Source organism: Lactuca serriola, chromosome 9 (assembly GCF_051521515.1).
Source record: "Lactuca serriola cultivar US96UC23 chromosome 9, Lser_US96UC23_V15, whole genome shotgun sequence".
NCBI lineage: Eukaryota > Viridiplantae > Streptophyta > Magnoliopsida > Asterales > Asteraceae > Lactuca > Lactuca serriola.
In genome coordinates, this window is record NC_136416.1 from 5,471,472 (window position 1) to 5,543,560 (window position 72,089).

The 72,089-nt window shown below is 38.1% G+C and overlaps 3 long non-coding RNA genes across 3 annotated transcripts in view; all 3 read right to left on the reverse strand.

Moving 5' to 3' along the window:
- Positions 1-765, reverse strand: part of LOC145072253 (uncharacterized) — a 3,409-nt gene extending 2,644 nt beyond the window's left edge. Inside the window, exon 1 of the long non-coding RNA XR_013690958.1 lies at positions 626-765. This is a non-coding gene — a long non-coding RNA (uncharacterized LOC145072253). The remainder of the gene's footprint in view (positions 1-625) is intronic.
- A 4,593-nt stretch (positions 766-5,358) lies between these two features.
- LOC145076745 (uncharacterized) lies at positions 5,359-8,799 on the reverse strand. Its single transcript, XR_013692783.1, has 3 exons — positions 8,592-8,799; positions 6,586-6,646; positions 5,359-5,496 (listed from the first exon to the last, which is right to left on the reverse strand). It is a non-coding gene; the product is annotated as an uncharacterized LOC145076745 (long non-coding RNA).
- Positions 8,800-13,327: 4,528 nt separating this feature from the next.
- LOC145075210 (uncharacterized) lies at positions 13,328-16,780 on the reverse strand. Its single transcript, XR_013692378.1, has 3 exons — positions 16,581-16,780; positions 14,555-14,615; positions 13,328-13,465 (listed from the first exon to the last, which is right to left on the reverse strand). It is a non-coding gene; the product is annotated as an uncharacterized LOC145075210 (long non-coding RNA).
- Between the last annotated feature and the right edge of the window lie 55,309 nt (positions 16,781-72,089).

Below are 72,089 nucleotides of genomic sequence, written 5' to 3' on the forward strand. Positions count from 1 at the left end.
TCACCATAGGGGTCATCCAAGAATTTATTCCGGATTTATAGACCTCTGTAAGTATTTTATATGATTTATTGCCCTATTTTATTGCATTAATTATAATAATTCGAGAAAAATGAATTATCTTCTGGAAATTTACAGAGCATCTTATTTTGTTGATGAGAATCTGGGAAAAATCGGATTTGGTCAGAAAATGATTTTTAGATAATTATTTAGAAATAAATCTTTCATTAACATATTTGAAAGCTTTTTAACAACAACTTTGATCATCAAGCATCTAAACTTGAAGATCATCACATGCATGTTGTTTTGAAGACCATTCATGAGTTTGAAATGTTCAAAAATCGTTTTTGATAGAAAACTTTGGATGCATGTGGTGATTTTTACCCAAAACTTGTATAAAAGGGCATTATGTTGATTTTGACTTAGGTTTTGGTCCTTGGATTTCACCATTAACAACATGCATGTTGTTTTTGGGTGAAATACTACCACCATCATCATCAAAACCATGAGTTTGTGTGTGTGTATGTTTATGTGTTCATGATCTTTCATTAGAATGGTGTAGAAGAACAAAGAAATGCAAGAAAATCCATGAAAACTTGAAGGAAAATGAAAAGAAATGGTGTTCTACCTTAATGAACACCATTAGATGATGAAGATTTTGAGTATCTTGAGTGTTCTTGGACATGTTGGCTGTAAAATTTCGTGGTTCATAGTGGGAGGAAGAGAGAAAATGTGTGTGAGAGTGTGAGAGAGAAATGAGAGAAAATGAGGGAAGATGGAGTGTGAGGAAGAAGAAGAATCATTTTGTGTTGGGAAGAGGAGAGGCATCTTGGGAGGAGGGAGTCCGGCTTTGGAGTGGAGAGAGGGTCTCCCTCTCTTAAATTTTATAAAATTATAACTTTATTTTATAAAAATTTCAAGTTTTTATAAAATATGCACCTTATTTTAATTTTCATTCTCAAAACCTTGATTTTTTTGCATAGAAATAAGGTTAAATACTAATGACTTAAATTGTATTTTTCTTAATTGCATTTTCATAATTTTTATTATTATAAGATCATATTATAAGTTTCATAATTATTTTTATAGAAATTTTTAAGGTTAAAGTTTATAAATATGAGTTTTTAGGGCATTTAGGGTTTTTGAGAGTTTGTAAGTCTTTGGATATCAAAATTAATTAAATTTTGAGACTTCAAACTATTTTAGAGTTTCATAACTCTTATTCAAGTTAGAAATAATGTTTGTAATATTTTTTTTATCGGTTTATTGGCATTCTATGTAGTGATTCCGAGATTCAAGCGAAATTGAGGAATCAAGTATACTAATCCTAGTCTACAACTTTGACTTAAGTTTCTATGAGACTCCGACCTAATTTCTACAACTAGGTCAAGTGCATAATGTGTGTATATGATTCATGAAATTTTGTTCGAGTCAAAGAGTGACCCAAATATGGATAGTCACTACAGCTCAGTAGATGTAGAATTCACATATCAATGTGAAATCTAAGTACACTATCCATTGATTCTAATTGTTTCCAGGTTTCTAGTAGGTTATAAATTAGCTTCCAGTTACTAAGTCTTGTGTGTGTAGAGCCTATATGTGCAACTAAGTCTAGTCAAATCTAGAACCGACTCGAATTTTGACGGTTGTCACAGTCTCCCACGGTTAGAAGAATTTCGTCCCGAAATTCAATTCGTGACACATTCTATTAGAACTCAGCCGGATAAAATTGTATAATTTGAGAGGTGATGACTTGAAGAGCTCTTTGATTATTTTGGGTTAATTCCTCAAGGGAAGAGCCCAAATCTTTAGCTATAATCAAATTAATGTTTCCCTAATTCTAGTTCTACAGTCTAGATTGCGAGAAATTAGGATCATGGAAATAATGATCCAACCATGGTGACCTAGTTGAAAAAGATCATCTAGTTAGATATTATCTGAATTAAAAGAGCGGTATAAGTTTTGCTGAATCACCAACTGCACTGAGCGTTAAATCCGCATTGATGCTTAAGTTGCATTCTAAATTAGCACTAAGTGTTAATTCGCCACATAATAAAGAAGAGATTAGGGTTAGATATTACCTCTGGAAAATATATATTTCGAAATAAGAAGGGGTAGCACGAATGAAAGGGAAGCGATCGAGGGTAAGTTCCTAAAAATACGTAGTAAGGGTAGGCAACGAAGCTTTGGTACATCTCAAATGTAAAGGCTATTTAAGTCATCTACAAAATAAATTACGAAATGATTGAGGATATCCGAGGCTATAATTACTACTACGGTTACTCTTACAATAATAGAACTATATTCGAAGAGTATATATAATTAGAGAGTCATTGTTTCTAATGAAGGCGGTGAAAGTTTATGGTAAATTAAATCACATTGTGTAGATAGCACTTTAAGTGCTTAGAAGTGATAAAAATCTCATTGTTATCAAAATGTATGTTTAGAAATGATAATTAATCTCACTATTATCAAAATGTGTAATAATTCCAACACAATGAAGATACATGTGTGGCGATCAAATAAAGCAGTAAAATAATATAAAGATTAATTAAGGTTAAAGGTTTAAGTCGTCATTAAAGGAATTTGTATAGAAATATTTGTATTAAACTTTTGAGAAATTGTCCAATTGTCTAAGTCAGGACAAATTCAAGTTTACGAGGAGTCATAATACTTATGAAAACAAGTTTGAGAGTTTAGTAACTCACTGAAAATTGCAAAGTAGAATACTATTGTAAGAAAGGTGTAAAAATGTTAATCTTTGAAAATAGTGCATTCATAGTTTAGTGTTTCTACAAAAACAATCATTTAGAGAATAGATAATCGTAAAATTCAAAAATTTTGATGTATTTAAAGAAAAGAAGAAACATAAGGAAATATATCCTTCACATATATTTTCCGGATATAGAAAAATTATAAGCATACGAGTATTCATCTTGTGTATTACTTATAACGAAAAACACAATGAAACTTGCATTTTAAATCAAGTTTCCAAATTTAGAACGAAAGAGCAAATGTAAATAAGGATTACTTGTTTATTGTAGATTTCAAAATAAAAACAAGATGTATATGGAAAAAGGCATAATTGAATATTAAAAAGTTGACTAAATCGAAATTATGACTCACAACTACACACGTATTAATCGCTCAAAACGAAAGGGGTAGACTTCTAGCCTATATGTGTACGAACATGGTACCAAGAGAAGCAAAATAGATAGTAACAAAGTTAGACAATGTATTATGTTAATATTATGGCGTGCGAGAGCTAAAATCAGAAGGAGAGCGAGAAATAAAGTTTGGGGGAAAGAAAAAGGAAGGTAGCAGCGACAATGATTGTTATTGTTAAAATTATAAGAACAATACCTATAGGTAGATTTAAAACCAAGTTGAGATATATTTCAAACTTCAATATTTGATGTATATTGATGATTAAATAAACATATGGGAGTTTTAAAGTGTTTGCTAAGGATTTCTAAAAATTCACGAGTTATCTATTAAGCTAAACTCCATTTGTGAAAAAGAAGAAACACTAAAACTTGTAATTCAAAATCTAACAATTTTGACCTTTTTGATTAGGGTCCAATAATGGTTAAAACAGATAAAGTAAAGACTTAACATATTTAGATGAATAATTGTGCATTGTCAAAAGTACGTCGCTGCAAGTTTAAAAGTGAACACTAAGTTTTGCAATGTTGTAAGTTTTATAAACACAAATTATAAAACTAATTTGAAATAAAATAAACAAATAAGGTGTGTTTTGAAATGTAGGCATCAATGATGTCTTTTACGCACATTTGGATTGGAAAGTTGTAACACTACCATGTTAGGTTACTAGAATACACATTTAAGTTTTGTACAATGCGTAAATGAGAAAGTAGTCAAAAGACTTAAAACAAAAGTGGTTTGAAAGATCCGATGAAGCTTTTACGCGTAATATGAACTTCAATGTCATATGTCTATGTTTTATAGCATAGAATTTAAACACTTTTATAAAAGAAAATGTTTCTAAGTTTTTCGAAAACGTGCCAAAATGGTAATCAAGGTTTAAAATGGTTTCTATGCCCTTTAAAAGCACATCTATCCATTGAAATGGATTTGAAATGAAATTGAAATAGCAAGGTAAAAACCAATATTGGTTAAGTTGAGTTTTGGAGAAAATCGTTAAGTTAAAGCAAATTGTCAAAAGAGTTTTAGCGAGAATATGGCTTAAATTGTTAGGACATGTCTACTAAGTTGAATGAAGTGGATATAAAATATTTTATCGATAATAAATAAAACCGATGAAGCGAAATAATTTTTCGATGGAAGATTAAGAAGTAAGGAATAAGTATGTTAGTATAGCTAATCATACTTAAATACTAAGATGAGTACCGATGTCTTTTTCCCAAGATAAAGAACAAGAAAAAAATTATTTGAAAAACGTTTTATGGTGTCAATGCAGTTTCACAGCCTTTTATAGAGGTCAAAGGGACATCCTATGTTAAGTTTGAAGCTCAAGGTGGAAACAACATAGAGTTAAATCGTAGAGTATTAATAAGGTCTCACGTATGGGTAGCAATGGGTTAAACCTCTGTGTCTCCTCCTGAGTCGAATCTGGAATGTCTGCTAATGGTATCCAAGTGATTACTTAGTGGCGACTCATCTACCTCCTGACGCGATACTCCAATTATCATTCGTGTCGATATCGAAATGCTTTTTCCTAGTCGTAACTCTAGTACGAAGACGATGAAGAGGTATTGAGGAATAATTGGTATAGGTTTCGACTTATGATTATTACTAGTGTATATCTAGCTACTAACCTTACATCTAAAGTCAATAGCTACCAAGGAATACTCATTCTCAGTACTAAGTGCATTGCTCCTAGAGTGGCTAGTGATATAACCTAAGTGGTTAACCTAGCACTTGATAAGGGATAAGAATATTTCTAAATAAAGGCATTGTGGTAAAAGTGTACTTAGTTTCTAAGTGTACTTAGATGAATGCCTATAATATGCAATGCCCGTACGCACACCGAAAAACTTTGTTTTTCAAAAGTTCAAGCTGAAAATCGTTTTGAACATAATTCTACTATAACTGTTTCAAGCCTTGCATTAAATTTCCTTAATTAAGCATAGTTGGCCAGGCTATACTTAATTAGAGTCCAATAATGCGTACTCGAATTAGTTATACTAGTAGTACGTTCGGTATTTTAAAAACATTTTGAAATTTTTTTTTGGCTATAGTTGTGGTTCTCCAAATGAAAACCGGTATTCTCTATAACCTTCGGCTCTGATACCATTTCCTGTCACACCCCGCTAAAGCGGAAACACAGGGCGTAGCAGTACAAAGGGTTTCATAGCAAAAGTTAAAAGACAACACCAACCATAGTATTAAAAATCATTACAATTTTACAATGGGTTTGAACAACTTTGAAAAGAAATTACAATGAAAATTGGAATACAACACATGCAAATGCTCCTAACAGTGAAGTGTCCCTAAGTGCCACTTACTCGATAATTCCTGAAAAAGCATGTAAAACGAGCGTCAACTATAAAATAGTTGGTGAGTACTCACAAATAAACAAAATAATCTTGGTTCCATGGGTTGAAATCAAAAGTTTTGATAAAAGTTTCCAATAATACAAGTATATTGTTAAAATGAGTAAATAAGTTTGTAAAAGCAACGTTCTTTGTCATCATGAGAGATAAAGTATATTGCCCGAATAAGATGCAACATTCATATTTTCATGGAAGATAAAGTTCGTTGCTCAAACGAGTAAACAAGTTTCATTGCTAAAATGAGCTGTCAATTTCGTTGCTACAAGGAGCAAACAATTTCATTGCTAAAACATGTATATAAGTTTCCACTAGTAAAAGTTTGTTGTTGTAATGAGAAATAAAGTTCATTGCTATAATGAGAAACCAGTTGATTGCTATTATTGATAACAAGTTTATTGCTATAACGAGAAACGAGTTTGTATGTGTATGAGCAAACAATGAGTCTCAACCAAACCTATGACTGAAGCCCTATCGAGATCTATGCTTATCGTTCCATAGATGAATATGGTATCATGCACTCCAGCAATAGGGCGAGTGAGGAGTTGTCAATTCCTAATAGCGCTATCCATAATGACCATTGGCTCAAAGAGTTAATGGTTAGTGATAAGGGAAGGACCTTAGTACGATAAGTTCTCATGTTCCGTGTTGCATAGACATACATAAAGAAACATAGAAATACAATAGCAATCATGTTTGATACAAATCAATTTAAATACAACATGAAAATTATAGTTTTTCTGGACATGCTTTTCCACCCCAAAACATAAAAACTGAAAATAGGGGAGTATGTGAATACTCACAATATGCAAAATATAGCAACCAAGTTTATACGACTCAAATAAATACAACGAATATAAATAGTCTAGGACATGCTTTTCCACCCCAAAACATTTAAAAACCGAAAATAGGGGAGTGGTGAATATTCACAATATGCAAAATATAGTAACCAAATTTATACGAGTCAAATAAATACAACGAACATAAGTAGTTTAGGACATGCTTTTCCACCCCAAAACATAAAAACCGAAAAAGGGGAGTGGCGAATACTCACAATACATTGAGATGATGCAAATGGTGCCTTGACTATGTTCCACGTGTACCACTACCGATTCCTACCATATTGGTATTCACTAGTGAGTCTCTAATCGAAATGTAACACTAGTATACTTACTACTCCAATAGAATTATGCCAATACTGAGTCACAATTGAATATTGATAAATTATAAATATTTTTCTGTGGAAATTAAGTTTCAAAGAATCAATTGTTATTTAACAATTTAAGCGGAAAATTTCCATTATTGAAATGTTAATATTTAACATTTTAGAGGTGTTCCAATGATTAAATATTCAAAACTAAATCAATTTAGTTCTAAAATTTCCCAAACTTTGCATTTTAGTTTTAATTGAAGTAAAAGACCTCAAGATAAATGTTCTTGAATTTTTGATTTGTCTAACGATTTTTCAACACTTTAGTTTATTGAATAACCATAAAATTATGAAAAATACTAAACAGTAAATAAAAATTACCAAACTTCATATTTTGGTTCTAAATGTTTAAAAGGACTACCAGATAGTTTTTCATGGATTATGGATATGCATAACCATTTTTCATATATTTAATTTTCTAAATATATAAAAATTCATGAAAAATAGAAATCAGTTAAGAAAGTGCCCCAAACTTTTTATAGTAATGTCATTACACATACTTAATCTGTGAAAAATATAAAAATGGGTTTCTAAACTGTTTAACCAATTTTTATGATTTTTATGCATTTATTCTAATAAAATGTGAAATAAATATAAAAAAGTTTCCAAAAATTATCCAAACTTTTTATTTAACTGTTATTATACATAACTAGGCTGGGAAAAATATAAAAGATATTTTTCAGTGGGTATTTCTATTTTTCCTTGTTTTATCCCCTTAAATAATCATTAATTGAAGAATAAATAATAAACAGTTAAAATAAATTACCGAAATTTTTTGTAACATCATTTAAAGTGTAAGTAATCTGGGAAAAATACTAAAAGTGGTTTTCATATTGTATAATCCGGTTTTGGGTATTTATGTGTATTTAAGTGTATTTAACCTTAGAAAATAGGAGAAAAATAGTATACAGTACATAAAAATCATCAACATTTGTATGTGACCTCATACTGTACAAAATGATGTTCTGGTAAAATTTCATGAATTTTGGATAATCAGAACTATTTTTCCTATTTTTAGGCCATTATAATTACCAAAAGTTGGGAAAAATAGGAAGACATGATGAAAAATTCTGAAATTATTTTTCTCCGTCTCCCAACACAGGTAAGATACAATTTTCACACTTCCTAAAGTGGGTTTGTGATTTATTATACCCAAACAAAAAGAAAATGGAAAATCATACTAAACAGCATCATAAATCGATTAAATTTAATGAGAGGTCATTATTCACCATAGGGGTCATCCAAGAATTTATTCCGGATTTATAGACCTCTGTAAGTATTTTATATGATTTATTGCCCTATTTTATTGCATTAATTATAATAATTCGAGAAAAATGAATTATCTTCTGGAAATTTACAGAGCATCTTATTTTGTTGATGAGAATCTGGGAAAAATCGGATTTGGTCAGAAAATGATTTTTAGATATTTATTTGGAAATAAATCTTTCATTAACATATTTGAAAGCTTTTTAACAACAACTTTGATCATCAAGCATCTAAACTTGAAGATCATCACATGCATGTTGTTTTGAAGACCATTCATGAGTTTGAAATGTTCAAAAATCGTTTTTGATAGAAAACTTTGGATGCATGTGGTGATTTTTACCCAAAACTTGTATAAAAGGGCATTATGTTGATTTTGACTTAGGTTTTGGTCCTTGGATTTCACCATTAACAACATGCATGTTGTTTTTGGGTGAAATACTACCACCATCATCATCAAAACCATGAGTTTGTGTGTGTGTATGTTTATGTGTTCATGATCTTTCATTAGAATGGTGTAGAAGAACAAAGAAATGCAAGAAAATCCATGAAAACTTGAAGGAAAATGAAAAGAAATGGTGTTCTACCTTAATGAACACCATTAGATGATGAAGATTTTGAGTATCTTGAGTGTTCTTGGACATGTTGGCTGTAAAATTTCGTGGTTCATAGTAGGAGGAAGAGAGAAAATGTGTGTGAGAGTGTGAGAGAGAAATGAGAGAAAATGAGGGAAGATGGAGTGTGAGAGAGAAGAAGAATCATTTTGTGTTGGGAAGAGGAGAGGCATCTTGGGAGGAGGGAGTCCGACTTTGGAGTGGAGAGAGGGTCTCCCTCTCTTAAATTTTATAAAATTATAACTTTATTTTATAAAAATATCAAGTTTTTATAAAATATGCACCTTATTTTAATTTTCATTCTCAAAACCTTGATTTTTTTGCATAAAAATAAGGTTAAATACTAATGACTTAAATTTTATTTTTCTTAATTGCATTCTCATAATTTTTATTATTATAAGATCATATTATAAGTTTCATAATTATTTTTATAGAAATTTTTAAGGTTAAAGTTTATAAATATGAGTTTTTAGGGCATTTAGGGTTTTTGAGAGTTTGTAAGTCTTTGGATATCAAAATTAATTAAATTTTGAGACTTCAAACTATTTTAGAGTTTCATAACTCTTATTCAAGTTAGAAATAATGTTTGTAATATTTTTTTTTTATCGGTTTATTGGCATTCTATGTAGTGATTCCGAGATTCAAGCGAAATTGAGGAATCAAGTATACTAGTCCTAGTCTACAACTTTGACTTAAGTTTCTATGAGACTCCGACCTAATTTCTACAACTAGGTCAAGTGCATAATGTGTGTATATGATTCATGAAATTTTGTTCGAGTCAAAGAGTGACCCAAATATGGATAGTCACTACAGCTCAGTAGATGTAGAATTCACATATCAATGTGAAATCTAAGTACACTATCCATTGATTCTAATTGTTTCCAGGTTTCTAGTAGGTTATAACTTAGCTTCCAGTTACTAAGTCTAGTGTGTGTAGAGCCTATATGTGCAACTAAGTCTAGTCAAATCTAGATACGACTCGAATTTTGACGGTTGTCACAGTCTCCCACGGTTAGAAGAATTTCGTCCCGAAATTCAATTCATGACACATTCTATTAGAACTCAGCCGGATAAAATTGTATAATTTGAGAGGTGATGACTTGAAGAGCTCTTTGATTATTTTGGGTTAATTCCTCAAGGGAAGAGCCCAAATCTTTAGCTATAATCAAATTAATGTTTCCCTAATTCTAGTTCTACAGTCTAGATTGCGAGAAATTAGGATCATGGAAATCATGATCCAACCATGGTGACCTAGTTGAAAAAGATCATCTAGTTAGATATTATCTGAATTAAAAGAGCGGTATAAGTTTTGCTGAATCACCAACTGCACTGAGCGTTAAATCCGCATTGATGCTTAAGTTGCATTCTAAATTAGCACTAAGTGTTAATTCGCCACCTAATAAAGAAGAGATTAGGGTTAGATATTACCTCTGGAAAATATATATTTCGAAATAAGAAGGGGTAGCACGAATGAAAGGGAAGCGATCGAGGGTAAGTTCCTAAAAATACGTAGTAAGGGTAGGCAACGAAGCTTTGGTACATCTCAAATGTAAAGGCTATTTAAGTCATCTACAAAATAAATTACGAAATGATTGAGGATATCCGAGGCTATAATTACTACTACGGTTACTCTTACAATAATAGAACTATATTCAAAGAGTATATATAATTAGAGAGTCATTGTTTCTAATGAAGGCGGTGAAAGTTTATGGTAAATTAAATCACATTGTGTAGATAGCACTTTAAGTGCTTAGAAGTGATAAAAATCTCACTGTTATCAAAATGTATGTTTAGAAATGATAATTAATCTCACTATTATCAAAATGTGTAATAATTCCAACACAATGAAGATACATGTGTGGCGATCAAATAAAGCAGTAAAATAATATAAAGATTAATTAAGGTTAAAGGTTTAAGTCGTCATTAAAGGAATTTGTATAGAAATATTTGTATTAAACTTTTGAGAAATTGTCCAATTGTCTAAGTCAGGACAAATTCAAGTTTACGAGGAGTCAGAATACTTATGAAAACAAGTTTGAGAGTTTAGTAACTCACTGAAAATTGCAAAGTAGAATACTATTGTAAGAAAGGTGTAAAAATGTTAATCTTTGAAAATAGTGCATTCATAGTTTAGTGTTTCTACAAAAACAATCATTTAGAGAATAGATAATCGTAAAATTCAAAAATTTTGATGTATTTAAAGAAAAGAAGAAACATAAGGAAATATATCCTTCACATATATTTTCCGGATATAGAAAAATTATAAGCATAAGAGTATTCATCTTGTATATTACTTTTAACGAAAAATACAATGAAACTTGCATTTTAAATCAAGTTTCCAAATTTAGAACGAAAGAGCAAATGTAAATAAGGATTACTTGTTTATTGTAGATTTCAAAATAAAAACAAGATGTATATGGAAAAAGGCATAATTGAATATTACAAAGTTGACTAAATCGAAATTATGACTCACAACTATACACGTATTAATCGCTCAAAACGAAAGGGGTAGACTTCTAGCCTATATGTGTACGAACATGGTACCAAGAGAAGCAAAATAGATAGTAACAAAGTTAGACAATGTATTATGTTAATATTATGGCGTGCGAGATCTAAAATCAGAAGGAGAGCGAGAAATAAAGTTTGGGGGAAAGAAAAAGGAAGGTAGCAGCGACAATGATTGTTATTGTTAAAATTATAAGAACAATACCTATAGGTAGATTTAAAACCAAGTTGAGATATATTTCAAACTTCAATATTTGATGTATATTGATGATTAAATAAACATATGGGAGTTTTAAAGTGTTTGCTAAGGATTTCTAAAAATTCACGAGTTATCTATTAAGCTAAACTCCATTTGTGAAAAAGAAGAAACACTAAAACTTGTAATTCAAAATCTGACAATTTTGACCTTTTTGATTGGGGTCCAATAATGGTTAAAATAGATAAAGTAAAGACTTAACATATTTAGACGAATAATTGTGCATTGTCAAAAGTACGTCGCTGCAAGTTTAAAAGTGAACACTAAGTTTTGCAATGTTGTAAGTTTTATAAACACAAATTATAAAACTAATTTGAAATAAAATAAACAAATAAGGTGTGTTTTGAAATGTAGGCATCAATGATGTCTTTTAAACACATTTGGATTGGAAAGTTGTAACACTACCATGTTAGGTTACTAGAATACACATTTAAGTTTAGTACAATGCGTAAATGAGAAAGTAGTCAAAAGACTTAAAACAAAAGTGGTTTGAAAGATCCGATGAAGCTTTTATGCGTAATATGAACTTCAATGTCATATGTCTATGTTTTATAGCATAGAATTTAAACACTTTTATAAAAGAAAATGTTTCTAAGTTTTTCGAAAACGTGCCAAAATGGTAATCAAGGTTTAAAATGGTTTCTATGCCCTTTAAAAGCACATCTATCCATTGAAATGGATTTGAAATGAAATTGAAATAGCAAGGTAAAAACCAATATTGGTTAAGTTGAGTTTTGGAGAAAATCGTTAAGTTAAAGCAAATTGTCAAAAGAGTTTTAGCGAGAATATGGCTTAAATTGTTAGGACATGTCTACTAAGTTGAATGAAGTGGATATAAAATATTTTATCGATAATAAATAAAACCGATGAAGCGAAATAATTTTTCGATGGAAGATTAAGAAGTAAGGAATAAGTATGTTAGTATACCTAATCATACTTAAATACTAAGGCGAGTACCGATGTCTTTTCCCCAAGATAAAGAACAAGAAAAAAAATTATTTGAAAAACGTTTTATGGTGTCAATGCAGTTTCACAGCCTTTTATAGAGGTCAAAGGGACATCCTATGTTAAGTTTGAAGCTCAAGGTGGAAACAACGTAGAGTTAAATCGTAGAGTATTAATAAGGTCTCACGTATGGGTAGCAATGGGTTAAACCTCTGTGTCTCCTCCTGAGTCGAATCTGGAATGTCTGCTAATGGTATCCAAGTGATTACTTAGTGGCGACTCATCTACCTCTTGACGCGATGCTCCAATTATCATTCGTGTCTATATTGAAATGCTTTTTCCTAGTCGTAACTCTAGTACGAAGACGATGAAGAGGTATTGAGGAATAATTGGTATAGGTTTCGACTTATGATTATTACTAGTGTATATCTAGCTACTAACCTTACATCTAAAGTCAATAGCTACCAAGGAATACTCATTCTCAGTACTAAGTGCATTGCTCCTAGAGTGGCTAGTGATATAACCTAAGTTGTTAACCTAGCACTTGATAAGGGATAAGAATATTTCTAAATAAAGGCATTGTGGTAAAAGTGTACTTAGTTTCTAAGTGTACTTAGATGAATGCCTATAATATGTAATGCCCGTACGCACACCGAAAAACTTTGTTTTTCAAAAGTTCAAGCTGAAAATCGTTTTGAACATAATTCTACTATAACTGTTACAAGCCTTGCATTAAATTTCCTTAATTAAGCATAGTTGGCCAGGCTATACTTAATTAGAGTCCAATAATGCGTACTCGAATTAGTTATACTAGTAGTACGTTCGGTATTTTAAAAACATTTTGAAATTTTTTTTTGGCTATAGTTGTGGTTCTCCAAAGGAAAACCGGTATTTTCTATAACCTTCGGCTCGGATACCATTTCCTGTCACACCCCGCTAAAGCGGAAACACAGGGCGTAGCAGTACAAAGGGTTTCATAGCAAAAGTTAAAAGACAACACCAACCATAGTATTAAAAATCATTACAATTTTACAATGGGTTTGAACAACTTTGAAAAGAAATTACAATGAAAATTGGAATACAACACATGCAAATGCTCCTAACAGTGAAGTGTCCCTAAGTGCCACTTACTCGATAATTCCTGAAAAAGCATGTAAAACGAGCGTCAACTATAAAATAGTTGGTGAGTACTCACAAATAAACAAAATAATCTTGGTTCCATGGGTTGAAATCAAAAGTTTTGATAAAAGTTTCCAATAATACAAGTATATTGTTAAAATGAGTAAATAAGTTTGTAAAAGCAACGTTCTTTGTCATCATGAGAGATAAAGTATATTGCCCGAATAAGATGCAACATTCATATTTTCATGGAAGATAAAGTTCGTTGCTCAAACGAGTAAACAAGTTTCATTGCTAAAATGAGCTGTCAATTTCGTTGCTACAAGGAGCAAACAATTTCATTGCTAAAACATGTATATAAGTTTCCACTAGTAAAAGTTTGTTGTTGTAATGAGAAATAAAGTTCATTGCTATAATGAGAAACCAGTTGATTGCTATTATTGATAACAAGTTTATTGCTATAACGAGAAACGAGTTTGTATGTGTATGAGCAAACAATGAGTCTCAACCAAACCTATGACTGAAGCCCTATCGAGATCTATGCTTATCGTTCCATAGATGAATATGGTATCATGCACTCCAGCAATAGGGCGAGTGAGGAGTTGTCAATTCCTAATAGCGCTATCCATAATGACCATTGGCTCAAAGAGTTAATGGTTAGTGATAAGGGAAGGACCTTAGAACGATAAGTTCTCATGTTCCGTGTTGCATAGACATACATAAAGAAACATAGCAATACAATAGCAATCATGTTTGATACAAATCAATTTAAATACAACATGAAAATTATAGTTTTTCTGGACATGCTTTTCCACCCCAAAACATAAAAACTGAAAATAGGGGAGTATGTGAATACTCACAATATGCAAAATATAGCAACCAAGTTTATACGACTCAAATAAATACAACGAATATAAATAGTCTAGGACATGCTTTTCCACCCCAAAACATTTAAAAACCGAAAATAGGGGAGTGGTGAATATTCACAATATGCAAAATATAGTAACCAAATTTATACGAGTCAAATAAATACAACGAACATAAGTAGTTTAGGACATGCTTTTCCACCCCAAAACATAAAAACCGAAAAAGGGGAGTGGCGAATACTCACAATACATTGAGATGATGCAAATGGTGCCTTGACTATGTTCCACGTGTACCACTACCGATTCCTACCATATTGGTATTCACTAGTGAGTCTCTAATCGAAATGTAACACTAGTATACTTACTACTCCAATAGAATTATGCCAATACTGAGTCACAATTGAATATTGATAAATTATAAATATTTTTCTGTGGAAATTAAGTTTCAAAGAATCAATTGTTATTTAACAATTTAAGCGGAAAATTTCCATTATTGAAATGTTAATATTTAACATTTTAGAGGTGTTCCAATGATTAAATATTCAAAACTAAATCAATTTAGTTCTAAAATTTCCCAAACTTTGCATTTTAGTTTTAATTGAAGTAAAAGACCTCAAGATAAATTTTCTTGAATTTTTGATTTGTCTAACGATTTTTCAACACTTTAGTTTATTGAATAACCATAAAATTATGAAAAATACTAAACAGTAAATAAAAATTACCAAACTTCATATTTTGGTTCTAAATGTTTAAAAGGACTACCAGATAGTTTTTCATGGATTATGGATATGCATAACCATTTTTCATATATTTAATTCTCTAAATATATAAAAATTCATGAAAAATAGAAATCAGTTAAGAAAGTGCCCCACACTTTTTATAGTAATGTCATTACACATACGTAATCTGTGAAAAATATAAAAATGGGTTTCTAAACTTTTTAACCAATTTTTATGATTTTTATGCATTTATTCTAATAAAAATTGAAATAAATATAAAAAAAGTTTCCAAAAATTATCCAAACTTTTTATTTAACTGTTATTATATATAAATAGGCTGGGAAAAATATAAAAGATATTTTTCAGTGGGTATTTCTATTTTTCCTTGTTTTATCCCCTTAAATAATCATTAATTGAAGAATAAATAATAAACAGTTAAAATAAATTACCAAAAATTTTTGTAACATCATTTAGAGTGTAAGTAATCTGGGAAAAAATACTAAAAGTGGTTTTCATATTGTATAATCCGGTTTTGGGTATTTATGTATATTTAAGTCTATTTAACCTTAGAAAATAGGAGAAAAATAGTATACAGTAGATAAAAATCATCAACATTTGTATGTGACCTCATACTGTACAAAATGGTGTTCTGGTAAAATTTCATGAATTTTGGATAATCAAAACTTTTTTTCCTATTTTTAGGCCATTATAATTACCAAAAATTGGGAAAAATAGGAAGACATGATGAAAAATTCTGAAATTATTTTTCTCCGTCTCCCACCACAGGTAAGAGCTGCGAAATGTTTTAGATACAATTTTCACACTTCCTAAAGTGGGTTTGTGATTTATTATACCCAAACAAAAAGAAAATGGAAAATCATACTAAACAGCAACATAAATCGATTAAATTTAATGAGAGGTCATTATTCACCATAGGGGTCATCCAAGAATTTATTACGGATTTATAGACCTCTGTAAGTATTTTATATGATTTATTGCCCTATTTTATTGCATTAATTATAATAATTCGATAAAAATGAATTATCTTCTAGAAATTTACAGAGCATCTTATTTTGTTGATGAGAATCTGGGAAAAATCGGATTTGGTCAGAAAATGAATTTTAGATATTTATTTGGAAATAAATCTTTCATTAACATATTTGAAAGCTTTTTAACAACAACTTTGATCATCAAGCATCTAAACTTGAAGATCATCACATGCATGTTGTTTTGAAGACCATTCATGAGTTTTGAATGTTCAAAAATCGTTTTTGATAGAAAAATTTGGATGCATGTGGTGATTTTTGCCCAAAACTTGTATAAAAGGGCATTATGTTGATTTTGACTTAGGTTTTGGTCCTTGGATTTCACCATTAACAACATGCATGTTGTTTTTGGGTGAAATACTACCACCATCATCATCAAAACCATGAGTTTGTGTGTGTGTATGTTTATGTGTTCATGATCTTTCATTAGAATGGTGTAGAAGAACAAAGAAATGCAAGAAAATCCATGAAAACTTGAAGGAAAATGAAAAAAAATGGTGTTCTACCTTAATGAACACCATTAGATGATGAAGATTTTGAGTATCTTGAGTGTTCTTGGACATGTTGGCTGTAAAATTTCGTGGTTCATAGTGGGAGGAAGAGAGAAAATGTGTGTGAGAGTGTGAGAGAGAAATGAGAGAAAATGAGGGAAGATGGAGTGTGAGAGAGAAGAAGAATCATTTTGTGTTGGGAAGAGGAGAGGCATCTTGGGAGGAGGGAGTCCGGCTTTGGAGTGGAGAGAGGGTCTCCCTCTCTTAAATTTTATAAAATTATAACTTTATTTTATAAAAATATCAAGTTTTTATAAAATATGCACCTTATTTTAATTTTCATTCACAAAACCTTGATTTTTTTGCATAGAAATAAGGTTAAATACTAATGACTTAAATTTTATTTTTCTTAATTGAATTCTCATAATTTTTATTATTATAAGATCATATTATAAGTTTCATAATTATTTTTATAGAAATTTTTAAGGTTAAAGTTTATAAATATGAGTTTTTAGGGCATTTAGGGTTTTTGAGAGTTTGTAAGTCTTTGGATATCAAAATTAATTAAATTTTGAGACTTCAAACTATTTTAGAGTTTCATAACTCTTATTCAAGTTAGAAATAATGTTTGTAATATTTTTTTTATCGGTTTATTGGCATTCTATGTAGTGATTCCGAGATTCAAGCGAAATTGAGGAATCAAGTATACTAGTCCTAGTCTACAACTTTGACTTAAGTTTCTATGAGACTCCGACCTAATTTCTACAACTAGGTCAAGTGCATAATGTGTGTATATGATTCATGAAATTTTGTTCGAGTCAAAGAGTGACCCAAATATGGATAGTCACTACAGCTCAGTAGATGTAGAATTCACATATCAATGTGAAATCTAAGTACACTATCCATTGATTCTAATTGTTTCCAGGTTTCTAGTAGGTTATAACTTAGCTTCCAGTTACTAAGTCTAGTGTGTGTAGTGCCTATATGTGCAACTAAGTCTAGTCAAATCTAGAACCGACTCGAATTTTGACGGTTGTCACAGTATGGGTCCTGTGCTTTCAGTAGTACGGGCCCATACTACCTTCGACACCTACCCATATTTGTCTCAAATATCATCATAACGCCCTAACAATATACGTAATCATGGTGCACGCTCATTCCTCACTCCTAGAGGAAGGCTAACTATCTCATAACTGGCATACTGACCCCATACAACCAAACCATGAAAGTGATGGGTTTTGAGCAAAACATCATTCCTATGGTGTACATGCAAACCCTAATAGCTTTTGGATCTAATTTGTCTAATGAACATGAAATTGAATATCAAAAGCTATAAACCCTAGACCTAGCATACAATTAATCATATTAACATAAGATAGGGGTTTTGATCTTACCTTGATTGTTATGTAGCAATAACAATCACAAATCCTCCTTTGTAATGGCTTTAGAAAGCTTAGAGTCACAAGTGTCACTCCTTTAATGGCTCACAAACACCAAGAGCAAGAGGATGAAGAATGATAAGAGAGGAGGCACCCAAAAACGTGTAGAAACCTTAAGGAATTAGTTGGCCACGTTTTTGGTGCTCTAGGGATCTTTAAATAGTGAGGCTATTAGGGTTATCTAACAAGGAAACCCTAATTTGACTGCTTAGGCCCTAAGCAACCCATGGACTCCCTCCTTAGAGGCCTTGGACGATTTCTAATGGGTTTCCCCATAGAATTCGTCCACTCCATCCTTTATGGAGTCCATTAGCCCAATATTCAACTATCACACAATTGACAGTTCTAGTCCCCTTTATTTAATTAATATCTTTTAGCCATAAAATTAATTCTTATTAATTCTTGACTAATATTAATTGAACAATATGATTTCCCTTTAATATATTATTCTCACAATATATTAATAAATCATAATTAATCCTCTCTCTCTTCATAATTCATCCTATCAAGTTGCTTTGGTGAAGGCAACCCAAAAGGACCATGCACCATCGGGTCAAGTACATACCAAAATAGTTATGGACTTAGACACTAATCAAAAAGTCTCCCACTTGGATAAGTCTAGTAACTATTCTACGTATGACTTCAGATCCTGATCTGCAATCGTAGCTTTCAAAAGCTGCTGTCAACTCTGATCCTATTAGAAGCGTGTCCTTTAGATAAGGGATCATATATTCCTCCATTCTAGATATCGTATAGACATGAGACATGGATTGAAATCATTCTCTCTATACTGTTTCCCGATTTCCGATTTATGATGACTGACAACAGACTACAATTGAACACATCAAATTAGTCCCGGCTTGGCCAAGCGCTTAGGTGTCATCACTAAATCATCGAGGGGCCCACAGATATCGCTTTCATCCCACTTTGGATAAAAGGAACGGATAAACTTTGATTCAATGCTTGCTTGCACTCACTCACCGAATCACACACAACAATATGTTTTATGACACCAAGTTACTGGTGCGTTTACATATTATCAATGTGTAACCGACTCGCAAGATACAACTCACACATCTCGGTTTCAAGAATATAAGATATTATCGTCTCACCAATCACTCGCGATAAAATCCATGAAGTGATCCAAGTGAGCGTGGGTTTAATCCAATGCTCAAATCATATTCATAAGCACTCATGAACGTTGTAGCAAACATTTGCTTATGTCTAATACACTTTAGACAATTCACACACCAATTCACGACAGTCTTCATTCATACCTACTTCCAACATATGAACGATTGTGGTCTGTTCGAATAATTTGATTGTTCTGAACCAATTTAATTATCCAGGAAGTCAAAACATGCAAAGTGAAACACAAGAATAGTACTAATCCCATATGGCCCCAAACTCTGGGTATAAATAAAACATTTTATTTAATCACCATATTGATTACTCATTATTTGTTGTTTCGGGTAATCAATTTCTTACTTGAATTATTACTACACTTGTCCCATGCTCTCAGCATGCACACAATGTTTACCTACGGTCCTTACTTTGTGAAATAGATCAAATGAACACATTTCCAATCATACTCATTTCACAACTCCCAACCCTTATCATAAGTATAAGAATATCAAATTCTTGTTACTTATGCTAGATTCTAACATTTTATGCAATGATTCTTTCGCAAAATCATCAAGACTTGGCCAATCTCTATCAGAAAAAATTCTATAGATATGATGCCTCTCACTCAAAGTACATTCCTTTGAACATCCTTCTTGCATAAAAGTTTCTAATCTAGACATAGATTCTCAATATCCAACTCCTAATATGGAAACATTTCCATATTTGCCATACGACAACTCATTCTTAATAAAATCTTATCTATTCATAATAATGTCGATATGATCCATCAAATATCATACTTCAAACTACTCACAAGTGACCAATCCTCAGCGAGCTTTAGATCGTCCTTTGATAGTTGTTTAATTATTTTAGTCAAAACCGATTCTAGTCCTTTTTCCCTCTAAATGCACTAGACATTTGGAAAATTTTAGAATGGTCAAATATAATAGCACTGACAATCAATCCTATACCTGAAGCATATAGGACACGATGCATAATGTCTTACATAAAGATATGATACTTTATCAATCTTCTGCCATAATATTTTATGTGTCTCGTTCTTACAATTCAAACTATGAAGAGGGATACCGTAATCATAATCGAAATTTAAGAACACACTATGTATCCTTTGACTAAATTTATTAAAATTTCTCAATCTAAGCTTTAGATTTTGAAACGAAGTACAATATTCTCCCCCTTAATTATAGCAAAACAACTTTTCAACCCTTACGAGTTTGCAAAGTATAACTCTTGTTTTCTATAATTAATATTGCTAACTTGCAATACTTGCCTTAGTAATCATACAAGCACAACATTTATGCTCCCACTATCATGATGATTATTATCATATAAGCATAACACTTATGCTCCCACTAGCTTTGACATGTTTTAGAAAACAACTGAACTTCCAGAAAATAAAACTTATTGAATTCCTGAAGTTCGTATTTCTAATACCTAATGCTTTGATAATCCTTTATCTAAGCTTCTTAAACTTATACACCTTTGCCTCATATGTGTGTCTAAACAATTCAGAATAATTGCAAAATCTCACAATTCAAATTATGGAAAGGGATACCGTTACCATAATCGGATTCGAGAATACAATTTTCACAATCACTATCTTCTTAAAAACTCTCTAAGTGAAAGCATTTCCTCACAGTCATTTTCATGAAGGAGGGAATCTTATGACACTTAGATTTTATGGTGTATGTGTTCCTATCCATGTGAATTTCTCAAAACCAAAGTTTGCGACAAATCCAAACTCATATGGACTGAACTTTCTCAATCTTGATTTCTTGCCTTATGGTAACACGAGTGCCCACCAAGTCTTCCAAGTAGTTAAGCAACTCACCCTTTCATATCAATGTACTTTTCATTGATCAAGGTGCTTGCCTTTTATGCGTTCAAATGAGAACTCATAGAACTCACATGCATAATTAACTCAATTGGAATGGCACAGAAACAAAATAATGTCAACATGATAGATTGTAAACCTCAATTCGTATGCTAGTGATGATCGATAAGGTTTATTCTTGATTAGTTCTTGAAACTTTTCAAGACCATTAAGACTCCCACTGACTCCTTGACATATAAGATTCTCTTGTCAATAAACATTTCTCGACAAACAAATATTCAAGAGTTAGTGTAGCTTTTTTCACAAAATTGGTCCTAGTTGGTCTTTGTCTTATCCAAGACATCACAACTTTCCAATTTCAAATGTGCAAGAATAAGAAAACCTTTTCCAAATTCCACATTTGATGAATGTTATAAACCTTCTTGAGACTTGTCACTCAATTCACAATCTTAACTCTAAGACTTGTTTTTGGAACGAAGTATGATTGACTTCTTGATTTAACCATTTCTTCAATTCTTGATTCCTCTTCTTAGACATACAATAGCACTAATACTCACTTAGAGGATCAATTGAGATATGGTTCTTAATCATTAAGACCTATCATCAAACAAAAAAAAGTACTCTCCCTTCTTCTTAGAACAGAGAAACTTTTATCTTTCTGCCTACTTGATTCTTCTTATTCGTTCTGCTATTGATTGAAACTCTTTCAATTAACTGAAAATTACACTTAATCTCATAAGTATAATCATATTTACTTAACCTTAGTAAATCATGACGAATATCTTTGTTACTCTTGTGGTGGACATGATCAACACATAGCCTTGTGTACTTGATCTCCTAGTCCTTCACTTGACACTTTGTCAACGAATTAGTCTAATTTCCAAATATGAAATTTCTCATTCATCATGCAACCAAGTTGTATGATTCCAAGTTTCTGTCCAATTGAAACTTGGGCGACGAGAAACTTTCCCTGTCTGGTAAATTCTTGACCTTTCCACAAATAACATAATTAAGAATCAAATCCATTATTGCTAATAATAGAAACTTACAAACATCAATTTTTCATATACGCCATTGCAAGGATAAATAAATAATATAAAATCAAAATTTATTTTATTGCGGAAAAATTTGTCCTTACAATGCAATTCAACTGAAAAACTATGTTGTTACATATTCCTAAGCAATCTATTCTAACTCCAAGTAGTAGCTTAAGAATCTAATCGTCAAGAAATGCGATCAAAATCCATTTCTTCATGATTAGATTCAGCTTCACTTCTTCCCTTAAGCTTCCTTTCTTTTCTTCGATCCTACAAAACATCAAAATGTAATCTTATCACAACATGTATCAAGAATCTAGAATAGGAACTTAAAAGAGTTAGTTAATGGATTTTACCTAAAGTAGAGCCATACGTTTTGACTCTCCCATCTCTTAGATCTCTTAGGTAAATAGGGCAGCTTCGTCTCTAATTCCCCTTCTCTTGGCAATATAAGCAAATGGACTCTTTTGGAATGGCACAAGGAACAATCTCAGAATCTACCTTTTCTAGTTCTTCAATGTCACCATTTTCAATGTCCATTGAAGTTTGGGAGTTTGATTCACCATACAAATTTGCTCGACCAGCTCACCAAATCATTGTTGATTCAGCAGCTATAAGCAAATAGGTCAAATCAATGAGGGTCACATCATGATCCATCATATATTACTCTCTAACGAACTCACTATATGATTCAGGAAGCGACTGAAGAACCCAGTCAACAGCCAACTTACCTGAAATCTCGACACCCAACATCCTTAACCTATCAATGTGTGAATTCATCTCTAAGACGTGTACACACATAAGTTTCCCATGTTTACTTGCCAAAAGGGCTTGAGTAAGCTTGAACTTTTCAAGCCTTCGAACTTGTGGGTTAGGGAGAATAATTGGAGGGGGTGGAGGAAGTGAAGCATGATCTCTTGTTCCCCGATCGAATTGTGGAGTATCATCTTCATGTGGAAAGCTTGTTCCATGGGATTTGGGAAGACCATAATTGTCATACTTTGACATATACAAAACTGGAGAAAATTCAAGTTAAGTTGATTAGGATCCTCGATGTGACACCCAAATGAAACATCGAGTCTAGGATCCAACACAATACTCTACAACCTAGAAGAGGGATGTCGTAATCCAGTTGCAAAATATTTGAAGGTAGGTAAATGACGATTTACCAATTTCCACCATGAAAAACGAAAAAGAAATTTAAGTTTTAAATCTATTGAAAATTCCTAGATCCTTTGATATTCATTGAACTTTTCAATGGCATGTTTAAATCTCGATATGCCCCTCGATTTGTGACTGGGATGCCGAGGATCACAAAACATGGTGTGAATAACCATGCAAACTTACTTGGTGCCCCCAAATGTTACAGCCACCTATTCTATGTGCCGGTTAACCACACACGCTCCACCGAACTATGACAAACAATGAGTCACCCTTTGTTACCTTTGCTTAGAACCATTTAGTGTGCCAGTTAACCACACATGCTCCACTAACGTCTTCACAAGACACAAAGTGTAATTTCATGGAATTGCATCAATTCACTTTTGCCTAAAGTAACGATTGGGAATTTTGTAAAAGCATTTGGTTACTTTTGTACTTCATTATACTTATAACGGAAGGTTTCTGTCCTATCCTACCCGTTCGACTAACGACCCTCCACTAGTCAAGAGTGCGGTGGGTAAGAGTGGATACCCATTCAATCGCCATTTTATAGGCAATTTCCTTAAACACCCCTTATAGACCAGCTTCGTGAATGAGGCCTACTAATGGTAAGACTGACTGTTTACTCATACATATATAATACTAGACTTTTAATGTTATATATAGTATAGGGTGTATTTTACACTTTTAAAATACTAGGTGGTCTAATTTAATAAATTATACTTTTAATTTAATTAAATGTAAACCAAAGCTTTGTGGGTTTATTAAATCTCTTTTAATTATACACCTTAATTAATTAATAAAACCATAAGGGTGTGATTTGAACTTTTCAAAACAATACTAGGGTTTTAGAATTTAACATTTTCTAAATTAAACTTTTTAATCAACTTTTAAATTCCAAAACTTAAGGGCAAGTTTTGAAACATTTCAAAACATTAGGGTTTAACTTATTTAAATTTCAAAAACAAAACTTTTAAGTTCAAATTTAAACTATAAAACCTAAAGAGATTAATTTAAAACTTTTCCAAACTTTGTCAAGAATATTCTAGATCACAAAATTCAAATAAGGCAATTAACAATTAATTGGTAGTTATCTAATTTGACCTAGTCCAAATTCTTGCAAGATAATTCACCAAATAATTCAAATAATTAAATCTAATCATATAAGGAAATAATTATCTAACTAATGTGAATTTATCTTTAATTTTGGCAAACATAATCACCCAATATCATAAAAATCTGATTTATATCAATAAAAAACATTTTGATAACTATCCTACAGCGAAAAGAGCACAAAATCCCGATTTTCCCTCTTTCTGACCAGCTACCTCATCGAGTCAGGCATGGACTCGGCGAATTCAGCCCCCATAAACCCTAAATTTCGATCTTTATTTAAGGATAATTCATAATAGCATCAAATACATCAAACAAACAGCCATGGCTCTGATACCACTGATGGGCTTTGAGCAAAACATCATTCCTATTGTATACATGCAAACCCTAATAGCTTTTGAATCTAGTTTGTCTAATGAACATGCAATTGAATATCCAAAGCTATAAACCCTAGATCTAGCATACAATTAATCATATCAACATAAGATAGGGGTTTAGATCTTACCTTGATTGTTATGTAGCAATAACAATCTCAAATTTTGTAATGGCTTTAGAAAGCTTAGAGTCACAAGTGTCACTCCTCTAATGGCTCACAAACACTAAGAGCATGAGGATGAAGAATGATAAGAGAGGAGGCACCCAAAAACATGTAGAAAACCTAAGGAATTAGTTGGCCACGTTTTTGGTGCTCTAGGGATCTTTAAATAGTGAGGCTATTAGGGTTATCTAACAAGGAAACCCTAATTTGACTACTTAGGCCCTAAGCAACCCATGGACTCCCTCCTTAGAGGCCTTGGATGATTTCTAATGGATTTCCACATAGAATTCGTCCACTCCATCCTTTATGGAGTCCATTAGCCCAATATTCAACTATCACACAATTGACAGTTCTAGTCCTCTTTATTTAATTAATATCTTTTAGCCACAAAATTAATTCTTGACTAATATTAATTAAACAATATGATTTCGCCTTTAATATATTATTCTTATAATATATTAATAAATCATAATTAATCCTCTCTCTCTTCATAATTCATCCTATCAAGTTGCTTTGATGAAGGCAACCCAAAAGGACCATGCACCATCAGGTCAAGTACATACCAAAATAGTTATGGACTTAGACACTAATCCAACAAAAAGTTCCACCAACCCTGCAGCACTCGTGTATGCTAGCCATACATAATGCTGGACCCTATAAACTTTCGAATACCTAATCCTACCCTAAGCCCTTAATCAAACAAGAACAGGAAATAAGGCCAAACCAAACATTCTCAGGCTATAAGACTTTAATTATGTACAATCGTGATGCATACTGTAATATCCGGGAAATTGGGTATATATGTTAAACCCTTCCTCTTCTCCAAAGTGTCAAGAGAAGCCCCTAAATGGAAAATGTTGCAAAGGAGTATGTTGGGCGTACTGAAGAGTACGCTGCGTGTACTCATTCGCTTATAATAAACGCGGACTCCATGAAGGAGGCTGGGCGTAGCTGGCCCAGATGCAAAACCCTAATTTAGACTTGAGCCCTATATAAAGAAGGCTATGGCCTTATCCTCAGTCACCATTTGAATGAGTGAAACCCTAAAAGGAAGCCAACCTTCGTTCTAAGTTGGTGTGAGTGTTTTTGGAGCTAAAAGTGCCTTTGTGTGTTAGTAAAGAACAAAAGGAGATTCTTGTGAAGGCTAGAAGTTGGAGTGCAAGCTTGGATCTGAGTTCTACAAAGGGAGAAGCTTCACTTGGAGGTAAAAAGCTCAGAAATTTCCTTGTTATTATGGTTGTGTGCTTCTTGGACCAATTTTTAGGGTTTTTAGTCCCAAGATGGAGACTTTTTGAGCAAATGGCCTCCATAAGCTAGAATCTGCCTTATTTCAGTTTATTATGCATTATGGGTTCATAAAAATCCAATCTTGGACGTTGAGACTAAGTCATGCATGAGATTAGGGCTTAATGTAGAAAGATGTTATATGTTGGAAGTGGTTGGTGACCTTTACAGCCACACAAAGGCTTAAAGGTTTCGACTTTATGACTAAAGAGGCAGTAGAGAGCCTAGATCTGTGATATGAGCCAATGACTTAACCTGTTCAGAGCAAAAATAGAGGAAGGATAAGTCTGGGACTTACGTTGGGCATAAGTCTCAGAACGTGTGGCGTAGTAGGTTGAGGTTCCCGATCAGTTTCAGGCGCGCTTGATTACGCTGAGCATACCAAGGAGGTACGCCTTGTGTAACTCCTTCTGTGGGCTTTTGAATTATGTTTTGGGCCTTGAGTGTTGGGCCTGGAGTTTGGGCTTCATGCAATAGATTCTTGGACCAGAGAAGTGTATATATGTGCTTTGGGGCCCTTGGGTTGGGTTTGCCTTTTTGTTTGGGTTTTGGGCCGTGTGACGGCCCATTTATTATTGGGCCTTAGTGGGCCCAATGGGTTAAGGGCAATAATGTGCTGGTAGGTGGTCTATCTTTAGACCCGAAAAGTGAGAGGTTGGACTTAGCTCCTAATTGAGATAATTGTGGGTTTAACACAGAGTTAGAGGTTGGTGTGTGGCAGCAGTGTTTATAGGAGCTGTTCTTCATCTGAGGTGAGTCTTCTCACTATAATTTACCTAGAGTGGTAATTAGAGTTATGTGACAGAGTATTTTGTATGCTATTTATGTGATGTGATGCACTGCATTATTTCTATGTGATTTATGTTGTGTGTGTGTTCCAGAGTTTATAGAGTTAGGACTGAAAGGTCCACAGAGTTAGGACCAGAGGGTCCATAGAGTTATAGCCTCGAGTGGCTAATATGTGTTTTATATGGTATATTGGGGAACTCACTAAGCTTCATGCTTACCGTGTTATGTGTTATGTGTTTCAGGTTCTTAGGATCGCGGGACGACACAAGTTGATTATACACACCAGAGAAAGAGTTATGAGGATTCTGGATTATTAATTACTAAAACATGGAGTTATGTTTTGTGAATTGAACAAATGAGATTTTAATAAAATGTGTCATGAGGATTTGTATGATTTAAAATAAAAAATTTCTTTTGAAAATTTACGTTGTTACAAGTTGGTATCAGAGCCTTGGTTTGAGGGATTCGGACGTGCCTTCGGGTATATCTGGACTCAAACTAAGGAAATGAGAAAATTTTCAAAATAAATGATTTTTCTAAAATGAGCAAGAGTTTCTAAGAGAAAGCGGGAAGGAGCAGTGTGTACAATCAGCCAGAGCCCGAACGGTGATTTCCCAAAATACCATTGCTTTTATGTTATGAAATATGTTATGATATATTATGCATGCTAGAGATAGGCTAGGTATTTCATATTTTAGGACTAGAGTGGCCTGATTTGTGATGCCTTAGCCTAGGAGTTGCTGTTATCTGTGATGCACTTTCGAGTATCTGCTGTGTAAGAGTATCCAGCAGGAATCCTATGTAAAGAGGGATTTGGGTAGAGGAGTAATCTAGGGGAGATACCTAGATGAGCATTTGTGAAGCCTATCGAGAGAGTAGCTAGATACCCGCGGGGGTAGAATTGCATAGTTCGGTGATATCTTTTGAGTATGAGGAGAGCTAGGGAGTTATCACCTAGAGCGGATTATATGTGTTTATTCGACGCCCGAGTGCTGCTTGCTTCGTGCTTTGTGGAACTCCAGATGATGGGAGTCAGCTACCAAGTGAATGTGACGATATTCAGGAGGTAGATGACTGGCATCATAAGGAGTTTCTCAATAGATGATGGCGGAGAAGTGTGAGAACCTAGGAAGAGCCTAGGAAGTGGCCTTAGTCAGATTAGTACGCTGGCAGAGTAGAGCATTTCGCTGGGAAGCGAGTACGCGTATGGGGATTGGTGATTGAGAGGGTTGAGCAGCTACTTAGGGAATTTGGGATGGTCCGTGTAGAGAGTATGGGCCCATACTACTGAAAGCAGAGTAGATGTGGCAGGTAGTATGGGCAGATACGGCAGGTAGTACGGGCCCGTACCACTGAAAGTAGAGGACCCATACTCGATACAGGGAGTATTCTAGACATTCTGAGTAGCAGATCGAGAGGTGATGTCATGGTTCAAGTACCATAATCAGTAGCAAAGTGAGAGGTGATTTCATGGTTCGAGTACCATGATTAGTAGTAGAGCGAGAGGTGATGTCATGGTTTGAGTACCATGATCAGTAGCAGATCGAGAGGTGATGTCATGGTTTGAGTACCATGATCAGTAGCAGATCGAAAGGTGATGTCATGGTTCGAGTGCCATGATTAGTAGCAGATTGAGAGGTCATATCATGGTTCGAGTACCATGATCAGTAGCAGAGCGAGAGGTGATGCCATGGTTCGAGTACCATGATCAGTAGCAGATCGAGAGTTGATTTCATGGTTTGGGTACCATGATCGACAGCAGAGCGAGAGGTGATGTCATGGTTCGAGTACCATGCTTCGTAGCGGATAGTGTTTGTGCTTTTTCCAGTTATCCTGTCGTGTTTGAGTTATTCTATGATCGGATGAGATAGAATATGGGCCCAGAAGGCCATGATGAATGAGTTTTAGTGGAGCATCCCTTGATAGGGAAATCGAGTTAGCTCCGAGGGATTGTTGGTGATATTCCAATAGAGTCGCAAGACTCAGAGATGAGTAGGGACGGTGCGTTATGGAAGAATACGGTCTGATCTGGGTAACCGGCCAATAGTAGAGATGTCACCTTCTTTGGCCCGAGTGGTGCTATTTCCGTTTCCAAAGGGAGACGTAAGAAGGTGTTAAGATTTCGGTTTCTGAGTTGGGGGAGAGCCTTGTGGGATCGCACTGATGGTGATCTTCAATCAGAGTATCTGGCAGTAGGTCTGTCGCGAGGGGATGATATAGCTTGAGCAGGTTGTCAGTGGGGACTGAGATGGTCAAGGACCAAGATACACCCTATTAGAGTATAGTAGCGCATGTGTTAGCTGTAGCGTTGGACGATCAAGAGGAGTATATCAGGGTGGTGACTCTTATTGTCTTTGATGGGTATAGAGAGTGGAAATGTGGTTTCTGCTCATATGATAAGGGATGTGTTAGAGCATTAGGCGAGGAGTCGAGGATGAGGAGTATGATAGTTCATTTTTTCCAGATTAGGAGTCAGGGTTAAACCAAAGGGCCAATGGCCTAGCGGTAAGGAGTGGTCATGGGTTCAAGTCTCGGTAGAGACATAGGTGGTTATTTAGGAGTAGGTTAGTTAATTTTCTGTTTCAAAAAAACAAAAAAAAGGAGTCAGGGTTAATACTGGACATTTGGGAGGTCCGGTGAGGGTATGATGTGAGATTTTGAATGACTAGAGGCGGTCAGGATGGTAAGTTCTGAGGATTTCCTATGAGATTTAGGTATTTGGAGTTGTTTGATCTCTGTCAAGGAGATCATCGAGCGTTGTGTAGCACCTTGTGGGATTGGGTGCGATGTTACTGGTGGAGAGAGTCCGTGGGATAGAGTGTTGGTGCACCAATTGGTGATGGTTCTAACCCTAAGTGGGAAGGACTGGGTATTTTGTTGAGAGGATCAGAGATCTGTTCGAGATCGGTTAGAGATCTAGATATAGAGACCTGCGATATGGATTCATGTGATCAGGGTTATTGGTGTTTGAAGTGAGGTACAGAGCGAGATAACGCATGAGGAATATGTTTGGTAAAGGCTGAATGGCTCCACGGCAAGTGACCGTTGGTCGGAGACCTTGTGGTGGATAGGATTTCTTTGAGGTTATAATGATGAAATCAAGGTGGTTGGCTCGTAGGGTAGTTCGTTGGTTGAGGAATGTTGGTTCAATGTTGGGTTGTTATGTAGTTTAGGAAGGGTAGAAGTTGATTAGTCAACCAATTTCAAAGTCATTATGATTATTCTAGCAAGGGTATGAGCAAAATAGGAAGAAGTTTTGGATTACCATCAATATGTTCTGGGTCGTTGACGATCCCTCCATATTTCAAAGTGAGAATTTGAAATATTCTGAATTTCGGGTTGTATATCAGGAAGATCAGTGGCCGAGGCGAGACATCGTGAGGTTCTAGGGTGGTGTATCGAGGTATCCGAATTTAACGTCTTGGGTTTCGAATAATTTTGGGGTCGTGAGTTGAGACGGCAAGTGGATTATCTAAGGCTATGGATTGCAGCAAGGAAAGGTGTTTTGTTCTGAAGATTGTCGTCAGTTAGTGGTGCATAATTTGGGTAGGTGCGTGCACCTATCTACGGATGGTCCGTAGATCATGAGTAATGATCGCAGTGTGGCGTCGATCTGAGGATGAAATTGTGAAGTGGTAAGAGTTAGTGGGGTGAGACTGCGAAGAGCTGCAGTTTAATGAGTTGGTACAAAGGGGTATGGTGATACTACGGGGAGCTGTAGTATCCACCAGATAGCGAGAGGGTGTTGTGATGCTACGGGAAGCCGTAATACTCACTAGTCAGAGAGAGGGTGTTGTGATGCTATGGGGAGCCATAGTACTCACTAGTCAGAGAGAGGGTGTTGTGATGCTACGGGGAGCCGTAGTACTCACTAGTATGAGAGGGGGGGGGGGTGTTGTGATGCTACGGGGAGCCGTAGTACTCGCTAGTCAGTAGGAGGTTGTTGTAATGCTATGGGGAGCCGTAGTACGCACTACTTAGCGAGAGGTTGTTACGATGAAGCACTCTTGATCAGAGCATGACACAGAAGAGTTTTAGGCTTGAGTAGCCCTAATTTATGAGTTTTTGGGAGCCTGGTGGTCGGACCAGGGGCGAGACCGAGGTCTCCTCAATGATCGAGAATCATTATATTATGGGTAAGGTGTGGACATCGCAATCCAAAGGAATTGGATAAGTGAAGTACGCATGGGTTGCGGGTCACGAGTCATGAGTTGAGTGGGTCTTTGGGACGAGTGGTTCTAACTATGGGTCGGACCAAACTCTCGAGTTGATTTGAGTCCTGGTGGTGTGTTGGATAGACAATATGAGATTTTGGAATCGAAGGTGGGTTCCATGTGAGGGGTATTATTCGTCATCTGATGTCTAGACTTGAGTAGGTCAGGGCCTTGGTTCGAGAGGTGCAGTGGGATGCACAGAACTATTGAGCAATAATCAACAGAGTTCAGCGGTGATCCGATCTTCAATAGAGTGTAGTGTTCGCTTGAGGGAAAGCGAACTGCGTGACTTGTGAATCATGAAGAGTTGAGACCGTTATTATCAGATGGGAATTGGTGAAACCTTTTTGGTTATGGGATGGGTGAGCATGAGGTTTATCTATTGGGTTTATAAAAGTCAGAGAATATTCCTAGGCGAGCATGATCATTTTCTGGTGTCCAAGATTAGAGTTTTGGGTTCATCCCCTCTAATGAATCCTAATGTTGGTGGTTGCGGTAGGTCCTGGAGAAAGGGGGAGATTATGATCTTTCTGTCCTTTCGAAATTGCAATCGGGATCGAGTAGGGAATCAGGATTGGAAGAGTCTTCTTAGAGTCTGTTAGTTGGTGGGCGGTTAACAGGATGATGATTCGAGTATGATCTGGCAAGGAGATAGACCGCAAGACTTTTCTGTGACAACCCGTAATTTATTCCGTCACTGTAACCCGTTCCCGTTAATAAAACCGTTCGTATTCCAATTTTTCCATGACTTTTGATTTAAATTAATTAAATTGGCACTTTTTATTATGACATCATAAGTGTCAGAACGCAATAAAAACACGTGAAAAAGCCCCAAATTATTATTTGGAAAATTTTTAATTACGACTAAGTTGTAATTACAGAAATTTAATCGGGTAAAATTTTAAACCCCGTCTAACGTCGGTATCGGGTAGATTTCCACCGGGTCTCAAACCCAACCCCTATATAAAGGTTGAGTGGTCATCTTTTGAAGACTTTTTACCCACCTCATAAACTTTCTCTCTCTACTCTCTCTCTAAAACTCGAGTTTGAGCCAAAAACACCCCTTTCAAGCTTCAAATTGGTAAGTAATCTATCCTAGCATGTTCTAAGCTTGTTTATCATGCAAACTCATGTTTAAACCACCCAAAACCATCAAAAACTTGTGTTTACAGTTTGGGAACACCTCCCAAAACCGTAAACTCCCTTAAAGGGGTTTTGAAGCTCCAAAACCCTTCCAAGTCCCTTCTAGAGCTTAGATATGCTTAAGGACTTGCATGTACGAGATTTAAGCACCAAAATCACATCATTTGGGTAGTAAACATGAGTTTACGGCCCAAGAACATTCTTGGACCGTAAACACACCTTCAAGGACCATAAACACCTTTTAAAGTGTTAAATTGCCCCTTAAACACCTCCAAAAGCTTCCATGAGTGTCTAGAACCTTATATTCCTTCATGAGATGCACCAAATCATACAGAAATGAGTCACAGCTGATTCTACGGTTTGCGAAGGTCTCCCAAAACCTTAAACACCTCCAAAGGGTGTTTAAATGCCCAAAACACCTTGTATGACTTAGATTTGGGTCTAGAACCTTGTATGCTTAACCTACAACCACCAAAACACATGATTCATGGACAAACATGAGTTTACGGCCATAAACTCATGTGTTTACGGTAGTAAACTCCCCAAGTGCCATTCAAGAACCGTAAATTCCTTTTCCAAGGTCAATTCAAGTCCCGATCACTTCCTAATCCATGGAATCAACCCTAGAACCTTCCTTTGTGCATTGTAAGACCTTTAAACATCCAAGAACACTCCACCCATGATTTTACGGCCATAAACTCATGGGGATATGGTCTTTGGACCATAAACACCCATAAGGGCTTACTCTTGAAGAGTAAACTCCTTATCTAGGCCCTACACATCCTTACGTGCTACCCAGATCACTCCTAACACTTGAAATAAAGTGTTTTCGCGTCTTAGGGTGTATTGTCTTACTTAATTGGTAGTTTAAAGTCTAATTAGATACAATTATGTATCTCTTCATATTACATAGGAACCTCGCGTGTATTCAAGCCCCGAAATGACACTTAACATCCTAGCCGGCACATTTCTCGACTGGTGAGTTCATACCCCTACACCTTTTTCTATGTTTTTCAATGTTTTCAGGGGGGAATACAAGCAAAAGTACAAGGAAATCTTGTACTCAAACTTATGATTTCATTAGAAATATTTCATATTATGTATGCTTTTAACATTGGAAATCGTATTAATCTACCGTTTAACTTGCAAAGTTAGTTTTCAAACTATTTGTGAAACTCATTATAAAATGTTGTATTTTATATTTCACAAATGATTTTCCACATTTTTACTGTTAAAAGCATCAACTTCAGAACTTTCGATACGTCCTTGGTAACACTCCCCTTGATACGAGAGTGAATGACTAAACAACATGATTTTTAAACGTCCTCGGTAACACTCCCCTGGATACGAGAGTGGAGGACTAAACAATAGGATTTTCTAACATCCTTGGTAACACTCCCCTTGATACGAGAGTGAAGGACCAATTTCATTAATCTTAAGATTGGAGACACGTCCTTGGTAACACTCCCTCTAGATACGAGAGTGTAGGACTACCCCTGTAACCAGAATCTCCTGGAGGGAGAACGTTACTTGAGTGTATAGATCTGTACGGGATTGACTACCCCGCACCTAGCTGCTAGCTACAGTCGGACCGACAGGTCTACGGGTGACAAAAGTCATATCAACGATATTGGCCTAGTACGAGCCTTATCTAGTCTAATGTATGGTTATGGAACTCGCAACTTAGATTATGAAAACTGTTGAGAGAAAAACTTGGAGACACACTTGAACAAACGTTTGTACAAGTATATTGCGGAATAGAGTTAATCTCAAAGGATCAAAAGCTCAACAATAATATAGTTAGATAGTTAGATAGTTAGTTGCGGAAAGTAAAGAAATGTAAATGACAAAAATTGTTATATCAAGAATACACTTAAACTGATTCATAACAAGGAATGCATTCAATCCAAGTTAGTAAGTGAGATCAAGTTTAGTGATTAGGTCTAGAAGACTTGCTCCGAAGAGAGATTATGTTCCAGTAGCAGTTTGAGTGTGAAGAGTAATAAGATAGAGAAATGAAGAAGATAACTTAGAACAATATATTCATAAGTTAACAGTAAGAAGTAAGAAGTGAGAAGTAAGGAGTTGTATTAAGAAGTGTTGAAAGAATTTAGACATATTTTGATACAAGAGAATGAGTCTCTATTTATAGAGATTCAGAAATAGACTACTCTATAAGCAGCCGTGCAAGGCATGCTGGACAATAGAGTACATTACATAAGATAAGTAAAAGAAATAACTAAGACTGTGGACGCTGAAGAATTGCTGACTCCAGATGCTGAGATTGGCTGCAGGAGCTGAACCGTTGCGGTAGTAAAGAGACGGTTGCGGTAGTTGAGTTCAAGAGGGTCACTTTTATGATTCAACAATTACCCCTAAGTGACCTCTTTAACTCCGGTTCAGTTATCAAGTTTGAGGAACTTGATCAAAATCCACCAAAATTTTCTAACATTTTCCAGCCAAGTGATTCTTCTTGTGATCTCAAACTTGACTTCAACAGTAGTGTGCTTCGATCTTTCTACTGCGGTCTTGCAGATGTCAAGTTGCTTCTTGGGCAGGCGGTGCATGGCATTCATCAGATGGTGGTTCAGCATACGTGAGATGAGGAGTGTAGTCTTCATCTAGCAGCCTGCGGTGCGGATTGACCCATGAGTTGATCAGCGATTCATCAATCATAGTATCAAATCCGCACTCTCTTTAGATAAGTTCAGCTAACTTGGTTGCTTTCCAGTCTTGTTTTCTTTGAGCTGTGGCAGGGGAGTCTGTGGAGCTTTCTGAAGACATATGTTCCTCAAGGTTTTTGAAATGAGGAGGAGTCTCAGGTCTGTTGAGGTTATTTTTGGGTGATGAGTGGGGAGATGGGATATTTTAAGATGGTGGAGGTGAAGGCTGCGGGGTGGGAATTTTTGTTGTGGTGATTGGAGGACTCTGACGAATGGTTGTATCTTAGCGATGGCCTTCTTCATCACTTCCCCCTCTTGAGGAACGCAACCTCGGTGCCTCCTCAAGCCATTTTTTGAGGCCATCCACCTTGGCACAGACTTTTCCAAAGTGAGTTTTCATAGTTTTGGCCAGTTGGGAGTTGTCTGGAATGGAAGAGTTGAAGAGTAGTTGGTGAATAGCCTTTGTAAGTTGAAGAATCTCAGGGCCATGGAAATTGGAGGTAAGGGATTTTTGCATCCGGTTGATCGTAGCATGAAGAACAGAGATGGTGGACTCATAGGCAGTATGAGTCTCATCTATCACTCTTTGAGATAAAGCAGCTTGGTCCGCAATGGCTGTTTGTAAGCCTTGTTTGATTACGGTCACCTCAGCAATGAGGCGTTCCGCAGCGGCCATAAAGTCTTGATGATCTGCCCTGCGGTTGTTGTCAAGCGATCGAATCCCCATTTCGACTTTGAGAGAGATGCGATCAGCAGCCATACGCTCTCTTGTCTCAAGTCGTTCAATGCGTTCAATGAGGGACTGCGATCCTGGAATATCTTCAGGTGGAGGTTGAGTAGGCTTGACTACAGCTAAAATCTGATCGACTTTAGCTTGGAGATTGAGGAACTCTTTTCTTGTGACAACGACTTTCTTCTTTTTCTTTTTCTTCTCCTTGGGCTTGGAAGTTGAGTGTTGTGAACCGCTGGACTCTTCTTCTTCTTCTTCGAACATCATTAGGTCATCGTCGGAAGGACTTGGTTTGTTGACCTCTTGGATGTCTTCATCATCAAAACCGAAGGTTGGGGCCAAGTTGAGTTCAATAGCTGGCTCTTCTTCTTGAGATGGGTTGCCTGCGGTAAGTGGAACAGGAGTTGAAGTAGGAGGAACGGTAGATGTACCTGCGGCTGCGGTTGAGGCTTGAGCTTTCAATACAGTTTTCGCCATTTGATCCATCCAGTTTTGAACCTTTTGGATTGTAGCAGCAGTATGAGCATTGCTGATGGCATTTGCCCAGTAGTTGGCCACAGACAGGATTTCTTGTTCCTTCTGTTGTTGTTGTTTGACCAGTTGCTCCTTGCGGGCTTGGAATGCTCTTTTGAAAGCAACATATTTCTTGATTGCAGCATCAGTAGTTGGCTGATACCGAGTCCAAGAATCACTAGAATCTTCGCCGTCAATTCCTTGTTTTCGCACCAAGGTGTCCCTTGGGTTCACGGATCCCGGCACATTAGTGCTCACGGTGCCTAAACCACCTGATAAAGATGTAAGCAGAGTAGGATTTCCTAGGCTTCCTTGGTCTCCTTGACCCGTGGTCAAGTCTGGCCTCGGCCCAGTTCTGGCATGGGCGAAAGAGATGCCCTGCGGATGGAGTGGTGTTTGAAGTTTTTGGGATACTTGCAAGAGGATGGAGTCTAACTCCTCAGAAGAAAAAATATGCAATCTGGAAGCCCTGGAGACCTTAGGGCGATGTCCAGATTTATCTACTTGAGATAAAACTGGGGGGCTGTCTCCACGTTCAGATGAAGAAGAAGATGAAACAATCTCACATGATGAGGTTGAGTGGTATTCGATTGTGGTATCAAATGGATGTGCGGCCGTCCCAAGGACTACCGGAGCCTGTTGAGAGGCTACAGTATCAGTCCGGTCACGCATTTGGCCAGTGGTTGCGATTGTCTTTCTTTTCTTGACGATAGTTATAGGTTGTCTATCTTCATCGATATCACTGCTCGATATAGTGGTGGTTTTGGTTTTTCGTTTCTTAGAAGGAGCAGTTTGTTTTGGGGTTTCTTCTTGGATGTGGTAGCTTTCTTTTTAGAAGCCACAGATTTTCTCCATTGAGAAATGTTAGAAAGTGTAGTGGAAGAGGGGACTGCGGTACCCTCAGGAAGAATGGTAGTAAAAGGAAGAGGTGGAGTAGAAGGGTATGGGATAATACCCTCTGTAGCCTCTATGTGATCTGAGACATCAGCAGTCTCGAGACCAAGCAAGGTAAGGATGTGAATGGGGAGCCTGTGGATAGGTCCAAAAAGAGTTTGATCAGAAGAGGGATTGTACCTTTTGAGATCCTTGGTGACAAAAAAGTTGATGTCACTGCCCATGTCGAGACCAACATCCGCATGTAGATCAGAAATGCATAGAGACCAGAATCGAGCAAAGGTGAGCTCGGTTAGGTTCTCTCTGGGGTGCTCTTTGGGAATGTACTGGAGGAAATCATCCCAAAGACTTTGGTCGTAGTTGACATCGTGGCCTGTGAAGATGCTCCATACCAATTCTAACAGCTTTAAGCCCATGTTATCGATGCCTCCGGTCCTGCCAGACAGACAACGGATGACAAAGTGGCATACGAACTGCGAAACCGCAGGAAGTTGGTTCTTCTTGAATTCACAAATCCCTCGGATCGGTTTCTGGTAACCCATTTGGTAGAGTGCGATGGTGATGTCAGATAATGATGGTGTGAAGAACTTGATGGAGGGATGAATCAGAAGGTTTATGGCATTCAAGAACTTCTCTTTGGTCAAGATGACCAAGGAATCATTGATGAGGTTGAGATGCACTTCTTGAGGGTTTTCTAGTGGTCTGTATGCAGAAAGAGCACACTTGAAGGGTGTAGAAATGGGAACAACATCAGTGAATGCATCGAATGTGCCAAATACGATGTGGTTCTTGAGATGCTTGATCATCATTTTTGTTGGAGCATTATACGATTGATGATCTTCAAACACTGCACGAAAGTTGCTTGAAGCGATTGATGGTGTTGTGGAACCAGTCTGAGTCATGGAACCTGAAGCCTTAGATTGCTTCTTAGATGCACCAGATTTCGCCATTGAGAGATTGAAATTGGAGTTCTTGAGAGCTTTTGGGAGTTCTGGAGAGTTTGAGAGAGAATAATCGATTAACAGAGAGCGTAAACGATTTTAGTGAAGAAGATGGGTTTATAAAGGGGGTAAAAGGATTTTAATCCTAGGTAAAAGATAGAAGGGGGTAAGAAGTTGAATGGGGTTTTTGGGGGGAATCAATGATTCTAGGATTGAATCTCAGCTACACGAATATGAAACGGTTATTTTGGAGAGATTTTGAGAAATCTTAAAAAGGGGGTTGCATTTAATGGCGGATTAGACGCATGGTAATACGTCAGGTAATCGTAGGGTGAGGAGAGAGAAAGTTGTGGCTGATGGGACGTGTTTGGGAGATGAAAAGACAAGTTGAGGATGGATTGATTTGGAAATCGTTCTTTTTGTCATCATCCCTAAAATAGATCTGATCCTGGGTTTATTCAGAAAGAGAATGTGACAGTTTCTAAAGGGAATGTTTGTATTTTATTTAATGAAGGATCATTGAATAGTACACAAGGATTCGAGAGTTAATGAACTGTTGGAATTTATTTAAGGTGATTGCGGATGAAAACATCATTACGGTTGAGAAACTACATCGCGGATGAGCAAAAGAAAGATTTCAGAGAGAATCTGTGAGAAAGCACTTGTACAAAGAGTTAGAAATAAAAGAACATTAAAACCCATGAGAGATACGTATGATATATGGTTGCGGTACCCAGATTACGGTATCAAAACCATCTATCATATGTAATTCTCAGTTAGAACCGCAATGGAGACTAATGATGGTCTGCGGTAGCTAACACTTCATAAAGAATTGTGGGTCTGGATTCATCATTCCTAACATTTGTAAGAATGCATTGAGTTTTGTAGAGTCAAGAGCTTTTGTGAACACATCAGCAATCTCTTCATGAGTAAGAACAAAGATGAGTTCAATATTACATTTCAAAATATGATCTTTGATGAAATGATACCGTAACTCAATATGTTTTGTCTTGGAGTGCTGAATAGGATTATGAGAGATTGCTATAGCACTTTCAGAGTCACAGTAAATTGGTATCCGCAGCATTCTGTACCTGTAGTCTAACAATTGTGTCTTCATCCAAAGAACTTGGGAACAGCAGCTGGCTGTGGCCACATATTCTGCGTCTGCGGTAGATAGAGAAACACACATTTGTTTTCTTAAGGACCAGCTTACAAGTCTTCCGCCTAGGAATTGGCATCCACCCGATGTAGTTTTTCTATCGAGCTTACATCCAGCATGATCCGCATTGGTGAAGGCTTGAAGACCGAAGTTATTGCCTGCGGGATACCATAAGCCCATTGATTTGCTTCCTTTAAGATACCGAAGAATTTGTTTGGCTGTGGTCATGTGAGACACTTTTGGATCAGCCTGGTATCTTGCACATACACCAGTTGCAAAGACAATGTCAGGTCTGCTTGCGGTGAGGTACATCAGCGAACCAATGATACCTCTATAAGTCTTGTGATCCACAAATTCACCAGAGGGATCAACAAAGATCTTATAACCGAAGGCCATAGGGACCTTAGCAGAAGAGTAGTTGTCCATTGAATATTTCTTCAGAAGTTCGGTGGTGTATTTCTCTTGGTGAATGAAAATTCCTTGCTGAATTTTTTTTGACTTGAAGACCTAGAAAGAAATTAATCTCTCTATTCATACTCATTTTGAATTTTTTGGTCATGAGCTTTGCAAATTCATCTACCATGCCTTGATCAGTCGATCCGAAGGTGATATCATCCACATAAATTTGTACCAACATAAGATGGTCACCATTTGTCTCATACCAAGCTCTTGGGGCTTGTTTCAGACCGTAGACTGCTTTTTCAAGCTTGTAGCAGTGGTCAGGGAATTCAACATTTTCAAAGCCTAGAGGTTGCTGAAGATAAACCTCTTCTTTTAGTTCACCATTGAGGAAGGCACTATTAACGTCCATTTGGTGTACCTTGACATTTTTGTGCGCTGCGTATGCTAGAAAGATCCGGATGGCTTCCATGCGTGCTACCGGAGCATACGTTTCATCATAGTCAATGCCTTCTAGTTGACTGTAGCCCTTGGCAACAAGTCTTGCCTTGTTTCGGATGACTGAGCCTGATTCGTCTAGCTTGTTCTTGAAAACCCATCTTGTACCAACAATAGTATGACCTTGTGGAAGAGGAACAAGTTTCCAGACTTTGTTTCTTTCAAATTCTTCTAATTCTTCTTGCATAGCGGCTATCCAATCTGGTTCAAGTAAGGCTTCTTTGATCGTTCGAGGTTCAACCGAAGACATAAATGCTGCATAATGGCAGTGGTCAGATAAATCTTTGTAAGATCGATTCTAGATACCTGCGGATGGGTTACCGATAATTTGACCTGGTGGGTGGTCTCTTGTCCATACATGAAGACATGGCATCAGATGATCAGCAGCTGCAGCAGAAGGAATATCTTGGATGTCAGAAGAATCTGCGGTTGGGGAAGGCAGTTCCCCCTGGACTTGAGAACAACCTGTTGAATCATCTTGATCTATTGAAGCAGAATTTACTTGAGGAGTTGGCAGAGATTGAGGTTCCCCCTGGATTGCGGATGGGAGTTCCTCTAGAACCTGAAATGCGGATGGGAGAGTGACAATTCTAGGATCGGATCTAGTGTCAGTATTCTCTATGAGTTCGTCATTTGAATCCTCCGAAGGTTCGTTGGATGGAGAAGCTTCACTTCGGGCAGGAATGTAAGCAGCATCAGGTACTGGAACCTCAACGGTTGCAAAATGATCTAGAGTAGAGCTTTCCCCCTCAACCGGATGGGTGGAAGTATTGAGCGATACTACTTCAGATAGAGATGGTCCAGATACGTCGACATGTTGTTCTTGAGCTGCGGGTGACACTAGGACTTCGGATAGTTTCGCCGTTTCAATGGGATCAAACAGATCATCATAATTGATTTCAACTAGATTCAGAGGACCGGAAGTGGCTAGAATGTCACTTTCCATGATTGTAGTTGTTTCGGTGGATGGAGGTGCACTGCGGATGTGAGAGTCATCAAATTTCACATCGAAGCTTTCGATGATCAACCTTGTTCTTCTGATGAGCACTCGCTATGCAACCTTGTTAGTAGAATAACCAAGGAAGATACCTTCGTCTGACTTTGGTGCAAACTTTTTGAGTTGGTCTTTGTTGTTGATCACGAAGCATCTACATCCAAAGATATGAAAGAAGCGAACATTGGGTTTGCGATTGTTGAGACCTTCATATGGTGTTTTATTGAGATGCTTGCAAATAATACTTCGGTTTTGAACAAAGCATGCGGTTGCTTTGGCTTCGGCCTAGAAGTAGAGAGCAAGTTGGGTGAAGTTAAGCATGGATCTGGCTGCTTCAATGAGAGTATGGTTCCTTCTTTCTACTACACCATTTTGTTGCGGTGTATAGGGTGCTGAAAAGTTGTGAGAGATGCCTTTGGAAACTAGGAAACTGTTCAGAAGATGAATAGTGAACTCAGTTCCATTGTCACTGCGGATGCGTCTGACTGGAAGCTTGATTTGAAGTTCGATTTCTTTGATGAAGTTAATGAAGATCTGCGGTGTCTCTGATTTGAGTCTGAGAAAGAAGACCCATGTGAAGTGTGTGTAGTCATCTACAATAACTAGTATATACTTTTTTGTGGTGAAGACTGGCTACGGTTGAGGGACTGCAGAGATCAATGTGTAATAGTTCCAGTGGTTCAGAGATAGACGAATCCATTATCAGAGGATGGCTTGCTTTTGATTGTTTACCACATTCACACGCTGGAAAAAGAGTATTGTTGCTGAATTTGAGAATGGGAAGACCACAGACTAGTTCTCCTGTGATGAGGTTGTTGATGTAGCGAAAGTTGAGATGAGCTAGCTTGCGGTGCCATAGACAGCAGACTTCGGATACAGTTTTGGACAGAAAACACAACTGCGGTTTACCAATGATGAGAGAAACATCAAGAGGGTACATCGTGCCTTCGGAGCGAGATTTGATTAAGCAAGTGCTGCGATCACTCGTCATTATGTAACAAAATTGATTGTCAAATTCAACACGATGTCCTGCTTTACATAGTTGGCCAACACTGATGAGATTGTGTTTAAGACCTTCTACATAAGCAACCTTCTGAATGGAAAAGTTTCCTGTAGTGAGAACACCGTAACCTCAGATGACACCGTTTGCATTGTTGCCAAACGTGACATTTCCACCATTGCATATAGGCCTGAAATCCCGAAGGTACTCTAACCTCCTGGTCATGTGCAAGGAGCAGGCACTGTCAATTAACCATTCTTCTTGTTGTTCCTCCTTGCACAAAGCCTGAGAATTACACGGTTAGTTTAGGCATCCAAACAAGTTTGGAGCCAGGGACGATTGATGTATTCTTAAATGATGCATGGTCCGAGGTTGCATGGACAGGTCTTTTGTCAACTTGTAGACCTAATCCTGGGTGTTTGTTCAGATTTGGATTATTACGAGGTTTCTGAAAATTATGAGATTTCTTACTTTTATTTGACTTGTCATGAGATAAAAACTTTTGACAGCTGCACTGACATTTACAAAAAGAGGGTTTGTCATTGAATCTGACATTGTGCTTGGTCAGCGGTTTATGGAGTGAATTGGACTTGAAATTGGTCCGAGGTGGGTAATTTCTGAAGGATTTGACATTTGATTTCTGAAAAGTTTGTTTTGAACGAGGTTTCGTACGTGGAAATCTTTGGGTTCCTCTAGGTGGATTTGGTAGAATCCCTTTCCACTTGTTTTGATGTGATTTTAAAAGTGTTGGAGTGGGTAAAATTCCTTGCCACTTTGGGTCATTTTGGGAATAGACCTGAAAAACATAGTTTATTACAAGTTTGACACCTTTTTGGGTTGTGTCAGAAGTAGCAGGAGTGGCTTTTGAAACTAAACTTTCCTTTTTGTTTGTTTTCATGAAAGAATTTTTTGAAATGTAATTTGTAAAAACAAATTTTTTTGGACTCCTGGATTTTGGAATTCTTACATGTTTCTTATTTTTTGAAAAGCTTTGTCTATTTTTGTTTCAAGATCTAATTTGTTCTTTGAAAGCTCTTTTTGCCAAAAATTTTGGTGAACCGCAGTCATTGTTATTCAACTGCGGTTTTCTAAGATTTTTTGAACAATTTTGAAAATGCGGACTAGAATCATCAAAGCTTGAGGATTCTGGAATTTGAGAGCATTGACCTACTTCAAAATTTTCTATAGGTAATTCATGAAAAATCGGTTGAAGAGTTGTAGTTCCTTGAACTGAAGAGTTGCAGTCATTGTTTTTCAACTGCGGTGAAGATGATTTGACTACCGCATAGTAAGTTCTTGACGAGACTGCGGTGGGACATTTCTGGGACAATTGACTATAGTGTGGAATACTATGGTTTGAGGACAAAGATGGAAAGTCTTTTGAGACTTCGAGGTTTTCAATAACAATTTCTTCATCAACTTCGGATGAAGTTTGAGAATTTGAATGAGTGGTGCCATTGATGGGAGTTTGATCACATGTGTGACTAGAATCCTCGGGCACAATTTCCTCAATGACACAATTATTGCTCAAATTGTGCAATCTACCAAAGTGAGTTTTGATATCTTTGGGTAAAGTTTTGTCATTGACAGGGAAATGAAATTCTCTATCAGGAGGGACATACGCTCTGTCTTTGTTGAACCGGGGTGAGGAATCCATTGCGGTAGGATACCCATTTGACCAACCCCAATTATATGTATTGTCCACGGTTCCATTATTTACCAAATTTTCAATAGCCTCACTTTCATTAAACAATTTTTCAATTAAGAGATTCAATCGTACAATTTCTCTCGGAGCTAAATCTCTTTGATTCAAGGCTATCTCTAACTGGGTTTCACTTAACATTCTAGCATCTTTCTCTAATTCTAGATCCTTCTCTAACATTGCCATCTTAAGTCTCTTGTTATCCAGTCTTCCTCTCACATGGAACATCTCTTGGGACGCAATATTCTTCTCATCTAGGGCTTTTTTATAGTCTGTAAGGACGGCAGCACAAGTATATGTATTGTCTACGGTTCCATTATTGTCCACGGTTCCATTATTTACCAAATTTTCAATAGCCTCACTTTCATTAAACAATTTTTCAATTAAGAGATTCAATCATACAATTTATCTCGGAGCTAAATCTCTTTGATTCAAGGCTATCTCTAACTGGGTTTCACTTAACATTCTAGCATCTTTCTCTAATTCTAGATCCTTCTCTAACATTGCCATCTTAAGTCTCTTGTTATCCAGTCTTCCTCTCACATGGAACATCTCTTGGGACGCAATATTCTTCTCATCTAGGGCTTTGTTATAGTCTGTAAGGACGGCAGCACAAGTGTCATTAAGATCATCTATGTAGGGTTGACAGTCATGCATGCTATAATTTAAAGTTTGGATCATGAGTTTTACCTTTTCAGCGATGCTTAGAGTCCCATCTTTCGCCATGTAGCAGTAGTTTTTGTTCAACATTGCTGACCCATCATCATCCGCAGTGGCCAGCATGCAGATTTCCCCTTTTCCCTTAATACTGTTGATGGTCTCTTCTTCATCCCCTGATGACCAAACTGGATGGTCTCTTTTAACTTGAGCCACATATGCCCTTGCCTTTTCTTTTTCTTCCAACTCTTGAGCCATTATAAGATAGAATGCTCTGTCCTTGACTATGTTGGCCTTACAGTCTTTTGTGAAGTGATTTTCTTTGTTGCATTTGTGACAAATCACAACATCAATCTTGTCTACTGATTGAGTACCAGAGTCATTGTTCTGAGGAGACTGCGGTATCTCCTTGGGTTGATTGTTTTGAGAGCCTTTAGGATACCGAGAGTGGTTGTTCTGAGAACCGAAGTTACGGTTGAATGGAGGTTTGTTGAATTGTTGATTCTTGCGGAAAGAAGAAGGTGGTATGTGGTTGAACTGTTAGCTAACTAGAGCAATAGCCTTCTGAAATTCTTCTTCATCATCATACTCAGAATCTGCTTTGTATGACTGTGGTGGGGTGTCATAAGATGAAGAGTAAGGTGACTGCGGTGGAGCTTGTGCTATGAGGGCAAGTGGGCCTCCGAAGTCAGCACAGTCTTTGAGCACAGTGGATTCTTGTGCTTGAAGTTCTCCATAGAGTTTGTACTATCATTTTGGCCGTAGTCCAATGTCGTCCTAAGCCATTAAGGAACTGGAGATTGGTTTCATGGTTGCTGCGGATGGTACCAGCATTTGATAACTTTGTCACTTCAGGTTGAATCTCTTGAAGGAGTCTTCCAAACTTTGACTAGCATGAGCTTTGAAGTTGTTGAAGTCGTTGAGTGCGGTAGTGAGCTTCTTATCTTGTGCTTGTTCTGAGCCTTCATACAGGTTTTTGAGTACATTCTAGATCTCTTTTGCTGACTTGCAGTTTATGATAATATCAAAGTTGTCAGGAGCGACACCACAAGAAATTTCATAAAAAGCAATAGCATCATTTTCCATTTTATCGAGATATCCTTGGTAGGACGGCTCATGGTTGGTTGACCTCCACCTAGCCTGGTTGCTGCGCCGTCAGTTTGAACTGGTGTAAGGACTGGAACATGTGGTCCTTCTTCCACGGATCGCCATACATCTCTGCCCAGTCTTCTTAAGTACCTTTCCATTCTTTGTGACCAGTGATGATACTCATTTGCTACCAGTATCGGATCTCGGTTAGAACCACCAACATTATTGGAGATATTCAGAGATAACGATTGTGACATTTTTTTTAAGAAATGAGCTTTAGTGGTATAGAGGGCTTAATGAGAAAATCAGAGTTCCGATATCCAAAAAGCAACCACTTTGGCTCTGATACCAATTGTTGAGAGAAAAACTTGGAGACACACTTGAACAAACGTTATTACAAGTATATCGCGGAATAGAGTTAATCTCAAAGGATCAAAAGCTCAATAATAATATAGTTAGATAGTTAGTTGCGGAAAGTAAAGAAATGTAAATGACAACAGTTGTTATATCAAGAATACACTTAAACTGATTCATAACAAGGAATGCATTCACTCCAAGTTAGTAAGTGAGATCAAGTTTAGTGATTAAGTCTAGAAGACTTGCTCCGAAGAGAGATTATGTTCTAGTAGCAGTTTGAGTGTGAAGAGTAATAAGATAGATAAATGAATAAGATAACTTAGAACAATATATTCATAAGTTAACAGTAAGAAGTAAGAAGTGAGAAGTAAAGAGTTGTATTAAGAAGTGTTGAAAGAAGTTAGACATATTTTGATACAAGAGAATGAGTCTCTATTTATAGAGATTCAGAAATAGACTACTCTATAAGCAGCTGTGGAAGGCATGCTGGACAATAGAGTACATTACATAAGATAAGTAAAAGAAATAACTAAGACTGCAGATGCTGAAGACTTGCTGACTCCGGAAGCTGAGATTGGCTGCAGGAGCTGAACCGTTGCGGTAGTAAAGAGACGGTTGCGGTAGTTGAGTTCAAGAGGGTCACTTTTATGATTCAACACTTTTCCACTTACTTATTAGTTTTATATACGTGTTAAAACTAATGTACTTCACAAGGATAACCAGGCTTTCAGAATACTTCTCTTAACGCTACAACTATGGTAGATACTTGTACACTTCATACCGGATCGATAACCAACTTTCAAGGAAAATAAGGGTTTTTCCTGGGATAACTTGACTTTCCTTAACCAGGCTGTGTGATCAAAGGGATAACTAGACTTTTCTTATAAGAAAATATGGGATTTTCTTGGTTAACACTTTTTCAGAAAACCAAAGGAAACTTGTTCTTTTACAGAAACAAACCTCTTATGAACTCATCGGCTTTATGCTGATATTTTAAAAACTGCTTGTATTCTCAGGTCAAAGTTAGACAGGTACCCCGCAATCTTTTGGGAAAGATGGAGCATATAGAAGTCTCGTCTCTACTTTTGTTCATTTTGGATGTATATAACTATAATCATGTATAACTTTATTTTCAAACAAATGTAAATACTTCTATGTAATGTAATGGTTGTGTTTACTATGCTTACTATGTACATTGGTTGTGATACTTTACATGACGTCCTCCACCCCGGAACGTTTCCGCCATTGGTTTCGGGGTGCGACAAATTGGTATCAGAGCCCTTGTTTATAGTGAACTAAGTATACCGAACCTTACATGGTATAAGACTATAAACACTAAGGGGCCGAAGAGCTCCGAGGAAGAGACCTAGCTCAAAGAACAACAATCCTCCTACACCACCACCTCCCTCTCCATTTGATCCCGCCATGTTTCAAGCAGCTATTAATGCTGTTGTGGCTCCTGCCATATCACAAATGAACCTCGGTGGTTTAGGCGGGCCAGGAGGTGGTACTCAGCCTCAAAACCAGGAAAGTAACCAGGGACACCGGAAGGAGTGTTCCTACAAAGATTTTATGAACACAAAACCCATGCCCTTCAATGGCACTGGAGGTGTCATTACCCTAACCCGATGGTTCGAGAAAATCGAATCTATATTTGAAATTTGTGCCTGTTCAGAATCAGACAAAGTAAAGTTCGCCACCTGCACTTTCACTGACAAAGCCCTGACTTGGTGGAAAGGCCGAGTCAAATCCTTAACCCTACCTGTGGCCAATGCAATGGGTTGGGAGGTCATGAAGGAACTTCTACTTGTGGAGTACTGCCCTCGGGGAGAAATGCAGAAGCTAGAACACGAACTCTGGAACCTGAAGATGAAGGGTTCTGATATTGCCGCTTACACTTCAAGATTTGATGACTTGGCGCTTCTCTGCCCGGGAATGGTTACCCCTGAGAGTATAAAGATTGAGAGATTTATCTGGGGGCTGACCCAGCCAACCAAGGGTAATGTCTTGGCTGCGAAGCCAGACACATACGACAGCGCCAAATGCCTAGCGCAAACTCTGATTGACCACAGTGATCACCTTGATGAAGCAGCCACCACTCCTAAGCCGACAAAGAGGAGTGGTGAAAAAAGGAAATTTTGGAAAAAGAACAAGAGTAATTCTATGCAGGAGTCCTCAAAGAAGCAGCAAACCGTGGCAGTCCATGCTGCAACTACCCCTGCTGTTGTTTCTGCCGTCGGATCCATAGCCCAAGCACCTACCAGTAGGTATGCTGGTACCCTTCCTCAATGTGACAAATGTAACTTCCATCATAATCCCGGTCCATGTCGTGAACCCTCATGCTCCAACTGTGGCAAAAAGGGGCACACGACACGAAACGGCAGAACACCAACCCAATCAGACAATCAAGCTTCCGGAGCAGGTGTCAGTCAGGCCTGTTATGGTTGTGGTGAAGTCGGGTATTTCAAGCGAAATTGCCCTAAGGCAGCAACAACTGGTAGCACCAGGAGAGTCCTAGCTAAGGGACGAGAGGAGGCAATCGCCGATCCCACCGTTGTCTCGGGTACATTCCTTCTCGACAACTCTTATGCTAGTATCCTTTTCGATTCTCGTGCTGAGCGAAGTTTTGTTAGTAATTCATTCAAACATATTATTCAGCATAATCCCCATACATTAACCGAAACATTTACCGCCGAGATGGCTAATGGTGAGAAAGAGAACGCTAACGATATATTCATAGGCTGTACCCTTACCCTGAACGATCATTCTTTTCCCATTGACCTGATGCCAGTTTCCATAAAAAGATTTGATGTCATCATTGGCATGGATTGGTTGAGTCCCAATCATGCTGATATCCTTTGTTATGAAAAAGCCATCCGTCTCAATCTCCCCTCTGGCCAGACTCTCATGATCTACTGTGACATCCCCAAAATCTCGGCCAGAAAAGACCGATTTCATTTATGCTTTTAAAATAATTTCAGAATAAATCCTTTTGATTTGAAAGAGTTGCGGAATTTGTTCCCAAAAACAAAACATGATAAAACAATGTTTACCAAAGCATTTCATAAAAGAAATATATTTTTCATTATATAATCAAAACTCGGGGTGTCATGTTCCAATACAGACCAATAATCATAAACGATAACATTACAAGTCATTCAACAAATATATACATATACAGACTTGTAAACAAAACAACTGATGGTTCATCCATCTTATGCCCTCGCGCCACTTCCTGTAATACAAATAAAACTGAGTGGGTCAGACTTGGGAGCCTGGTGAGCATATAGGGTTTTCAACCCACAATAAATAATCATATTTAATTTTCACCAACCAACAATAACCCAATTACCCATTCCCATTATTCTCACTTTATGTCCCTAAGACAACTAACATAAGGGACCTAGTCTAAGAATATTTCATCGGGGCGACAACACATGCGTCGGGGGTACCTCAGCAATATAAGTCAAATAAGGCAACCATGAGGGGGATGGAGTACAGCGAATGAACACCTAAGTTCATTAACACCTACAGGTGGCGAACCTGCTAATGTTTCCACAAGACTGTCTAGAATAGCCCGTGGTCGTCATCTAAACTCCGCTAGATGACTAAATCAATCAACAACGAGGCCTCTCATCTGTTTATTACACACCAACTATCTATCCATGTTCTACCCAGCATATTAGTAGATAAAAATATACATTTTTATACATAGATAAAAACCTATATAGCACGCTTTGATCAACATATATTTCACATAACAGATGAGGCACACACACATAACACATATTTCATAGAGAATAACTCAGATCTATGAGATAGAAGAGAGTGAATATACATTCACACATATAACAACAAAATATATACACATACCACGTATTTTATATAAAATACTTTATAATAATGTGTTGGAAGAAGGTAACTACACACTCACTTGATCAGAAGATGATCGGACAACACTACGACTTGCAGAAGTAGTAATCCTCAGCAGATCTGGAAGATCTTCACAAAAATCGAACTTCTCGCGGACAGAGCTTCGGCTCGGGAACCGCACTTCTCGGGATCTTCGGGATCTTGGGACTTGCCTCGGGGCTCGAGTATGATACCGGGGCTTCGGGGTATTTTTGGCACGCAAAACGATGCAAAACGGGAGAGAGAAGAGAGAAAATGAACAAAAGAATCGGCTGCCTTCAGATCCTATTTATAGGAGGCTGGAGCCTCGGAGTACGCGGGGCGTACTGCGTTACGCGGGGCGTACTGCCCGAAACGTCATTGCTTACGTATCCGAAGCCACTTACTGCGAGTGTTGACATCTTCGGTGTACGCGGGACGTACTTCGGATCGGATTGCTGACTCCTCTTCGGATAATGCCTCCGAATTAAAGATTTAATTTAAATACAAAATATTTAATAAACTTCGGAAATTCATATCTTCTTCATACGAACTCTGTTTTCGACGTTCTTTATATCCACGCGAAGGTGAGACTACACTCTACAACTTTTGTTTAGACTCCATCGGATATTTTGACTTTATTTTTATTATTTATTTTTAATAGGCCGCGATAAAACAACTTCGTTATAAATTCATAACTTCTTCGTTTGACGTCCGTTCTCGCCTAACTTTTTATCGCTTCGATACCAACAACGAGACCTTCGATCCTCGTTTAAATTACTTCTGCTAAAAACCGCTCGATCTCAAATCGAGTATTTCGGGCTGCACACCGCTAAGCCGAAACTTCGATAAATCATAACTTCCTCATACGAAGTCAGATTTGGGCGTTCTATATATATTCGGAAACCTCGTTTCAACTACTACAACATTATTCAAAGATATTAAGTTTATTTTACACTTAAATTTTGACGCTTATTTTTATTCTTAATTAATCAAACCACATAATTAAACAATTAAGCACAAAACACACAATACTTAAATAATACAATCTTTATTATTTCAAAACGGGTTACAAAGGTTAACCTAGACTATTACATTGCTAAAAATGGCAAGCCCGGAAACACAGGCGTTACAATTCTCTCCACCTTAGAATGATTCCTTCCCCGGAATCACACATCAACAAACAAATGCGGATAGCGACTCAACATGTCACTCTCTGTCTCCCAGGTGAGATTCAGCCCATTCGTGTGTTTCCATCGAACAAGCACTAAACCAACCATTTTGCGTCGCAACTTCTTAGTCTTTTGGTCAACAATTGCCTCTGGTTCTTCAATCAACCTTTTGTTCTCATCAATTCTAAATTCAGAAATTGGAATTATATCGGGAACTTCTCCAGTGAACTTCCTCAAATAACACACATGAAAAGTGTTGTGAATTCCATTCAGTTCTTTGGGTAATTCGAGCTTGTAAGCTTGGTTCCCAATCCTCTGAAGAACTTTAAACGGTCCAATAAACCTTGGACTCAACTTTCCCCTTTTTCCAAATCTTATAAGTCCCTTCCACGGCGAGACTTTAAGCAAAACCGAATCTCCAATTTCAAAAGTCATCGGTCTTCGCTTCTTGTCAGCATAGCTCTTTTGACGATCTTGAGTTGCTAACATTCTTTCCCTAATTATTTTCAACTTTTCAGCAATTTGATGAACCATCTCCGGTCCCATAAACTGCTTTTCCCCAGCCTCAAGCCAACAAGACGGCGTACGACACTTCTGTCCATACAAAGCTTGATAAGGTGCCATCTTAATGCTCGAGTGGAAACTATTATTATAGGAAAATTCTACCAAAGGTAAATGTTCATCCCAATTACCTAGGAATTCCAAGGTACATGCTCTCAGCATATCTTCAAGTGTTTGTATCGTTCTTTCACTCTGACCATCAGTCTGCGGATGGTAAGCTGTACTTAAACATAACTTGGTACCCATTTCCTCTTGTAGACTTTTCCAAAACCTTGAGGTGAAACGGCTATCATGATCCGATACAATCGTTAACGGAACACCGTGAAGCCTCACAGTTTCCTTCACGTAAGAATTCACAAGCTTTTCCATAGACCATTTCTCCTTGGCTGCTATGAAATGCGCACTCTTAGTGAATGGATCAACGACCACCCAAATCATGTCGTGACCATTCTTTGTTCTGGGCAGTTTAGTGACAAAGTCCATAGCAATGTCTTCCCACTTACCCATAGGCACAGACAATGGTTCTAAACTCCCGTAAGGTTTCTGATGTTGTGTCTTGACTCTCGCACAAGTCACACACTCAGCCACATACTTTGCAACATCAAGCTTCATCGTCGGCCACCAGTAGTAGGGTTTCAGGTCCCTATACATTTTAGTGCTACCAGGATGAATTGAGTACATGGATTTGTGAGCTTCTTCCATCAGAAGATCCCTAATTCCTCCTGACTTAGGTACCGAAATACGATCTTGGAATACCTTCAGTCCATGACCGTTTGTACCAACCACCAACGTTTTACCCAAACGTTCCTCTTTTCGGTCATTTTTCTCAGAAGCTTCCTCTTGAGCTTTCTTTATACTTTCCACAATGGTCGAGACAACTTCAATTCTCAACGCTCTTGGCCTTCTCCTTTCAAGATTGACTTTCCGACTGAGAGCATCAACAACAACATTAGCTTTACCGGGGTGGTAAAGTATCTCGCAGTCGTAGTCTTTAAGTAATTCTAGCCAGCGTCGTTGCCTCATATTCAATTCCTTCTGATTAAAGAGATATTAGAGACTCTTATGATCAGTAAAAAGTTTGCACTTCGTGCCATAGAGGTAATGCCTCCATAATTTCAGAGCGAAAACTACCGTTGCCAACTCCAAATCATCAGTCGAGTAATTCTTTTCATGGTCTTTCAGCTGTCGAGACGCATATGCTATCACCTTTTCTCTTTGGGTCAAAACACAACCCAATCCAACCCCAGACGCATCGCTATAAACAGCGAAGTCTTCAACTCCATCGGATAGAGAAAGTATCGGTGCCTCGCATAGCTTCTTCTTTAGCTTCTCGAATGCTTCTTTATGCTTATCACTCCAAGCATAAGTAGCTCCTTTGTGGGTCAAAGCTGTCAATGGAGTAGCAATCGAAGAAAAGCCTTGGATAAACCTGCGGTAATATCCGGCTAATCCTAAAAAGCTTCGAATCTCCGTGGGACTTTTCGGTTGTTCCCACTTCATCACAACTTCGATCTTCGCTGGATCAACCATTATCCCTTCTTGGTTGACCACGTGACCCAAGAATTGGACTTCACGAATCCAAAAATCACATTTGGAGAACTTTGCATACAGTTTCTCCTTCTTCAAAACTTCTAACACTTCTCGCAAGTGTCTGCCATGTTCCTCCTGCCTTTTCGAGTAAATCAGAATGTCGTCTATGAACACTATCACAGATTATCAAGGAAAGGATTACAAACCCTATTCATTAAATCCATGAATGCTGCCGGAGCATTGGTTAGTCCAAACGACATAACCAAGAACTCGTAGTGTCCATATCTAATTCTGAATGCAGTCTTCTCGATATCTTGCTCTCTTACTTTTAGCTGATGATATCCTGACCTTAGATCGATCTTCGAGAAATAGCTCGAAACTTGCAATTGATCAAATAGGTCATCAATCCTCGGCAACGGATATCTATTCTTTATTGTTGCCTTGTTCAGTTCTCTATAATCGATGCACGTTCTCATACTTCCATCTTTCTTCTTCACAAATAACATCGGAGCTCCCTAGGGCGATGAACTAGGTCTAATGAAACCTTTGTCCAATAACTCCTGAAGTTGCATCATCAGCTCCTTCATCTCCGTCGGTGCTAATCGGTTAGGTGCTTTTGCTATTGGCGTGGTCCCTGGTAGCAAGTCTATTCTGAACTCCACTTGTCTATCAGGTGGTAATCTAGGAAGATATTCGGGAAATACTTCCGGATAATCACACACCACTGGAATACTCTGCATCACCTTCTTTTCCTTCTTAGCGTCGATCACGAATGCTAAATATGATGTACATCCCTTGGTCAAACACTTTCTGGCTTTCATTAGAGAAATGATTCCAGGATTTACTATGTGTTTGTCCCCATACACCATAAATGAATCCTTCCCAGGCGGGTTTACTTTAACTATCTTCTTCCTGCACAAAATTTCGGCATCATTGGCGCTAAGCCAATCCATTCCCAACACGATGTCGAAACCATTTAGCTCGATAGGCTATAATTCCTCGTGAAACTTATTCCTATTAAGATCAATTAAGATGTTTTTCATACGATGGCTAACATGTACAAACTTGCCACTAGCTACTTCGACTAATAAAGCATCATCTAGTCTATCAATAGGCAAAGCTAGCTTTCTACCAAACTCATGCGAAATAAAGGAGTAGTTGGCTCCAGAATCAAACAAAATTTGAGCAGGTAATTCGTTAACAAGAAAGGTACCTGAAGCGACATCAGCTTCATCTTTCGCAGCTTCGAGTGTCATCTGGAAGGCTCTCGCCTTCGGATTTGGTGGAATGTTGGGCCTAGCTGCCTCCTTCTTCTTTGGACAGTCTTTCAAAATACGCCCCTCTTCATTACAACCAAAACACATCCTTTTGTTGTTCGGACATTCATTGGAAAAATGTCAAACCTTTCCACACTTGTAGCAGGTTACATCCTCGCTACATTTCCCAAAGTGCTTTTTCTTACACTTATCACACCACTTCGCTTCGCCTCCTTTTCCTCCAAACTTTTTCGAATCAGATTTCGAAAATTTGCTTTTCTTATCGGAACCAGATGTTCCCTCAAACTTTTTTTTCTCACCAACCTCAAACTTGTCGGTGGTTCTTCCCTTTATCATGTTCTCAACAGACTTGGAAGCCCAGATAGCTGCCTCTAGAGTAAGTGCCTGACGTACTGGCACCTCGTACTCCCATGGAAGTCCCTTCGCATACCGGTCCACCTTTGGCAGCTCATCTGGAACAATACTTAAGGCAAACTCCATCTTATCGGTGAAGTTATTGGTGTATTCATCAACTGACATGCTGCCTTTCGTCAATGTCAGGAACTTGTTCTCCAACTCCAACAAATTTTGAGCCGAACAGAACTTGCGCTTGAACTGCGCCAAGAATTCTGCCCATGACAATTGCAGTGGCTCATTAGGGCTTAAGGTCTTCCCTAGAGTGTTCCACCAACGAACGGCTCCACCTCGGAACTGACGCACGGCATAGATAGTCTGCAACTTACCTCTGTAGCCACAAGTCATAAAGGCCAATTCCATTTCGGAGATCCAATCCATAACCCCAATCGGATCCTCCTTTCCATTGAAGGTCGATGGTTTGCAAGTTAGAAAGTCCTTGTACTTGCATCCCATTCCATCATTCCTTCCATCATGGTTATCTTGCCTAACTATCAGTGGGTTGGCTTGACCAATAGACCCACTGAAGTTTCCACCTTCCGAGTGCCCTTCATTTAATTCAGGCTCCTCCACACGAATTGACAGTTCTTCACGATTCTGTTGAAGCAACCGTCTAGTTTCATCCATCTGAAGATCCAACATCGTCTGAATCATCATTTGCACACCAGCCATGGTTATTGGCTCAGGTGCTGCTGCTACGACAGGTACTTGCTCAATCACTGGTGGTTGATTCCTGTTTTCATCAGCATTTCCAACTCCACTTCTGGTTCTCACCATTTTGATCTACACACCGAATAAGGTGAAATTAGATCCTCAATCATGATAGATATTCAAATCTTCCTTACCATTCCGAAACGTTTACATGCTAGTTCTAATATCGTAGATGTACGCTTAGAATCCTACACACATAAGGTTTCTAGATCCGGTCGGCAACAGACCATAGATCCGAACAAATAATATCATATATGGCAACATATAACATTTAGCACATAAAAGCATTTTAGGCAACTTTCCTAAAATAAACCAGTGCTCGTGTCTAAAACATAACAGACACACATCTCAACAATTTCACTTAGCATTCTAAGTTTAAGTCTAGAAATCCTACAAATTCCTAGTTCGCTTAAACTAATGCTCTGATACCAACTGGGACATCCCCAAAATCTCGACCAGAAAAGACCGATTTCATTTATGCTTTTAAAATAATTTCAGAGTAAATCCTTTTGATTTGAAAGAGTTGTGGAATTTCTTCCCAAAAACAAAACATGATAAAACAATGTTTACCAAAGCATTTCATAAAAGAAATATATTTTTCATTATATAATCAAAACTCGGGGTGTCATGTTCCGATACAGACCAATAAGCATAAACGATAACATTACAAGTCATTCAACAAATATATACATATACAGACTTGTAAACAAAACAACTGATGGTTCATCCATCTTATGCCCTCGTGCCACTTCCTGTAATACAAATAAAACTGAGTGGGTCAGGCTTGGGAGCCTGGTGAGCATATAGGGTTTTTAACCCACAATAAATAATCATATTTAATTTTCACCAACCAACAATAACCCAATTACCCATTCCCGTTATTCTCACTTTATGTCCCTAAGACAACTAACATAAGGGACCTAGTCTAAGAATATTTCATCGGGGCGACAACACATGCTTCGGGGGTACCTCAGCAATATAAGTCAAATAAGGCAACCATGAGGGGGATGGAGTACAGCGAATGAACACCCAAGTTCATTAACACCTACAGGTGGCGAACCTGCTAATGTTTCCACAAGACTGTCTAGAATAGCCCGTGGTCGTCATCTAAACTCCGCTAGATGACTAAATCAAACAACAATGAGGCCTCTCATCTGTTTATTACACACCAACTATCTACCCATGTTCTACCCAACATATTAGTAGATAAAAATATACATTTTTATACATAGATAAAAACCTGTATAGCACGCTTTGATCAACATATATTTCACATAACAGATGAGGCACACACACACATAACACATATTTCATAGAGAATAACTCAGATCTATGAGATAGAAGAGAGTGAATATACAGTCACACATATAACAACAAAATATATACACATAGCATGTATTTTATATAAAATACTTTATAATAATGTGTTGGAAGAAGGTAACTACACACTCACTTGATCAGAAGATGATCGGACAGCACTACGACTTGCAGAAGTAGTAATCCTCAGCAGATCTGGAAGATCTTCACAAAAATTCTCGCGGACAGAGCTTCGGTTCGGCAACCGCACTTCTCGGGATCTTCGGGATCTCGGGACTTGCCTCGGGGCTCGAGTATGATACCGGGGCTTCGGGGTATTTCTGGCACGCAAAACGATGCAAAACAGGAGAGAGAAGAGAGAAAATGGACAAAAGAATCGGCTGCCTTCGGATCCTATTTATAGGAGGCTGGAGCCTCGGAGTACGCGGGGCGTACTGCGTTACACGGGGCGTACTGCCCGAAACGTCATTGCTTACGTATCCGCAGCCACTTGCTGCGAGTGTCGACATCTTCGGTGTACGCGAGGCGTACTTTGGATCGGATTGCTGACTCCTCTTCGGATAATGCCTCCGAATTAAAGATTTAATTTAAATACAAAATATTTAATAAATTTCGGAAATTCATATCTTCTTCATACGAACTCCGTTTTTGACGTTCTTTATATCCACGCAAAGGTGAGACTACGCTCTACAACTTTCGTTTAGACTCCGTCGGCTAATTTTGAATTTATTTTTATTATTTATTTTTAATAGGCCGCGACAGAAAAACTTCGTTATAAATTCATAACTTCTTCGTTTGACGTCCGTTCTCGCCTAACTTTTTATCGCTTCGATACCAACAACGAGACCTTCGATCCTCGTTTAGATTACTTCGGCGAAAAACCGCTCGATCTCAAATCGAGTATTTCGGGCTGCACACCGCTAAGCCGAAACTTCGATAAATCATAACTTCCTCATACGAAGTCAGATTTGGGCGTTCTATATATATTCGGAAACCTCGTTTCAACTACTACAACATTATTCAAAGATATTAAGTTTATTTTACACTTAAATTTTGACGCTTATTTTTATTGTTAATTAATCAAACCACATAATTAAGCAATTAAGCACAAAACACACAATACTTAAATAATACAATCTTTATTATTTCAAAACGGGTTACAGAGGTTAACCTAGACTATTACATTGCTAAAAATGGCAAGCCCGGAAACACAGGCGTTACATCTACGGTGATAAACTTAGTTCCAATCTTCGCATCATATCTTGCATCAAAGCTCAAAAGCTTTTGCGAAAGGAGTGTTACGCATTCCTAACTCATGTAATCAATGAGAAACAGGAAATTAAAGACCTCGAGAGCATCCCCGAAGTCTGCAACTTTCCTGATGTCTTTCCCAAAGAGCTCTTGGGAATTCCTCCCGAACATCAAGTCGAGTTTCGCATCGACCTAATTCCTGGAGCTAACCCTGTAGCCAAGTCTCCATATCGCTTAGCTCCAGCAAAAATGCAGGAGTTATCCAGTCAGCTCAATGAGCTGTTCGACAAAGGGTTCATCAGACCAAGTTCCTCACCCTGGGGATCCCCGGTATTATTTGTGAAGAAGAAAGATGGATCCTTTCGGATGTGCATAGACTACCGCGAGTTGAACAAATTGACCATCAAAAACCGATATCCTCTTCCTCGAATAGATCACCTTTTCGATCAACTCTAGGGAGCTAGTTACTTCTCGAAGATAGACCTCAGATCAAGGTACCATCAGCTTCGAGTCCATGAGAATGATGTTTCCAACACAGCATTCAGGACTTGATACGGTCACTACGAGTTTATAGTGATGCTCTTCGGTCTAACCAATGCACCGGCTGTGTTCATGGACTTGATGAACTGGGTGTGTCGTCCTTTTCTGGACAAGTTCGTCATCGTGTTCATTTATGACATACATGTCTATTCTAGAAGCAAAGAAGATCACAAACAACACTTGAGGTTAGTGTTGGAAACACTTAGATCGGAGAAACTATACGCAAAATTCTCCAAGTGCGAATTCTGGATTCAGAAAGTAGCCTTCCTTGGTCACATGGTAAGCGAAGAAGGTATCCACGTGGACCCGTCTAAAATCAAGGCGATAGAGAATTGGTGAGCACCGAAGACACCTACAGAAATCCGTCAATTCTTGGGTCTCGCCGGCTACTATCGTAGATTCATTCAAAAAATTTCCAGAATTGCCAAACCCCTAACCACTCTGACATAGAAAGGTGTACCCTTTTGTTGGAGTGAGAAACAAGAAACTGCATTACAAACGTTGAAACGAGCCCTGTGCAGCGCACCTATTCTGTCCCTGCCCGAAGGAATAGAGGACTTCGTTGTCTATTGCGATGCGTCCAATCAAGGTTTAGGCTGTGTGCTTATGCAGAGAGGAAAAGTTATCGCTTATGCCTCAAGACAACTGAAGGCACACAAAGTTAACTACATGACTCATGATCTGGAGCTAGGAGCAGTGATCTTCACACTGAAGATTTGGAGACATTATCTCTACGGAACTAAGTGCATGATTTTCACTGATCATAAAAGCCTGCAGCACATCTTCTATCAGAAAGACTTAAACATGAGGCAACGACAATGGGTAGAGCTGCTCAGTGACTACGAGTGCGAGATCCGCTACCATCCCGGCAAGGCCAATGTGGTAGCAGATGCCCTGAGCCAAAAGGAGAGTTCAAGCCACAAGACAAAGACACTAACAATGACCATCCATTCCCACTTATCTGTACAAATCCGAGAAGCCCAATTAGAAGTCCTAAAACTAGAGAACTTGTTGAATGAAGCCTTGGGGGGAATGGATAAGAAGCTTGAGATCAGAAGTGAAGGAGTCTATTGTTTCATGGATCGAATATGGACCCTAAAGTTCGGAGGTTTCAGAGAAGTTGTTATGACCGAAGCTCACAAGACCAGATACTCTGTTCACCCAGGTTCGGACATGATGTACCTGGATCTCAAGAAACAGTACTGGTGGCCAAACATGAAAGCCGAGATCGCTACCTTCGTGGGCAAGTGTCTGACTTGCGCCAAGGTAAAAGTCGAGTATCAGAAGCCCTCGGGTCTGCTCCAGCAGCCTGAGATGCCTGAGTGGAAATCGGAGATGATTACCATGGATTTCATCACCAAGTAACCCAGATCTCCAAGTGGGTACGATACCATTTGGGTAATTGTCGACTGATTGACAAAATCCGCTCACTTCCTTCCGATTAAAGAATTGTTCAAGATGGAAAGACTTACACGAACCTACATCTAAGAGATAGTCCGACTACACAGTGTACCTGTGTCCATTATCTCCGATTGAGATAGCAGGTTTACTTCAAGGTTTTGGCAGTCCCTTCAGAAAGCTCTTGGAACTAAGATGGATATGAGTACAGCTTACCATCCTCAGACTGACAGACAGAGTGAGAGAACTATCCAGACCCTGGAAGACATGCTGAGAGCATGTGTTATCGATTTCAGAAAGTCATGGGACACTCACTTACCCTTGATCGAGTTCTCGTATAACAACAGCTACCATACCAGTATCAAGGCTGCCCCGTTTGAAGCCCTCTACGGTCGCAAGTGCAGATCCCCTCTGTGTTGGGCCGAGGTAGGGGACACGCAGCTAGCCAAGAGTCGAGTCCCTGACAGTGCTCTCACTGGTCCTGAAATCATCCGAGAAACCACCGAGAAAATCATCCAAATCCGAGAACGATTGAAAGCTTCATGAGACAGACAGGAGAGTTATGTCGATAAACGACGGAAACCTCTAGAACTCTAGGTTGGAGATCGTGTCTTGTTAAGGGTCTCGCCCTGGAAAGGCATGATACGCTTTGGAAAGCGCGGAAAACTTAACCCGAGGTACATAGGGCCTTTCGAGATCCTCACTAGGATCGGTCCCGTAGCCTATAAACTCCGACTACCTCAAGAACTTAGCAACATCCATCCTGTCTTCCACGTCTCAAATCTTAAAAAGTGTCTATCCGATGAAACCCTCGTGATCCCTCTTGAAGAGATCGAGGTCAACGAAAACCTGAACTTTGTGGAAGAACCGATCGAAATCATGGATCGAGAGATCAAACGTACGAAACAAAATCGCATCCCGATAGTGAAGGTTCGCTGGAATGCCATGCAGGGACCCGAATTCACTTGGGAGCGCAAAGACTCGATGAAACAGAAATATCCGCATCTCTTTCCAAATCCATGATTTGTATCTTAATTTTAAATTTTGGGACGAAATTTTCTCTAACGGGGGGATAATGTGACAACCCGTAATTTATTCCGTCACTGTAACCCGTTCCCGTTAATAAAACCGTTCGTATTCCAATTTTTCCGTAACTTTTGATTTAAATTAATTAAATTGGAACCTTTTATTATGACATCATAAGTTTCGAAATGCAATAAAAACACGTGAAAACGCCCCAAATTATTATTTGGAAAATTTTTAGTTACGACTAAGTCGTAATTACAGCAATTTAATCAGGTAAAATTTTAAACCCCATCTAACGTCGGTATTGGGTAGATTTCCACCGGGTCTCAAACACAACCCTTATATAAAGGTTGAGTGGTCATCTTTTGAAGACTTTTTACCCACCTCATAAACTTTTTCTCTCTACTCTCTCTCTAAAACTCGAGTTTGAGCCAAAAACACCCCTTTCAAGCTTCAAATTGATAAGTAATCTATCCTAGCATGTTTCTAAGCTTGTTTATCATGCAAAATCGTGTTTAAACCACCCAAAACCATCAAAAACTTGTGTTTACGGTTTGGGAACACCTCCCAAAACTGTAAACTCCCTTATAGGGGTTTTGAAGCCCCAAAACCCTTCTAAGTCCCTTCTAGTGCTTAGATATGGCTTAAGGACTTGCATGTACGAGATTTCAGCACCAAAATCACATCATTTGGGTAGTAAACATGAGTTTAAGGCCCAAGAACATTCTTGGACCGTAAACACACCTTCAAGGACCATAAACACCTTTTAAAGTGTTAAATTGCCCCTTAAACACCTCCAAAAGCTTCCATGAGTGCCTAGAACCTTATATTCCTTCATGAGATGCACCAAATCATACACAAATGAGTCACACTTGATTTTACGGTTTGGGAAGGTCTCCCAAAACCGTAAACACCTCCAAATGGTGTTTAAATGCCCAAAACATCTTGTATGACTTAGATTTGGGTCTAGAACCTTGTATGCTTAACCTACAACCACCAAAACACATGATTCATGGACAAACATGAGTTTCCGGCTGTAAAATCATGTGTTATGGTAGTAGAATCCCCAATTGCCATTCAAGAACCGTAAACTCCTTTTCCAAGGTCAATTCAAGTCTCGATCACTTCCTAAGCCATGGAATCAACCCTAGAACCTTCTTTTGTGCATTGTAAGACCTTTAAACATCCAAGAACACTCCACCCATGAGTTTACAACCGTAAACTCATGGGGTTATGGTCTTTGGACTGTAAACACCCCTAAGGGCTTACTCTTGAAGAGTAAACTCCTTATCTAGGCCCTACACATCCTTACGTGCTACCCGGATCACTCCTAACACTTGAAATAAAGTGTTTTCGCGTCTTAGAGTGTATTGTCTTACTTAATTTGTAGTTCAAAGTCTATTTAGATACAATTATGTATCCCTTCATATTACATAGGAACCTTGTGTGTATTCAAGCCCCGAACTGACACTTAACATCCTAGTCGGCACATTTCTCGACTGGTGAGTTCATACCCCTACACGTTTTTCTGTATTTTTCAATGTTTTTAGGAGGGGAATACAAGCAAAAGTACAAGGAAATCTTGTACTCAAACTTATGATTTTGTTAGAAATATTTCATATTACGTATGCTTTTAACATTCGAAATCGTATTAACCTACTGTTTAACTTGCAGAGTTAGTTTTCAAACTATTTGTGAAACTCATTATAAAATGCTGTATTTTATATTTCACAAATGAATTTCCACATTTTTACTGTTAAAAGCATCAACTTCAGAACTTTCGATACGTCCTTGGTAACACTCCCCTTGATACGAGAGTGAAGGACTAAACAACAGGATTTTTAAACGTCCTCGGTAACACTCCCCTGGATACGAGAGTGGAGGACTAAACAACATGATTTTCTAAAGTCCTTGGTAACACTCCCCTTGATACAAGAGTGAAGGACCAATTTAATTAATCTTAAGATTGGAGACACGTCCTTGGTAACACTCCCCCTAGATACGAGAGTTTAGGACTAACCCTGTAACTAGAATCTCCTGGAGGGAGAACGTGACTTGAGTGTATAGATCTATACGGGATTGACTACCCCGCACCTAGCTGCTAGCTACAGTCAGACCGATAGGTCTGCGGGTGACAAAAGTCATATCAACGATATTGGCCTAGTACGAGCCTTATCTAGTCTAATGTATGGTTATGGAACTCGCAACTTAGATTATGAAAACTTTTCCACTTACTTATTAGTTTTATATATGTGTTAAAACTAATGTACTTCACAAGGATAACCAGGCTTTCAGAATACATCTCTTAACGCTACAAGTATGGTAGATACTTGTACACTTCATACCGGATCGATAACCAACTTTCAAGGAAAATAAGGGTTTTTCCTGGGATAGCTTGACTTTCCTTAACCAGGATGTATGATCAAAGGGATAACTAGACTTTTCTTATAATAAAATATGGGATTTTCTTGGTTAACACTTTTTTAGAAAACCAAAGGAAACTTGTACCTTTACAGAAACAAACCGCTTATGAACTCACCAGCTTTATGCTGATATTTTAAAAACTGCTTGTATTCTCAGGTCAATGTTAGACAGGTACCCCGCAATCTTTTGGGAAAGATGGAGCATATAAAAGTCTCGTCTCTACTTTTGTTCATTTTGGATGTATATATCTATAATCATGTATAACTTTATTTTCAAACAAATATAAATACTTCTATGTAATGTAATGGTTGTGTTCACTATGCTTACTATGTACATTGGTTGTGATACTTTACATGACGCCCTCCGCCCCTGAACGTTTCCACCATTGGTTTCGGGGTGTGACATTTTCAAACTCTGAAGATTTAGATTAAGTACCGCAGCGGTAGTTGGGTCTGCTCTTTTGGGTCAAGAGACCCTGGTGGGATCGAGTATCTGTGGAAGTGATTGTTGTATGGTTCAAGGACCTTCGGTAGTGCATCTCGGGTAGTTGGTTTCGATCTATGTATGGTAAGGATAGATTTCGGGGGCGAAATCTAATTCAAATGGGGGAGAATTATAACATCCGGGAAATTGGGTATATATGTTAAACCCTTCCTCTTCTCCAAATTTTCAAGAGAAGCCCCTAAATGGAAAATGTTGCAAAGGAGTATGTTGGGCGTACTGAAGAGTACGCTGCGCGTACTCATTCGCTTATAATAAACGCGGACTCCATTTAGTAGGCTGGGCGTACCAAAGTTACGCTGGGCGTAGCCGGCCTAGATGCAAAACTCTAATTTAGACTTGAGTGTTTTTGAGTTAGTGAAACCTTAAAAGGAAGCCAACCTTCGTTCTAAGCTGGTGTGTGTTTTTGGAGCTAAAAGTGCCTTTGTATGTTAGTAAAGAAGAAGAGGAGATTCTTGTGAAGGCTAGAAGTTGGAGTGCAAGCTTGGATCTGAGTTCTACAAAGGGAGAAGCTTCACTTGGAGGTAAAAAGCTCAAAACTTTCCTTGTTATTATGGTTGTGTGCTTCTTGGACCAATTTTTAGGGTTTTTGGTCCCAAGATGGAGACTTTTTGAGCAAATGGCCTCCATAAGCTAGAATCTGCCTTATTTCAAATTATTATGCATTGTGGGTTCATAAAAATTCAATCTTGGACATTGAGACTAAGTCATGCATGAGATTAGGGCTTAATGTAGAAAGATGTTATATGTTGGAAGTGGTTGGTGACCTTTATAGCCACGCAAAGGCTTAAAGGTTTCGACTTTATGACTAAAGAGGCAGTAGAGAGCCTAGATCTGTGATATGAGCCCATGACTTAACTTGTTCAAACCAGAAATAGAGGAAGGATAAGTCTGGGACTTATGTTGGGCGTAAGTCTCATAACATGCGATATAGTAGCTTTAGGTCCCCGATCAGTTTCAGGCGCGCTTGAGTATGCTGAGCGTACCAAGGAGGTACGCCCCGTGTAACTCCTTCTGTGGGCTTTTGAGTTATGTTTTGGGCCTTGAGTGTTGGACCTGGAGTTTGGGCTTCATGCAATAGAGTCTTGGACCAGAGAAGTGTATATATGTGCTTTAGGGCCCTTGGGTTGGGTTTGCCTTTTTGTTTGGGGTTGTGGGCCGTGTAAGGGCCCATTTATTATTGGGCCTTGGTGGGCCCAATGGGTTCATGGCATTAATGGGCTGGTAGGTGGTCTATATTTAGACCCAAATAGTGAGAGGTTGGACTTAGCTCCTAATTGAGATAATTGTGAGTTTGGCACAGAGTTAGAGGCTGGTGCATGGCAGCAGTGTTTATAGGAGCTGTTCTTCATCTAGGGTGAGTCTTCTCACTATACTTTACCTAGAGTGGTAATTAGAGTTATGTGATAGAGTATTTTGTATGCAGTTTATGTGATGTGATGCAATGCATTATTTCTATGTGATTTATGTTGTGTGTGTGTTCTAGAGTTTACAGAGTTAGGACTGAAAGGTCCACATAGTTAGGACCAGAGGGTCCACAGAGTTAGGACTACAGGGTCTATAGAGTTATAGCCTCGAGTGGCTAATATGTGTTTTGTGTGGTATATTGGGGAACTCACTAAGCTTCGTGCTTACTGTGTTATGTGTTTCAGGTTCTCAGGATTGTGGGACGGCACCGGTTGATTGTACACACTAGAGAAAGAGTTATGAGGATTTTGGATTATTAATTACTAAAACATGGAGTTATGTTTTGTGAATTGAACAAATGAGATTTTAATAAAATATGTCATGAGGATTTATATTATTTAAAATGAAAAATTTCTTTTGAAAATTTACGTTGTTACACATACATTAAGCAACTGCAGTAATGATGTCAATTTCATATAAGGTAAAAAACCTACACTACCAGGCATCATATAGTCAGGAAATTCTATCATGTAATTCCTGAAGATCCCTAGCCTAGTACTAGCATGTTGTTCTAACATATCACATAATCAAATAATCCGTAAGGTATTTTGGGGTCTACTTACTAGCTCCGGCTGATCGTGCACTCTACATCTTCCTTTAGAATTTTGAAAACCATTTGAAATTCATTTTGAAAATCTTTTCCTTGGTTTGAGATTGAATTCACACGAGTGTTCCTCCAATTTACTCAAACCAAGGCTCTGATACCAACTTGAAACTCCCATAAAAATCATGCCAATTTAAAACTTTTTAAATTATTCAAAAACCAATAATTTTTACAATTTTATTTTTAAAATGGTTTAATGTCAGAGTATCCTAGAATCAAATCAAAAAATATAAGGAGGTGCACGATCACGCCTTCGCCTTCCCGCAATCATCAGAAGTACCTGAAACAAAATCAAAAACTGTAAGCCTGAAGCTTAGTATGTCCCCCTAAAATACCAATGACATACAATCATAATCATATCATATAAAAAAACTGTAACGATGTGAAAATTTAAACAATTTTTCATTTTTAAAATGCATACTCTTCTTAACATATCTTATAAAAATCTTTTTTATTTAATTACAAAACACAACTCCATTATTAATCCAGGATCCTCTTAACTCTTTCTCTGGTGTGTACAATCAAACCGGTGCCATCCCGCAATCCAGACAAGAAAACCTATAACACATAACACAGTAAGCACGAAGCTTAGTGAGTTCCCCAAAATACCACATATAACACATATTAGCCACTCGAGGCTATAACTCTGTGGACCCTCCGGTCCTAACACTGTGGGCCCTCTAGCCCTAAGTCTGTGGACCCTCTGGTCCTAAGCTCGTTGGACCCTCCGGTCCGGTCTGCTTAAGCCTTCCGGCCTCATAAATCATTGGACCCTTCGGTCCGGTCTATAAACTCTGCATAGCATAAATCACAAAGACATAATGCATAGCATGTCTCATACAACAGGATAACATAATACTCAATGTAAGCACATAAGACCTTCTGGTCACACATATCTACCACTCATGGTAAAGTATAGTGAGAAGACTCACCTCGGATGAAGAACAACTCCTAAAAATACTGTTGCCACGCACCGGCCTCTAACTTTGTGCCAAACCCACAATTATCTGAATTAGGAGCTAAGTCCAACCTCTCACTATTTTGGTCTAAAGATAGACCACCTACCAGCCCATTAATGCCCTGAACCCATTAGGCCCAATAATAAATGGGCCCTCACACGGCCCACAACCCCAAACTAAACGACAAGCCCAACCCATGGACCCAAAGCACATACATATGATTCTCTTATCCAAGGCTCTATTGTGTGAAGCCCGAACCCCAGGCCCAAGACATCACTTAGTCCAAAAGCCCACAGAGGGGTTACGCGGGGTGTACCCCCTTTGGTACGCTCAACGTACTCAAGCATGCCTAACTCTGATCGGGGACCTCAACCCAATACGCGGGGAGTACTAGAATTACGATGTGCGTACTCTCGGTTTTGCTTAAATCAATTTCTGGGTCTTAACCCGTTAAGACCTTAACTCATCTCTTGGATCTGGACTTCCTAACATCTCCTACTCCATAAAGTTATCGATTTTAAGCCTTTGCATGGCTGAGGAAGTCACAAGCACACAAAACACTTATTCTCTTTACCCATTAAGCTCTTCTCTCATGCATAACTTGGTTCCAACACCCAAGGTCCCATTTTTATGAAATTACACCAGAAATAAGCGCAAAAGGGGAGGGTCTTAGTCTCTGGAGTTCAGGATCTCATCAAGTCTCCACCTTTTTGGGACAAAACCCTAATATACCCCATTAACATACTTAAAACAAAAGAAAGGTAATGTTTGAAGCTTTATACCTCAAAAAGAAGCTCCCATCTCAGATATGCTCAGATCTAGAAGCTTGGACTCCAACTGCTTCTTCTTCAAGGCTTCCACCTCTCTTCAAGAGCACACAAAACTCGCAAAAGCTCTTAAATACACATACAAGCTCCAAAAATGAAGGACTAGGGTTTTGGAGGATTTGTTCTCTGAGAAAGGTGGACAAGAATGAGGCCATCTCATTCTTTATATAGGGTCACTGAAAATATTAGGGTTTTCCTTCTATGCCTAGTACGCCCAGCGTACCATCTGGTATGCCCAGCGTACTAGGTGGCTCTTCCTTAAGGAACACACACAATTGTATGCTAAGCGTACGCATGCGTACGCCCAACGTACTTCGCTGCCACACTTCTCCACTTAGGGACTCATCTTGCCAAATCTTCAAACTTCCATAGCTTCTTTGATATAACTCTGATTCCAAAGATCCTCATACCTACGGAAAGGTGATGAGATGCCTTACGATCCCGCAACTCGCCACAAACTGAGACTTCCTCATGCCCGGCTCGTGGCCCACGAACCCTAATCATGGACAATCCGAATCAGGATGTTACAATTCTCCCCCACTTAATTAGATTTCTCCCTCGAAATCGCTTCTTATGAACACTTAGATTGAAACCAAAAACCCAAGAAGCACCAATAAAAAGGACCCTATATCCCACCACTATCTTTCCATGAATGCCTGAGTCCCAATAGGAACTCCAAATCCAGAACCAAAATCGAACCCTGATAACTCACTACTCCTCTGTTTTCACAAAACAAAATTCAACAATTGGCTATCGATCACTCATACCAATGAACCAAACAATATGGATCACGCCTCAAGGAACAGAAGGGTTCACATCCCACCAAGGCTCATTCACTGAACTGCTATACTAACCCATCCGAGTAGTGAATTCTCAACACTCTGCCCTCAGACACAAGAGAAATATCATGCTCGCTCAGAAGTGTCCTTAGACATAAAAATAACTATAAACCTCAGCTCCATTTCACAAACCCCTTTTTAACATTGTGCACCAGGTCTGAACTTGACCCAACCGTTAAACCCCCAAGGTCCATTGCATTATCTCAACTGTCTCAATGGTTCCCTTCTTACAATAACTACCTCGACCCATTGTGAAACACAATTCATGAAGTTCTCCTTACCCCAAGAGAATACTACACTCCCAACTAAAGGTTGACTTAGCCCCGACCTATGTCGTTCACTGCTCATAGTTCCATGCATCTCGTGGTACTTCTCGTACCCGAGTACTGACCTACATAGGTCTAAGACCTTAGATGATAGAAATACCCCTCAATATGGAATCCATCTCTGATTCCGGCATCTCATTCCACCTACATACACCGCTAGAATCAAACTCAACTCGAGATTCTGGTCTGGCACAAGATTGGAACCACTCATCCCAACGAACACTCAACTCGTGACCCATGACCCGCAACCTACGCGTACATCACTGATCCACTTCCCTTTGGTCACGAAAACCACCACTTAATCAGAATATAATGACTTCCGACAATCATGGATACTCCAGGCTTTCACAACTCAAATATTAGGACTACCCAAGCCTAAAACTCTTTTGCGTCAAGCTCTGATCAAAGAGTACTTCATCACAACATTATCTTACTGACCAGTGGGTACTACGGCTCGCCGCAGTATCACGACGACCTCTCACTGAATGGTGAGTACTACGGCTCCCTCGTAGCATCACCAGAACCTCTCACTAAATAGTGAGTACTACGGCTCCCCGTAGCATCACTACAACCTCTCACCGAGTAGTGAGTACTACGGCTCCCCGTAGCATCACCACAACCTCTCAATGAATAGTGAGTACTATGGCTCCATGTAGCATCACCACAACCTTTCACTGAAAAGTGAGTACTACGGCTCCCCGTAGCATCACCACAAACTTTCTGCACTGATTCATTGAAACTGCAACTCCCCGCAGTCTTACCGCACTTACTCTTCGCAATCTCATCCTCAGGTTGACATCACACTACGATCATTAACTCATGCTTTGCGGCCCAACATAGATAGGTACACACACACACCCATCCAGGCTAAGCAATACTACTTCAGACGACCACCGTCGTGAAAAAACTTCTTTTTCTCGTTGCAATTCACATTTTCAAATAAATCCCTTGATGCCAATTAGCTGAAGGGCCTCCCACCGAAACCATAGACACTCGATACCCCACTTGGCATCTCAAGCTCAAAACTCAAAATAATCCGAGATTTAGGACATTAAACTCGGATACCCCGGAATACTCCATCTCCCAAATTAAAACACGTAGAAATTGCCAATGACTCAAAACACGAAGATGACAATCCGAAACTTTCTCCTCTATTGCCCAAAACTCATGCCAGAATACTCATAATGACTCTGAATTAGTTGACTAATCAGCTTCTGCCCTTCCCAAACTGTATAACGACCCAAACCTTGAACCAACATTCCTCAACCAACGAACTATCCTACGAGCCAACCACCTTGATTTCATCATAATGACCTTAAAGAATTCCTATCCACCACAAGGTCTCCGATCGATGGCCACTTGCCGTGGAGACATTCATCCTTTACCAAACACATGCCACATGCATTATCTTGCTCTGTACCTCGCTTCAAACACCAATAACCCTGTGTTGGGTTAAAGATTCGTTTAAGTATTGCATCATTGGGCTCGGTTGTTTGTCCAATTGTTTTGTGCTCCGGTTTGGGCCTGTCGAACCGTGAGCTTGTTAAGTTTACTATATAAAGTATATGCTTGCATGCATATTAGGTCAACGAATGATTAAGGGTTAACGATCTAGAATACAATAGAGAATTACGATAGCTTTAATTTTCTTCATCGTTCCTGTAAACATTTAACCCTCTACAATTGATGTTCTTTGTCGAGCTCTTCTGAGGGTTGTTTTATAATCATTCGACACGTTTGATTCATTCTTGAGTTGTTCATTATTTTTGCGTTCTTGCTGTTTAATCTTTATTTACCTGTTTAAGATCTAATCGATCTTCAAGATTATGTTTTAATCTCATCAATTGGTATCAGAGCAGGAGGTTGTGTAATCGATACACTTCTTTTCTGTGAAAAGGTTTCAATTAGGGTTTTCCGCAATTACTGATATTTATTGAGCCGTCATCTCATTATTGACGTATCTTGATATTTATTGTTTCACCCTAATCTGATTTATTACAAGTCTGATCTTTAAACAGGTTATTCGATCATTATGGACGAGTCACAATCGAATCCCATCAATATTTCGAACAACATTGGATCTACCACGAAGATTCCCATCCTATACACCCATGATTATGAAGTCTGGGCGCATCACTTTGAAGACTATGTTATAGGATCTGAAGATAATGGATACCTCATCTGGGAAGCAATTATTAATGGACCGTTTTCTCACTCTGCAACGTCAAGGATTATTAAAACTCAAAAGGAGTATAATGATCTACTGAAGGATGTTAAAGATATTGCGCAAGATGAAAAGGATAAATTCCAGTGCAATATCAAGGCGTTAAGATTGATCAGATTTGCCCTTCAGTCCGACACTTTCAGGTTGGTAAGTTCATGCACGACGGCAAAGGAAGTTTGGGATAGGCTACGTGAATTGTACTCTACAGACAAGGATCTTGAACACTCTATCCAAACCTTACTCTTGTCTGAGTTTGGAGAATTCAGGCAAGGAGCCGAAGAAACTGTGACCCAAACGTTCGATCGCTTCAATCATCTTCTCAGCAAGATGATCAAACATGACATCGAAAGGAAGCTTATCGAGCAGAAGGTTACGTTTTTAAATGGTCTAAGATCAGAGTGGAGAGCAGTGGTGTCTACAGTTAAAGCCCATGAGCAGTTTAAATCATATTCTTTGGCGAAACTGGTGGGTATTCTCAAGTCTCAGGAGAAAATTGTGCTGCAGGAAAAGAATGTTGTCTCAAGCCTAGGTTCGCTGGCCCTCCTGTCAAAAAGTAAAGTTGTGATGGAGGACAAAGACCTCAACTTGGAGGAGTATGACCTCATGTCTGAGGATTATGCTATGATGGTGTCTAACCCCAAGAGGTTCATTAAGAAGAGATTCCCCAGCAACAAAAACCGAAACTGGCAGGGGAGTTACAGTTCAGAAAAAGTTAAAGATGAACCAACGGTTGAAGAGTCTAAGAAGGAACCGAAGGCAGACGGTGATTCTGGAGTAAGCTGTTACTACTGTGGAGGGAAAAACCACTATGCTAAGGATTGTGTCCTCAAAAAGATGGCTGAAAAGGATGAGGAAAAGGATGAGGAAGCTTTGCTGCAGAAAAAGCTTGATGAGATGAGGAAGAAGAAATCTACCGATAACCCTTCCATGAATGCTCTAATTGTGCAGGGTTTGGTTGCTGATGACGAGTTTGGTGGCGTGGAAGTTTGGTC